At 38.6% G+C, this 64,574-nt stretch overlaps 2 protein-coding genes and 1 non-coding gene across 3 annotated transcripts; 2 read left to right on the top strand and 1 right to left on the bottom strand.

Annotated features, from left to right (window-relative positions):
- Nucleotides 1-6,254: 6,254 nt before the first annotated feature.
- On the bottom strand, nt 6,255-7,376 carry LOC138902345 (uncharacterized). The gene has a single exon (XM_070190201.1). It carries the CDS (start codon nt 7,374-7,376, stop codon nt 6,255-6,257), a length of 1,122 nt encoding a protein of 373 aa, XP_070046302.1.
- A 35,456-nt stretch (nt 7,377-42,832) lies between these two features.
- Nucleotides 42,833-47,890, top strand: LOC104108527 (protein IQ-DOMAIN 22-like). Its single transcript, XM_009617590.4, has 5 exons — nt 42,833-43,257; nt 43,497-43,651; nt 46,021-46,221; nt 46,387-46,464; nt 47,184-47,890. The coding sequence occupies exons 1-5, from the start codon at nt 43,017-43,019 to the stop codon at nt 47,748-47,750; spliced, it is 1,242 nt and encodes a 413-aa protein (XP_009615885.1). The 5' UTR covers nt 42,833-43,016; the 3' UTR covers nt 47,751-47,890.
- Nucleotides 47,891-60,152: 12,262 nt separating this feature from the next.
- TRNAV-AAC (transfer RNA valine (anticodon AAC)) lies at nt 60,153-60,226 on the top strand. Its single transcript has one exon. It is a non-coding gene; the product is annotated as a tRNA-Val (tRNA).
- Nucleotides 60,227-64,574: the final 4,348 nt, after the last annotated feature.

The following is a 64,574-nucleotide window of genomic DNA, read 5'->3' on the forward strand; positions in this document are numbered from 1 at the left end:
GATGAATGTTGCTCCTCGTGACTCTACCGATCAATTATTTTCCCGTGGTTTTGATAGTGAAGATTTTGGTCCTGTTTCCGAAGATGTACCCCTTGCCTCTTTTCTAGTGTCAGTTCCTATTAATTCTCAGATTTCTGCTTCTGTTGTTGCTGCTACTGCTCCTCCCGTGGATGTTTTCACTTCTTCAACTGTCCCTATTGCTACCACTTCTCATGTTGAAGTTGGTACTTCCAGTAACAATAGGATGATAAAAAAGGCTACCATAGAAGTCCCCGAGAATGGTAATCTTTTGAAAAAATCTGGTCAAGCCGACGTATGGCTAAAACCTCTACTTGGCCCAGTTGAGAAGTCGAAGTTTGAAATCCACAGTTCCTTAACGTGGATGAATGATATTGTTCATTCATCGTTGAAGGTACAAGTCTTAGCTCTTTCCTTTATTTTTCTCTTGATTTTTTATCTTTGTTTGATAATCACTTCTTCTTTTTCTTTTGTATATCAACTTGATAGGATCAAAGCTTATGAAGAGAATTACCCACATTAAACAGCTAGCCAACGATTATCGTACGGAGGCAGACAACTAGAAGGAAAAATACGAGGGTCTTCAGTTGGAGAAAGAAGTTTTAGATGAGGAGAAGTGTGCTTTGGAACAACAAGTAAGAGTGATGGCGGCAGAATTGGCAATTAAAAAAGACTCTTCCAGTCAAGTTGGCAAAGATAAAGACATCCTTGAGTCTTCATTTGCAGAGCAACTTTCCAAAGCTGCCGAATAGATTAGGGGTTTGAAAGAACTCCTTAATCAGAAGGAGATCTATGCCGGGGAGCTTGTTCAAACACCCACTCAGGCTCAAGAAGACCTCTGTGTCTCTACTGATAAGGTCCAGTTCTTGGAGAGATCCCTCGCCCCTTTGAAGGCTTCTTATGATGCCTCTTTGACTGAAAGAGAAGAGTTGAAGGCTAAAATTGAGCAATGGGAAAAGGACTACGAGGCTCTCGAAGATAAATCAACTCTTGACGTAAGCTGGGATTTTCTAAACACGCGCTCGAGACTTTGATGGAGGCTAGCCAAGAAGGCTTTGACTTGAATGTTGAGATTGCAAAGGCTAAGGAAACTATTGAAACAACTCAGCAAAGTCAGAACTTTTCCTCACCTAAGGTTAGAGTTCCCGAAGGTGATGAACTTACTCCTGGTGAAGTTGGTGTTCAAGCCTCTTCTGCTCAAGTCAAATCTTCTCCCGCTGCTGATGATACCATATTGGATTCTGCCTCTGCCACTGCTGATAGTGTTGCTTTGCATTCTGCCCCATAGGGTTCTTAGTTTATTTTTTGAACTTTTGATGGGAAGTTTGTTTTGTTTGTTTTTATTTTTTTATTTTTGGAATGAATGGCTAGTTTTTACCCCTTGCCCGTTTTGGGGTTTGTAATCAAACTAATACCTTGGTTTTAACTAAGTTTATACTTAGTTTTAGCCAGGTTTGTTATATAATATTTTATTTGAGTTTATGTTTTACTCTTTGACTTGCATTTTAAAAATGCTTTAGTATTTCGTGATTTTGGTATAGACACGAATTTTATAAAAGAGGGCCCTTTTATAAACGGCACTAATGAAGAAGACGTCTCAACTTCATATTGGTGTAAGTATATGAAAGAAGTAGGAAAATATATGTTTCGAAGATATTTCTTGAATAATTTGAGGAAGTTTCATATTTTGAACTTTCAAATTATATAACACTTTACATGTATTCAAGTAACGTTTTGTACAACATCTACAACTCTTTCATAACTATTTTCCTTATAACATATTTAATAAAATTCTAGGGTATATTTTGCATCCAATGACTAATCATTGCCCTTAACCTAAGTACTCATAGGATCTTGTAATTTACATCCGCGAGTTTACACTTTATCAAAGCTTATTACAAAGATTTTTGAATCAGGCTTGTTTTTTGGCTCTTGATTAGCTCTTGACTTTTGATTTTTGGGTTGATCCAGGCTTGACTTGAATTCGGACTCTTTTAGTCTTCTTTAGTCTTCTTTGACTTTCAGTCTTCTTTTCCTAGTCCCCCAAGTGTTAGAGCTTTGATGTATGAAACCTCGAGCACTTGATTATTCCTTCCGTGTGGTCCATTTCCTGAAAAGGAAAATACATACGGGACTCGGAGGTATATTTTTAGATGATGACTGCTTAACCCTTTTTATTTTCATCGGAAAGGTTGTAATCCAGACTGGAAATAATTTTATATCCCGCGTGTCTTTCAGGTGTAATATCATCATTTAGTGTGGGCTACATTTTTGCCTATCATCTAAAATTGTTAGTATAATTTAACTGAACAAAACAAAATCGTAGTTAAGTGATACCTGACCGTGGGTATTTTCCTTGCTTAGAAATAATATTTTTTCAAATAAACAACATTCCAATTCGATGGTAACACCTTGCCGTCCGTGGTTTCTAATTCATAAGCACTTTTCCCAGCGATACCTCGAATTTTATAAGGATCTTCTCAATTTGGGTTCAACTTTCCTGCTCCAGCTGTTTTTGTTGATTGAAAAACCTTTTTTAGAACGAAGTCCCCAATCTTGAAGTATCTGAGATGAGCCTTCCTATTGTAGTATCGTTCAATGGTTTGCTTCTGTGTTGCCATCCTTATTAGAGCTACTTCTCTTCTTTGTTCGAGTAAATCCAAGTTCGTTCTTAACTCTTCATCATTTGATTCTTCTATTGCTTGTGTGAATCTCGTACTTGGCTCTCCTATTTCAAATGGGATTAAGGCTTCTGAACCTTAAACAAGTGAAAATGGTGTTTCTCCCGTGCATGTCTTTGCTGTTATTTGATAAGCCCATAATACTCCTGGTAACACCTCGGGCCAATTTCCTTTTGATTATTCTAATCTTTTCTTCAAATTATTAATAATAATCTTATTTGTTGACTTAGCTTGTCCATTTGACACGGGATGATAAGGTGAGGAAGTTATTTGTTTGATTTTCCAACTTTGAAAAAATTCGGTGACTTTCGAGCCTATAAATTGTGGGCCATTATTACATACGATTTGTTTTGGCAGTCCGAATCGGCATATAACATTCCGCCAAATAAAATCCATTACTTCCTTTTCTCGCACTTGTTTGAAAGCTCATGCCTCTACCAATTTGGAAAAATAATCTGTTAATACTAACAAAAATCATACCTTTCCTTTAGCTTGTTGCAAAGGACCCACTATATCCATTCTCCACTTCATGAATGGCCACGGGAAAATAACAGTGTGTAATAATTCTGTTGTGCGATGCAAATTATTGCCATATCATTGGCATCTATCACACTTTTCTACAAAACTTTCTGCATCTTCCTCCATTTTAGGCCAGTAGTATCCTGCTCTAATTAGAGTTTTTACCAAAGATCTACCTCCTACATGATTTCCACAATGCCCCTCATGCACTTCTTTCATGACATATTCTGTTTGAGCAGGTCCAATGCATCTTGCTAAAGGTCCACTGAACATTTTTCGATATAGATTTCCTCGAATTAAACAGTAACGAACAGCTTTTTGTCGAAGCAACTGAGACTATTTTTTGCCTTCAGGTATGGTTCCATACTGCAAAACATTAACAAGCTCGTTTCTCCAGTCCCAAGTCAGATTATTGACACTCACCTCGTTTTTATCCTGGTCCAGTGCTGAATGAAATAAATGTATTATGATATCATTTTCTGCACTTGTTATTTCCGCAATTGATGCAAGATTAACTAATGCATCTGCTTCTACATTTTCTTCCCTGGGTATTTGCACAATCTTCCATGATTGGAATTGCCTTATCAATTCTCGTGCATTTTCCAGATATTGTTGCATCCGTGCCTCTCTAGCTATCTAAGTCCCCTGCATCTGATTGACTACCAGCTGAGAATCAATTTTAATCACGATTTGTTCTATGGAGAGTTCTCGTGCCAGTTCTAACCCTGCAATTACAGCTTCATACTCTGCTTTATTGTTAGTAATAGGGTAACATTTAATTGCTTGTCTTATACTTTCTCCCGAAGGTAGAATTAAAACAATACCCAAACCTGCTCCTTTAATATTTAAGGAGCCATTAGCAAATAGAGTCCATGTACTTGGATTAGATCCGGTGAATATTTGTAATTCATTTTCTACTTCAGGAACTATTTTTGTGCTAAAATCTGCTAAAACTTGTGATTTTATTGCAGTTCTAGGTTGGTACATGATATCATACTCACTGAGTTCTATTGCCCACTTGGCTAATCTACCTGACAATTCTTGTTTATGCAAAATATTCCTTAAAGGATAAGCAGTTATTATGAAAATAGGGTGATATTGAAAGTAAGGTCTCAACTTTCTAGATGCCATAACTAATGCTAAAGCAAGTTTTTTCTAAATGAGGATATCTAGTCTCAGCATCCAATAAAGATTTACTGACATAATAAATTGGAGATTATTTACATTTGACTTCTCGTATCAAAACTGCACTTACAACCATTTCTGAAACTGCGAGATAAACGAACAGTCTCTCACCATCTTTTGGTTTAGCCAGCAAAGGAGGATTTGATAAGTATGCCTTCAAATTTTTGAGGGCTTGTTGGCATTCTTCAGTCCACTCGAACTGATTTTGCTTTTTTAGCACTGAAAAGAATTTGAAACTTTTCTCCGAAGACTTAAAAATAAATCTTCCCAGAGCTGCTATCCTTCCTGACAATCTTTGTACCTCGTTTTTTCTCGTGAGTATATCAGGAATTTCTTCAATAGCTTTGATCTGTGCAGGGTTTACTTCAATACCTCTATTAGATATAAGAAAACCTAAGAACTTACCTGAAGCTACGCCGAAGGCACACTTTTCTGGGTTCAATTTCATATTATAGCTGCGGAGGATCTCGAAGGTATTTGAAAGATTTTGAAAATAATCTTTCGCTCGTACAGATTTGACTAGCATATCATCTATATATACCTCCATAGTCCTTCCCAGGTGTTCTTGAAACATCTTGGTCACTAACATTTGATATGTGGCTCTAACATTTTTCAAACCAAAAGGCATGACTTTATAATAATAAGTCCCCCTGTCCGTAATATATGAAGTTTTTTCTTCATCCAAAGGGTCCATTTTTATTTGATTATAACCTGAATACGCATCTAAAAAGCTCAATACCTCATGACCTGCAGTAGAACCAATCAATTGATCTATATGCGGTAAAGGGAATGAATCTTTTGGACAAGCTTTATTTAGATCAGTATAATCTACGCAAACTCACCATTTACCGTTCATTTTTGAAACTACCACAGTATTAGCTAACCAATTAGGATATTTTACCTCACGTATTGAACCGATCTTTAAGAGTTTTTGTACCTCATCATGAATCACTTGATTTTTGAATGAACCTTGCTTCCTCTTCTTTTGCTTGACAGGTACGTATGATGGATCTTCATTCAATTTATGAGTCATCACCTCCGGAGGTATACCTGTCATATATGAATGCGACCAAGTAAAACAATCTGTGCTAGCTTTTAAAAATTCAACTAACTTACCTCTCATTCCTAGGCTCAACTTTGCTCCAATATAAACTTTTTGATCTGGCCATTGTTCGAATAGAACAACAGCTTTGAGATCCTTAATTGTTGTTTTGATATTTTCATTCGCCTCTGGTTCTTGAATTACATCCGGTCTCGAATCTATATCAATTTGCTTTGATACAGTTTCAGATGAGATTTGATTTACCACGTCTTCCACAAAATCCTTATTTGTATCAATGTTTTCCTTGTTTGACTGCACCACTGAATTGATATTCTTAGAAGTTTGTTGATCTCCTCGAATTTTTTGAATTCCCCATTTTGAAGGAAACTTAATAAATTGATGTAACGTAGACAGCACATCATCCATGTCATGAATCCATGGCCACCCAAGAATCACATTATAGGCCATGTCCGTGTCTATTACTTGAAATTTCGTCTCTTTGATGACTCCTTCCGCGAATGTAGTTAACATTATCTCACCCTTCGTAATAACGGTTGAATTGTTGAATCCAGATAAGGAACGTGCTTTTGGTATCATCTGGTCGCCAATTTGCATTTCGTTCACCACTCGCAATAAGATAATATTCACGGAGCTACCTGGATCAATCAAAACTCGTTTTACATTAGTATCATGTATAAGTAAAGATATTACCAATGCATCATTGTGAGGAATCATTAAGCCATCCGCATCTACATCATCAAATGTTATGCTATCTTTTTCCAAGGTTTGTCGAACTCGCTTTTCGTGGGTTACTGTGATTTCGCCGTCTTTTTTGCAGTTGTGTACGTTACACTATTGACTTCTTCTCCCCCGCTTATCACGTTCACTGTTCTCTTTGGAGATAGAGGTTTTGGAGGTTCTTGTCTATTTTTCATGTAAGACTGTTTACCTTTCTCGCTGAACAAGTCTGTCAAGTATCCATGCTTCAACAAATGTTCTACCTCACCTTGTAACAGTCTGCAATCTGATGTTCTATGGTCGTGGTCATTATGAAACTCGCACCAGAAATCTGGATTTCTTCTGTTTGGGTTTGATCTCATTTCCTTTAGCCATTGCACCTTATCTCCCATACTTCTTAAAACAGCTACCAACTCAGAAGTACTGATATTGAAACTATAGTCTCCAATCCTTGCATTTGCATTGGTATACCCATCACGCACATCTCGATCTTTTCTGAACCTAGATGATGATGAACCTGAATCTTTGTTCCTCAATCTATGGTAAGATCGTACATTTTCTAGCTTGGAATGTGCGTCTTGCCCTGAGGGTCCCATATAAGGCTCGTACCTATTTTTACCGAACCTCTTTTCAGATTCCGACCGCCTCGATCTTGTTCTCTCATCAACCTTTGACTGAGCAATGATGTCTTCTTTAATCCGCAGCTTGGTACTATACTTGTTATATGCATCATTCCATGTTGTGGAAGGAAATTCTTGTAAGCTTTCTTTGAGCCTCCTCGTGGCTTCTGAACTTTTTTCGTTTAGATTACTCGCGAACGCCATGGCTGCCCAATTATCAAGTACTCTTGGTAGCATCATTATTTCATGCTGGAATCTATCTATAAATTCTCTGTGCAATTCTGTATCTCCTTGCTTCACTTTGAAGATATCTTCCATTCTTTTTTCAACTTTTTGAGCCCCCGAGTGTGCTTTTATAAATAAATTTGCAAGCTCAGCAAAAGAGTCAATAGAATTTTCAGGTAAAAGAGAATACCATGTTAACGCCCCTTTCATGAGTGTTTCTCCAAATCTTTTGACCAACACTGACTCAATTTCCTGCTTGGTCAAATTATTTCCTTTTACTCCTGTGGTGAATGCAGTGATATAGTCACGTGGATCGGTTGTTCCATCATATTTTGGGATGTCAGACATTTTGAACTTCTTGGGAATGGTCAATGGAGCCGCGCTTGGTTTCTAGGGTTGTTGCGAATATTTGTCGATATCCACTCCCTTAATCACAGGTGGTACGCCAGGTATTTGATCGATGCGGTCATTTTGTTCTTTCACTTATTTCTGCAAAGTTAGTAGTAAAGTTTGTAAATCAGAATTATTTGGTGTACCTGGTCTCCCATCACGTGACTCATTGGGAGTTCCCCCACTTCCTGAATTAGCAAGCCCTGAGCATGGAATTTCCACAGTTACAGTATTATTTGGAGGAGGAGTTGGTGGTACAGTTGACAGCCCCCTCACGAAATCTTGGAGAGCATTATTTACGTGTTTAGTGATCAACTGTTTTACAACATCCTGCTCAATGGTCTGCTCATCTACATGTTGTTCATCCGTGTGAGTAGCAGATCATTTAAGTGTTCCTTCTCGAGAAGTGCGTGGAGATCCCTGAAGTGATGGAACTGGAGTTCCCTCTACCTGTTGGTTGTTGTCATTAACAGTTGACATGATTTGGTTGTGCGAGAGAAAGATTTGGAAAGTAAAAAAATTATCAGTTTTTCTGGTAATGGAACCAATTTGTTTAACCAAAAAATAAGATTCTCGGTCAAGGCCTATTTTTAAAAGAACTCGATGATAATCAAGAAATTCCGTACTATCTCAATTATATGAAAGGAAATAAACATGACAAGAAATATGGAAATAATTGATTGAAATCAAAAGAAAGTAATTGTATTCGAGTAAGAATCAGAACGCGCCTTTACAAGTTAAATTCTATTCCCTTATATAGGGGTTTACAAATATAACATTTCATTCCCTTTATGTCTGAGTCATTATGAGCATTAATGATATTAAATGAACCGTTATAATTGGCAATCGTAACTGTCCATGAAGATTCTGTAACGGTTCTGATTCTTCTTCCACATTAATTGGAGGTTCGTGAGTCTTCCCTTTTTATTGTCTTGATTCATTTCATCTGTGTCTCAATTTTGGCTCGAGCAACGGCGTCCTTTCATCTCGTGAGTAATTTGTTCGTACCTCTTGTAACTCGTGCATCTTTTAATTATTACACTCCAGCTGTCATCTTCTTAGTGATCCACGTATCATGCCCTGTCACCCACATATAATTCCACGTGTATTATTTATTTTCTACCAATACTGGGAGTACTCATAGTTGAAAGCTACCCTTACTTTCGTATTAGCAAGGTTCAGAATAATTTAAAGTTTTGTTCTTTATTTGGGTCATTGTGTTGGTTAGGAATAAGTTAACTATGGCCCTAGATAGGAATGTAATGTAAGTTAGTAAATATTTTCACCTATGCGGTACTCTGAATGCAATTCGTCTGATAGTTGGTTCTTAGTCCAGTTAACCAGGAATCCATTCTAAGTATAACATTTGGAAGAACTAATCTAAGTTAGTATTAGTGTGTTAGGAGGATAATCATTGCTAATGGGATATTTCCCTTGGACAAGAGAATTGTAAATAAAGTTATATTCTTTGAGCATGCACTGATGTAAATTGAACTCGGTTATCACATGTAGATTGAAAATTGTGAATCGGGAGTGTTTGGAGTATGTTTGAAGTCGAAGCTGAGCTAGTTTTAAGGTGAGTTGAGGCTTACTTTCCTAGTAAGGAATTCCATTAGAACCCATGGGCTCTATGTGTTCAATAAATCTAAATCTTATCTTCTTACTATTCAAATACTCAGTTCACTTCATTCTTATTCAGTACGATGATATATGTGACATAAATATATGCTCATTTGTATTACTAGTTGTTACGTGCGTTTTATTTTTGTATTTTCTTTTTGTGATATTTATATTAAGTTAAGTATTTAGTTTCACCATTAATTCATGCATCAATGTGATCATTCAGTAGAGAGAAGTGGCCAACCTCCCACAGCGTGAGTGCTATGATGCCAGGATTAATTACCTCACGCTCGCAAGTGCCAACTGTTTGTTGGAGAGATAGGCCGACACTCCCCCGTACGTGTTTCCAGATGCTCACGTACGCAGGGCCACTATGTGTAATGATTTTTTAGAAAAGTGTTTCAGTTTTAGCTTACAGTTCAGCTTATAATTTCAGTTTCCAGCTCATTACTTGTTTATAAAATCTTATATATGATTTATATGATTTTTCGCATATCCACTTTATTTCATATTTTTCCCCAAAGGTCTCGCTCCTCTTAGGAGGTAGCCTATAATACTTACTGGGTATCCTTTGATGGTACTTAGCCCGTTTGGGCCTGCTACGTCGTGTGGCAGGTATTGAGGATGTAAGTAACGAGGCACGTGGCAAGAAGAGATATTCCAGACTTAGTTTACAGACTCCGTTGATTCATCCCGGCGGTAGCGGACTTTTTTTAGACTATTATTTATTTTTAGATGTTTATTTTATTTTCGGGGAATATGTATTTCAGTTTTGTCAAATTCTAGAAGCTCATGACATGTTAGTGAGTCAGTATTAAGATATTTTGAAAATTTATCCTTTATTTATTATTTTATCAGTCAGTTTAAGAACTGTAACTTGACTAGAATTAATATTTAAGTACATTAAGTTGTTTGCTATTGAACTTGAAGTTTTAATACAACTAGTACAGGGTTCATTTAATAAATGATAATAGTTGAGTGTGTCAATCACGTCCCGCCTCAATTTGGAGGCGTGACAATTATCATGTTTTCTTATGTGAATTTTGTAAATATACACTTGTTAGAGAGAAAGACTTGGTTTAAATTTGAAATATTCTTGAATAGCTTGGAGTGACTAAACAACATATATAGACAATAACACTAGAACTTCAAAGGTCGAATTTTTGACATTATATTAAAATTTTGAATTCGCCAATCACACTACATAATTTGGTTGCCTTAATTCAAGATACCTAAAACATCAAAATTACGTAACAATAAATATATAAAATGTAGAAAATAAACAAAATCAAGAAAACGTATTCACCCAAATCTCCTTCGCTGGGAGACTTCCAAAGAAACTGAACTAAAAGCTTTTGCGCTAATTACAAGCATTTCGCTACTTTTTTGTCTCTTCTAGTTGATTTATTAGATATATTGACGTGACAAGTCATTTATTTTGTATCTGTATACGGGTAAAACCGAGCCCACTGAACACCTTGATTTTTCGGAGAGGCAAACGGAGCAGGAACGTGACCGTAATAAATCGAAATCAGAGCGAGGAGCCCTTCGTATCGGGGCTCGGGCAAAATACCTGTCCTCGGGGGTAGCGGGGCCATGTCCTCCTGGTGCGGTTCGAGTATCACGACCTCGGAAAGCATTGTCATACAGCTGCACACGACTAATAAAAGGCCGTGATATCCGGGACCAACCAGATATCACAGCGTGAATCTCGGCCCGTATCGACAGAAAATCAGTGATTAGCAAAACAGAAGATTTTTACCTTTCTTAAAATTATACGTAGGGTAAAACTCTCCTATTACATAAAGGGGGAAGCTTATTATTCATGACAGACATGATAACACGCATATCAAGGGAATTTATTTTAATTCTTTTTGTTGTTCAATGTTCTTATTTTTATTCTTAAGTTTTTCATAAGTGCAACCTTGGAATCGAAGGCATGTTGCTCATTGAGCCATTAACCAAGCTCGGAATCACCCTTATCATTGGTTTGGTCATTTATTAAATCTTTCATTTGCTTAATCTAACGTCATTAATCACTTGTATTGAATTAATCCACATATCCTTAAAACCACATATAAATTCAATTGTTATCCATTTTTTAAGGTAAACAGTTTGGCGCCCACCGTGGGGCTAGGGATAATAGTGGTAATTTAATACAAATTTTCATAACGCACTCTGTTTTATGCTTGTATTTGGGATTTTAATTCAGGTCAAATTAAAGATGTCGAACTCTCAATCTGCTCATTTGAACGTCGATGTTGAGTCTGGCCATAATGGCGAGAGCAACAATGTAGTGCCCAGCAATGAGGTGCCTCATGTTGACCCCAACGGAGTTCCGGTCGCGGACCCAATCGATGCTAACTCATATGTGGCCATCGACATAAACTTGCCTACTGTCACGACCCGAAATTCTCTCATTCGGACCGTGATGGCGCCTAACATTTCACTTGCTAGACAAGCCAACGTTAGAATAATATTAACTAATTTTAAAACTATTAATAATCAAGAAAACAAAAGCGAAAGCAAATTTTGAAATATAGTGAATAATCCATAAAAATAACGGTGACTAAATAACATCCCAGAATTGGTGTCACAAGTGCACGAGCTTCTAGAATAAATACAAATAAGGTCTGAATCAAATAAAGCTATCTGGGAATAGACACACAGCTAAAGTAAAATAGACGGGGACTTCAGAACTGCGGACGCCATGCAGTTATACCTCAAGTCTCCTCTAGTAGCTGAAATCCGAGCAAGTCTATGGTACGTCGCTGGGACCAACTCCGAAATCTGCACAAGAAGTGCAGAGTGTAGTATCAGTACAATTGACCCCATGTACTAGTAAGTGCTGAGCCTAACCTCGACGAAGTAGTGATGAGGCTAAGGCGGTTCACTTACATTAACTTGCACGCAATATTAGTAACAACAACAATCATAGAAATAAATCAGGTAATTTATTTATAATAATTGAAGACAACTCACCAGTCATAACCAATTATCATTTCCATCAATTTTGTTGTAGCGTGCAACCCGCTCTTACCATATATTCACATTCAATTCTGTTACAGTGTGCAACCCGCTCTCATAACCTATTCACATTCGGTTCTGTTGCGGCGTGCAACCCGATCCTCGAATATTAACGTTTCATAAGTCTGTTATATAATTATTTCAATCAAGTATATATATATAGACATTTTAATAAGTCTGTTGCGGCGTGCAACCCGATCCTCCAATATTAACTTTTAATAAGTTTATTGCGGCGTGCAGCCCGATCCTCCAATATTAACTTTTCATAAGTTTATTGCGCGTGCAACCCGATCCTCCAATATTAACTTTTCATAAGTCTGTTATATAATTATTTCAATCAATTATATGTATACAATTTTTAATCAGTCTGTTGCGGCGTGCAACCCGATCCTCCAATATTTTCATTTTAATCAAGTCTTATAGAAGAAATTTCCACAATAAATGCAATAATTAATATAAAATTATAAGACAACAAGTATACAATAATTATGATTTAATTATGAAACAAACAATGACAAATATCAAATTATTATAGAAATCAGGGAGAAAATAGGCAGTTTAATATTTAATATGCTAAATGTCAAATAACAATTAAATCACATAATTCAATTAGCATATAACAATTAATGTAGAAATTCAAGAATTAATATTTGACAAAGAATAAGAGAGAAACAATTATTATAATAATTAATTTATGATTAAAAATAATTTATAATTTTTCAAGTAGGCAGGTAAGCAATTAATTTGACGACGTATAGACACTCATCACATCACCTATACGTCGTTCACATGCAGTTCACATAACAAATAAATTAAGGTTTCTATTCCCTCAAGTCAAGGTTAACCACGACACTTACCTCGCTTTGTAAATTCTAATAAATTATTCAACCACAACTTTTCCTTTTAAATTTACCTCCGAAAGTTTCAAATCTATTCACAAACAATTCGATATATTCAATACGAATCATAGAAATTAATTTCATATGAATTTACAAATTTTCCGGATAAAAATCTAAAATTTATTAAAATATTCGGCAGTGGGACCCACGTCTCAAATCCTGAAAAAACTCGTGAAATCCGAACACCCATTCCGATACGAGTTCAACCATACCAAATTTGTCCAATTCCGATATCAAATGGACCTTCAAATCTTAAATTTTCGTTTTTGGAAGATTTTACAAAAATCTATTTTTTCTTTCATAAATTCACGGATTCATGATATAAATTAGTATGAAATCATGAAATATAAACAGTATAAGATAAGGAACACTTACCCCAATATTTTCCCGTGAAAATCGCCCAAAACTCGCCTTACCCGAGCTCAAAAATTGGACGAAACCCCATTTCCATAACTTAAGTTCTGTTTCTGAGATTTTTTACCCTTCGCGAACGCGGTCAGTGCCTCACGTTCGCGAAGCACAATTATGTGCTGTAAAATTTTTAATCTTCGCGAATGCGAGGGCTACTTTGTGAACGCATTCAAAGCCTGGCTTGGCCTTCGCGAATGCGAGATGCCCTTCGCGAATGCGAGGCTTCTATCGCGAAGGCGAAGCTTTCAACGTCAAGCCTTCGCGAACGCCGTCACTATGTCGTGATCGCGAAGCACAAAATGTGCCAGCCCAATTTGCTCTTCACGTTCGCAAGAGTACTTTCGCGAAGAAGAACACACCAGAAGCCTGAAGTCTACAGAAAACCAGATTTCCTAAGTTCGAAATCATCCTGTAGCCTATCCGAAACTCACCCGAGCCCTCGGGGATCCAAACCAAACATGCACACAGGTTCTAAAATATCATACGAACTTTCTCGCGTGATCGGATTGCCAAAATAATAGTTAGAACTACGAATCGGACACCAAATCAAAGGAAGTTTTCAAGAAAACTTTAAAACTTATATTTTTACAACCGGACGTCCGAATCACGTCAAATCAACTCCGATTCTCACCAAATTCGGCATACAAGTCATAAATATTATAGTGTACCTATACCGGGCTCCGAAACAAAAATACGGACCCGAGGTCAATAAATGCAACATCAGTAATTTCTTAGAAATCATTAAGCTTTCAAGCTTTTAATTTTTCATCAAAATTCCATAACTCGGGCTAGGGACCTCGGAATTTGATTCCGGGCATACGCCCAAGTCCCAAATCACGATACGGACCTACCAAAATTTTCAAAATACTGATCCAGGTCCGTTTGCTCAAAATGTTGACCAAAGTCAACTTAGTTGAGTTTTAAAGCTCTATTTCCCATTTTAATCCATTTTTCACATAAAAACTTTCTGTAAAATTATACGGACTGCGCACGCAAGCCGAGGAATGATAAATAGTGCTTTTCGAGGTCTTAAAATATAGAATTACTTATTAAATTTAAAGATGACATTTTAGGTCATCACATTCTCCACTTCTAAAATAAATATTCGTCCTCGAATGGAGTTAGAAAAAAAAATACCTGAGCTGGAGAAGAGGTGTGGATATTTACTCTGCATGTCCGACTCGGACTCCCAGGTATATGCCTCTACCATCTGACCTCTCCATTGCACCCGAACTGAAGGATAACTCTTAGACCTCAACTGTCGGACCTGCCGGGCTAGAATAGCCACCGGCTCTTCCTCGTAAGTCAAATCTTTGTCCAATTGGACTGAGCTGAAATCTAACACATAGGACGGATCACCATAATATTTCTGGAGCATAGACACATGGAACACCGGATGAACCGCTAATAAACTAGGTGGTAATGTAAGCTTGTAGGCTACTTCACCCACCCTTTCAAAAATTTCAAAGGGTCTGATATACCTAGGGCTCAACTTGCCCTTCATTCTGAACATCATTACACCTTTCATAGGTGAAACCCGGAGCAATATTCGTTCTCCAACCATGAATGTAATATCACGAACTTTACGAACGGCATAACTCTTTTGCCTAGACTGAGCTGTGCGAAGTCGATCCTGAATAATCTTGACCTTATCCAAGGCATCCTATACCAAATGAGTACCCAACAACCGAGCCTCTCCCGGTTCAAACCAACCAACTGGCGATCGGCATCGCCTTCCGTATAATGCCTCATATGGAGCCATCTGAATGCTCGACTGCTAGCTATTATTATAAGCAAACTCCGCAAGTGGTAAGAAATGATCCCAAGAACCTCCAAAGTCTATAACACAAGCGCGAAGCATATCTTCCAATATCTGAATAGTGCGCTCTGACTGTCCGTCTGTCTGTGGATGAAATATTGTACTCAACTCCACCCGTGTGCCTAACTCACGCTAAAAAGGCCTTCAGAAAGGTGAGGTAAACTGCGTACCTCGATCTGAAATAATAGACACGGGCACACCGTGAAGGCGGACAATCTCACGAATGTAAATTTCGACTAACCTCTCTGAAGAATAGGTAACTGCCACTGGAATAAAATGGGCTGACTTGGTCAACCTTTCCACAATGACCCAAATTGCATCAAATTTTCTCTGAGTCTGTGGGAGCCCAACTACAAAATCCATAGTGATACGCTCCCACTTCCACTCAGGAATTTCTAACTGCTGAAGCAAACCACCAGGTCTCTGATGCTCGTACTTGACTTGCTAACAATTCAGACACCGAGCTACATGTGCAACTATATCCTTTTTCATTCTCCTCCACCAATAATGTTGCCGCAAATCTTGATACATTTTAGCAGTACCTGGATGAATAGAATACCTGGAACTGTGTGCTTCTTCAAGAATTAATTCACGAAGCACATCCACATTAGGCACACAAATACGGCCCTGCATTCGCAGAACTCCATCTTCCCGCACAGTAACCTATTTGGCATCACCGTGTCGCACCGTATCCTTAAGGATAAGTAAATGAGGATCATCATACTGCCTTTCTCTGATGCACTCATATAAAGAAGACCGGGTGATTGTACAAGTTAGAACCCGACTGGGTTCTGAAACATCTAACCTCACGAACTGATTAGCCAAAGTCTGTACATCTACAGCTAATGGCCTCTCACCATCCGGAATATACGCAAGATTACCCATACTCACAACCTTTTTACCCAAAGCATCGGCCACCACATTGGCCTTACCGGGGTGATAAAAAATGGTGATATCATAGTCTTTCAACAACTCCAACCATCTTCTCTGCCTCAAATTAAGATATTTTTGTTTGAACAGATACTGAAGGCTACGATGATCAGTAAATACCTCACACGAGACACCGTAGTGGTAATGCCTCCAAATCTTCAGCACATGAACAATGGCTGCCAATTCTAAGTCATGAACAGGATAATTCTTCTCGTGAACTTTCAACTGCTGCGACGCATATGCAATTACATTGCCATCTTGCATTAATAATATACAAAGCCTAATGTGAGATGCGTCACAATATACCGCATAAGATCCTAAGCCTGTGGGTAATACCAACACTAGCGTCGTAGTCAAAGCGGTCTTGAGCTTCTGAAAGCTCATCTCACACTCGTCTGACCATCTGAATGGGACACCCTTCTGGGTTAGTCTGGTCAATGGGCTTGCTATAGATGAAAACCCTTCCACGAACCGACGATAATAACCTGCTAAACCCAGGAAACTCCGGATCTCTGTAACTGAAGTAGGTCTAGGCCAATTCTGAACAGCCTCAATCTTCTTAGGATCCACCTTTATTCCTTCTGCCGATACAACATGCCCCAAAAAGGCAACTGAGTCTAACCAAAACTTGCATTTTGAAAATTTGGCATATAACTGATTATTCTTCAAGGTGTGAAGCACACTTCGAAGATGTTGCTCATGCTCCTCTCGAATGCTGGAGTAAATCAAGATATCATCAATGAATACAACCACAAAAGAATCCAAATAAGGCTTGAACACCCGATTCATCAAATCCATAAATACTGCTGGAGCATTTGTCAACACAAATGACATTACTAGGAACTCGTAATGCCCATACCGAGTCCGAAAAGCTGTCTTAGGGACATCAGATGCCCTAATCTTCAACTGATGGTAACCAGATCTCAAATCAATATTCGAAAATACCTTGGCACCATGAAGCTGATCAAATAAGTCACCAATTCTTGGCAGCGGATATTTCTTTTTGATAGTGGCCTTGTTCAATTGCATATAGTCTATACACATCATCATCGATCCATCTTTCTTCTTTAAAAATAATATTGGTGCACCCCAGGGCGAGACATTAGGTCTAATGAATCCCTAATCAAGTAAGTCTTGTAGCTGCTCTTTTAATTCTTTCTACTCTGGCAGGGCCATACGGTATGGTGGAATAGAAATGGGCTGAGTTCCCGGAGCCAAATCAATACAGAAGTCAATATCTCTCTCGGGTGGCATCCCCGGCAGATCTGCAGGAAATACTTCTGAAAATTCACAAACAACTGGTACTGAGTCCATACAAGGGACATCCGTACTGGGATTGTGAATATAAGCCAGATAGGCTAGACACCCTTTCTCTACCATACGTCGAGCTTTCATATAAGAAATAACCCTGCTGGCAGAATGGTCAGGAGTTCCTTTCCACTCTAATCGAGGTAACCCCGGCATAGCTAGGGTCACTGTCTTAGCTTGACAGTCCAATATAGCATGATAAGGAGACATCCAATCTATACCCAAGATGACATCAAAATCTACCATATCAAGAAGTAGAAGATCCACACTAGTTTTAAGATTACCAATAGTAACCACACATGAACGGTAGACATGATCTACTACCATAGAGTCTCCCACAGGTGTAGATACACACACAGAAGCACTCAGAGAATCATAAGGCATAACCAAATATGAAGCAAAATAGGAAGACACATAGGAATAAGTAGATCCTGCATCAAATATTATTGAAGCATCTCTATGGAAAACTGGAATAATACATGTGATCACAGCATCAGATGACTCGGCCTCAGGCCTAGCTAGAAAAGCATAAAATTGGGGCTGGGCCCCACCACTCTGAACTGCGTCTCTAGGACGGCCTCTAACTGGCTTGCCTCCACCTCTAACGGTCTGACCTCCACCTCTAATGGCCTGACCTCCACCTCTAATAGCCTGACCTCTACCTCTAGCTGCCTGAACCCTACCTCTAGCTGGATGAGCAGGCAGTGAAGCAACCGGTGCCGGTATGATGGCACGAGAATCTTGCCGAGATCTGTTACTCGCCAATCTAGGGCAATACCTCCTGATGTGACCAATGTTCCCACACTCATAACACCCATCCTAATGTCGTGGTTGCTGAAGCTGAAGCTGATCCAGGTGGGCTGGATAACCACTTTAGTAACTCTGGAGTGGTGGTGCACTGATAGGAGCTAAATGTGCACTGACTACTGGCTGCCCAAAGTAAGGCATAATAGGACCGTGACTCCCTGAATCACCGGGAGATACATGAAGTGCTGAATGAAACGGCCTGGGAGGATGACCTCTACCAAAATTACCCCTGCCTCCAGACGAGGCACCAATGTAACCACCGAACTGACGAGGCCTCTTGTCAAACCTCTGCCCTCTTTCTTGTGTAAGAACCATCTCGATCCTCCTTGCGACATTAGCAGCCGCCTGAAAAGAAATCTCACTTCCGGTCTCCTTGGCCATCTAAAGTGTGATAGGGTGAGTGAGTCCCTCAATGAACCTCCTCACTCTTTCTCCCTTCATAGGTAGTAAAAGGAGAGCATGACGGGCCAAATCCACAAAACGGGACTCATACTGAGTAACAATCATACTGCCATGTTGTAGACGCTCAAATTGCTCGTGGAATTCCTCTCTCAGTGTGATAGGGAGGAACTTTACCAGAAATAGCTGAGAGAACTGCTCCCATGTAAGTGCAGGAGATCCGACTGGTCGGGTCAATGTATAATCTCCCCACCACCTCTTGGCGGAACCCGTCATCTGAAATACAGCAAAATCAACCCCATTGGTCTCAACTATACTCATGTTCCGCAGCACCTCATGGCAGCATTTAAGATAATCTTGTGGGTCCTCATAAAGTGTACCACTGAAGTGAACGGGAAAGAGCTTGGTAAACGTATCCTGTCTCAATAAGGCCTCAAAAGACATGGCAGGTCTATCACCGATCTGTGCCGCAACAACTGGCTGAACTACCCCAACTGGTGGGGCTGCTGGAGCCTGATTCTGGGGAGCTATCTGCTCCGGAGCGGGAGTAGTGGGAGTTTTTGCTCCTCCCCCATCTTGTGAGACGGCTGGTACCAGTGGAAATGTACCATTCTGGGCCACGCCCTCCATAAGACTTACCAAATGGAGTAGAGCGTCCTAAAGTATTGGAGTAGCTATGAATCCTTCCAGGACCTGAACTGGTCCAACTGGTACATTCTGAACTGGAACCTCCTCCTGAAGGTCCACCTGAGGTTCTACAACAGGTACAGCTGCTCGAGCTACGGACTGAGCTCTACCTCGGCCTCTGCCTCAGCCTCTAGCACAACCTCGACCTCGACCTCTACCCCTGGCCATAGTTGCCACCGGGGGGTTCTGGTCCCTATCCATTGGTAGAGGTATTACGTTTTCTCACCATCTGCGAGAGAATAAGAGTAGAATGGTTCAATCATCGATGATAGAATAAAATCGCACGACAGAATAAGAAAGAAGTGATATTGTTCCTAAATTTCATAGCCTCTGAGTAACAAGTACAGACATCTCCGTACCGATCCATCAAACTCTACTAAGCTTGCTCGTGACACGTTTGAAATATGTAACCTAGTGCTCTGATACCAACTGTCACGACCCGAAATTCCCTCTTTCGGACCGTGATGGAGCCTAACATTTCACTTGCTAGGCAAGCCAACGTTAGAATAATATTAACCAATTTTTAAATAATTTTTAAATTATTAATAATCAAGGAAACAAAAGCGAAAGAAAAGTTTGAAATATAGTGAATAATCCATAAAAACAACGGTGACTAAATAACATCCCAGAATTGGTGTCACAAGTGCACGAGCTTCTAGAATAAATACAAATAAGGTCTAAATAAAGTAAAGCTGTCTGGGAATAAACACACAGCTAAAGTAAAATAGACGGGGATTTTAGAACTGCGGACGCCATGCAGTTATACCTCAAGTCTCCTCTAGTAGCTGAAATCTGAGCAAGTCTATGGTACGCCGCTGGGATCAACTCCAAAATCTGCACAAGAAGTGTAGAGTATAGTATCAGTACAACCAATCCCATGTACTAGTAAGTGCTGAGCCTAACCTCGATGAAGTAGTGACGAGGCTACAGTGGTTCATTTACATTAACATGTACGCAATATTAGTAACAACAACAATAATAGAAATAAATCAGGTAATTCATTTATAATAATTCAAGACAACTCAACAGTCATAACCAATTATCATTTTCATCAATTTTGTTGCAGCGTGCAACCCGCTCTTACCATGTATTCACATTCAATTCTATTGCAACGTACAACCCGCTCTCACAACCTATTCACACTCAGTTCTGTTGCGGCGTGCAACCCGATCTTCCAATATTAACTTTTCATTATATAATTATTTCAATCAAGTTATATATATATATATATATATATATATATATATATATATATATATATATATATATATATATATATATATATATATATATACTTTTTAATAAGTCTGTTGCGGCGTGCAACCCGATCCTCCAATATTAACTTTTCATAAGTCTATTGCGGTGTGCAACCCGATCCTCCAATATTAATTTTTCATAAGTCTGTTGCGGCGTGCAACCCGATCCTCCAATATTAACTTTTCATAAATATGTTATATAATTATTTCAATCAAGTATATGTATAGACTTTTTAATAAGTCTGTTGCGGCGTGCAACCCGATCCTCCAATATTAACTTTTCATAAGTTTGTTGCAGCGTGCAACCCGATCATCCAATATTAACTTTTCATTAGTCTGTTGCGGCGTGCAACCCGATCCTCCAATATTTTCATTTTAATCAAGTCTTATAGAATAAATTTCCCCAATAAATGCAACAATTAATATAAAATTATAAGACAAGAAGTATACAACAATTATGATTTAATTATGAAACAAACAATGAAAAATATCAAATTATTATAGAAATCAGGGAGAAAATAGGCATTTTAATATTTAATATGATAATTGTCAAATAACAATTAAATCACATAATTAAATTAGCATGTAACAATTAATGAAGGAATTCAAGAATTAATATTTGACAAAGAATAAGAGAGAAAAAATTATTATAAATTAATTTATGATTAAAAACAATTTATGATTTTTCAAGTAGGCAGGCAAACAATTAATTTGACGACGTATAGACACTCGTCACCTCGCATATACATCGTTCACATGCAATTCCAATAACAAATAAATTAAGAGTTCTAATCCCTCAAGTCAAGGTTAACCACGACACTTACCTTCTTTTAAATTTACCTCTGAAAGCTTCAAATCTATTCATAAACAATTCCATATATTCAATACGAATCATAAGAATTAATTCCATATGAATTTATAAATTTTTTGGATAAAAATTCAAAATTCATTATAATATTTGGCAGTGGGACCCAAGTCTCAAATCCCGAAAAAACTCGCGAAATCTGAACACCCGTTGCGATACGAGTTCAACCATACCAAATTTGTCCAATTCCGATAACAAATGGACCTTCAAATCTTAAATTTTTGTTTTTGGAAGATTTTATAAAAATCTGATTTTTCTTCCATTCACGGATTCATGATATAAATGAGTATTAAATCATGAAATATAATTAATATAGGATAAGGACACTTACCCCAATGTTTTCCCGTGAAAATCTCCCAAAAGTCGCCTTACCCGAGCTCACAAATGGGAAAGAATTGAAAATAGGTCGAAACCCAATTTCTAGAACTTAAGTTATGTTTCTGGGATTTTTTACCCTTCGCGAATGCGGTCAGTACCTCGCGTTCGCGAAGCACAATTTTGTGCTGTCAAATTTTTACTCTTCGCGAACGCGAGGGCTACTTTGCGAACGCGATGCATGCTTGGCTTGGCCTTCGCGAACGCAAAGGCTAATTTTCCTGGCCAGTCTCTTTCCCTTCACGAACGCGAGGCTTCTATCGCGAAGGCGAAGCTTTTAACATCAAGCCTTTGCGAACGCGGTTACTATGTCGTGAACGCGAAGCACAAAACGTGTCAGTCCAATTTGCTCTTCACGTTCGCAAGAGTACCTGCGCGAACGCGAATAAGAACACACCAGTAGCCTGAAGTCTGCAGAAAACCAGATTTCCTAAGTCCGAAATCATCCCGTAGCCTATCCGAAACCCACCCGAGCCCTCGGGGCTTCAAACCAAACATGCATAGAGGTTCTAAAACATCATACGAACTTGCTCGCGCGATCGAATTGCCAAAATAAGACCTAGAACTACGAATCGGACAACAAATCAAAGGAAGTTTTCAAGAAAACTTTAAAACTTATATGTTTACAACCGGATGTTCGAATCACGGCAAATCAAATCTGATTCTCACCAAATATGGCAGACAAGTCATAAATATTATAGTGGACCTATACCGGGCTTCGGAACAAAAATGCGGACCCGAGGTCAGTAAATCCAACATTAGTAATTTCTTAGAAATCATTAAGCTTTCAAGCTTTTCATTTTTCATCAAAATTCCATAACTTGGGCTAGGGAACTCGAAATTCGATTCCGGGCATACGCCCAAGTCCCAAATCACAAAACGGGCCTATCGAAATTTTCAAAACACTGATCTGGGTCCATTTGTTCAAAATGTTGATCAAAGTCAACTTAGTTGAGTTTTAAAGCTCTATTTCCCATTTTAATCTATTTTTTACATAAAAACTTTCCGGAAAATTGTACGGACTATGCACGCAAGTCGAGGAATGATAAATAGTGCTTTTCGAGGTCTTAGAACACATAATTACTTATTACAGGCTAAAATATAATTACTTTTCGGGGTACACACGACGGCGAAGGCAATGAGATCAATTTACGGGTGATCTTCGAAATGTTACAGGCTCAACATGAAGCAATAGCCCAGTTACAGAACCAAAGTCGTGCCCCCAGCAGAGTTGAGCAACCATCCCGAGAAAATACCCGCAGAAATGAACCGGCCACAAAAAGGCCTGGTGAAGTTGAACCTGGGACCAACCACTAGATAATAAAGATGCTTGAGGAACTGACAAAGCGGGAGGAATCGGGAGAAAAGAAAATTGAAGTCAACGACAAAAAATTGGAGACCTATAACTCTAGGGTTAATCAAATCCTAGGATCACCTCCAATATTGAAAGGCCTGGATTCCAAGAAATTTGTCCAAAAACCTTTCCCTCCGAGCGCAGCTCCGAAACCGATCACAAAGAAGTTCTGTATGCCTGAAATTCCAAAGTATAATGCGACCATGGATCCGAATGAACACGTGACCGCCTACACGTGTACCATCAAGGGAAATGACTTAGAAGATGACGAAATCGAGTCGGTTCTGCTAAAAAGGTTTGGAGAAACCCTGTCTAAAGGAGCAATGATATGTTATCACAACCTGCCCCCTAATTCCATTGATTCGTTTGCTATGCTTGCAGATGCCTTCGTAAAAGCTCATGCCAGGGCCATCAAAGTCGAGACTAGAAAATCAGACCTCTTTAAAGTGAAACAAAGAGATAACGAAATGCTCAGGGAGTTCGTATCGAGGTTTCAAATGGAAATGATGGACCTGCCCCCGGTTGCGGATGATTGGGTCGTTAAGCATTCACTCAAGGACTCAACCCCCAAAGCTCCTTGGCTTCACAGCAGTTGAAGCAAAATTTGATAGAGTAACCGGCACTAACTTGGGCTGACAACCATAACAGGTACCAATTGAAAATCAGAGTCAATGATGATCAGCTCAGGGGGCCCTCAGGGTTTGTGTATCCCATCAGAACTAATAACTAAAAGAGCCGTCGATCATGAACCTAGACCAAGCAGAGATCGGTATCAATCATATAGCGGAGATCAAAGGGGCAGCGGATCCAGAAGTAACCCTGCGAGGAATGAAAAAAGAAGCGATCGAGGTCATAATAGTCGTGGAATCATGAGCAAAAACGATTTCGATAGGACAATAGGAGCCAAGGAGGCACCGAGGTTATCGGAATACAACTTCAGTGTATCAAAGATAACTTTGGCCTCGGTCATTGCAGTATGATCCTGCCCAAAGAGACCCCAACCTGATGTGTAAGTATCATGGCACTCACGACCACAGGACCGAAGACTGCCGAGAGCTAAGAGAAGAAGTGGCCCGATTATTCAATAACGGACACCTCCGGGAATTTTTGAGTGATCGGGCCAAAAATTACTTTTGCAATAAGTACTCCAACAAACATACCAAGCAAGAGAAACCTCAGCACGTCATCAACATGATCATCGGTGGAGTCGACATCCCCAGGGGCCAATGCTGAGGCGCACTAAGGTGTCCATTACAAGGGAAAAGTGAACTCGAGATTACATACCGGAGGGGGCCATCTCTTTCAACGATGAAGATGCTGAAGGCATCGTGCAACCGCATAACGATTCACTGGTAATTTTTGTACTCATAAACAAATCTCGAGTTAAGCGTGTATTGATTAATCCAGGTAGCTTGATCAATATCATCATATCAAGGGTCGTAGAGCAGCTGGGTCTACTAGACTAAATAGTGCCTACAATCCGGGTCTAAAACAGATTTAACATGGCATGTGAAACTACTAAAGGGGAGATAACCCTTCTAGTGAACACTGCCGGAACCATTCAGGAAACGGAGTTCTAAGTCATCGAAGGGGATATGAAGTATAACACTCTATTCGGAAGGCCATGGATTCACAACATGAGGGCAATACCCTAGACATTGCACCAGGCAATGAAGTTCCCCACACTGAGAGGGATCAAGACAATTTACGGAGAGCAGCCACCCGTAAAAGAAATGTTCGCGGTTGATGAGGTGATCCCGATGTCCACACTCTCTCAAAAAACCCGGAGTCGGTTAGGAAGGAAGAAACTAAATAGCAATCACTGACACCTACCCCGACCGAACCGAAGAAGCAAGAGGTAGGTAAGGATGATGATTGCAGAGTTCCTATCCGTTCATCTCCCCTGACGTTTTCGATGCCACCAAGTCAACGGTCAAGGAGCTGGAGTAAGTCATATTGATCGAACACTTGTCCGGTTGGAAGGTATACCTGGGCATGGGGGTGACTCCCTAGCTTAGGAAAAAACTCACTAAATTACTTATAGCTAACGTGGATAGTTTTGCTTGGTCCCATCTTGTCACGACCCCAAATTTTCCTCCGTAGGATGTCGTGATGGCACCTAGTCTCTAAGACTAGGTAAGCCTATCAATGCGGAATAACAATAGAAATATGAAATAAACAAATTTGCAAACTCACAAAATTACAACTCCCAAATCCCGGTAGAAATAAGTCACAAGCTTCTAAGAATTTATCTCTAACGCCTTTATACATCAAGGTCTAAAGAAAATAAGGAAATAATATAATAAGGATAGAAGGGGACTACAGAGTCTATGAACGCTGGCAGATATAACTCGAAGTCTCCGTACACGGGTAGCTCACTGATGTCTAGGCTGGTAGGAGGTACTGGATCTGCACAAAAAGATGTGCAGAAGCGTAGTATGAGTACACCACAACAGTACCCGGTAAGTGCCAAGCCTAACCTCGGTAAGGAAGTGACGAGATCAGGTCAGGCCCTACTAGAATAATAAAAGACAGGGAGAAAAGTTTAACAATATAATAACAAAAATGACAAAGAGGATAAATCAAGCAAGTAGTATGTCACAATTTAACTACACAGAATAAGGACAATTAACACCTCGAGTAAGGAAAACAACAATTTACAACTTTAAGGAAAACACCAAAAATAACAAAAGGCAATGCATCCATAAAGGAATATCAACAAGGGCACTCCCGAGATACCGCCTCATAGTCCCAAATCATAAATAAATTCACAATATCTCATTTTCTTATATCACCGTGGGAGCCTTCACAAATAAATTTTAAAGAAAACATTTTTACTGAAATAGCATCCCGCGTTTTAGCCACCCTTATCACACCACATGACTTCTAGTAGTTCTCCTACTAGCCACGCGTATCAAGCCACTCTTATCTCATCGCATGCGTTTCAACACCCAGACCTTATACCACCGCATGCGTATCAATATCACAATATATCCCAATTTGCACCTCAAGTGCCCAAATATTTCAACTTGTCAAAATAAATCAACACCAACAATATTTTTCCACCATAAAGAACTCACAACTCAATCACAATGGGTACAAAAATCTCACAAAATATTCAGCAAAAATAATATTTCACCAATTTAACACTTTGTCTAAATATCAAAAAATTTAAATGTAAAATACTTTTTTTTCTTTATAATAATTAAATTGAAGAAGTTTTATCCTTCAAATAATGCACAAAATAAAAGAAACATATTTTCAACTAAACATGTAACACACTTAGCAGGAACAAGTCTGGCAAATTTAAAATACGAAAATATATTAATGATGATGAATATAACATAATAAAATAATTTAATTAATATGCAACAGTGCTCTATACAATTTAAAGACATAATTTTCTACATTTAGCCCGTGTACGCACTCATCATCACGTATACACGACTTCCAACACATCAAAATTTTCATATCAATACCAATCCAAAGAAAAATTTCTTTCACACAAAGTTAGACAAGTCACTTACCTCAAACCACGCTCAATCAGTCAAGTAGTATGCCTTTTCCTCGATTTTTCGACTCCGATCGGCTCGAAACTAGTCATAATTAATTTGATTCAATCAATACAAATTATAGGAATAAATTCCATATGAAAATATAAATTTTCTAACAAAATCCGAAATTTAACCCAAAAATTATTTGTGGGTCTCACATCTCGAAATCCGATTAAACTCACAAAATCCGATAACCCATTCAATTACGAGTCCAACCATACTAGTTTCACTCAAATCCGACTCCGAATCGACACCGAAATCTCAAATTTTCCTTTTCTAAGATTTCTAAAAATTTTCCCAAATTTTCATCTTAAAACACTAATTAAATGATGAAGACAATGATATATTCATGTATATTGACCAAATCCGAATTAGAATCACTTACCCCAATGTTTTTCCTTGAAAATCTCTCAAAAATAGCCTCTCCCAAATCTCCAATTTTTCAAAAATAAAAAATGGGACAAATCCCCCGTTTTATAACTTAAAGTCTCTGTCTAGGCGCTGCCCTCGATTTTGACCTCGATGTTTTACCTCGATTTTGACCTCGATATCAAAAAGTCAACTCCCCGATCAAACTTCCCAAAAATTCAACTTTCGCTATTTCAAACCAAATTTTACTACGGATTTTAAAAAAAAATCCGGATACGCTCCAATGTCCAAAATTACCATATGGGGTTATTGGAATCATCAAAACTCCATTCCGGGGTCGTTTACACATAAGTCGATATCCGGTCACTATTTGAACTTAAGCTTTAAACCTTGGAGCTAAGTATTCCAATTTATTCTAAAACCTCACCGGACCCGAACCAATTAACCCGACAAGTCACACAACAATTGTAAAGCACAAATTGAGAAGTAAAGGGGGGGGGGGGTTGTAATACTCAAAACGACCGGATGAGTCATTACATTCTCCCCCTCTTAAACAAACGTTCGTCCTCGAACGAGTTTAGATTTATACCTGGAGTCTCAAATAGGTATGGATATTTTCATTGCATCTCCCGCTTAGTCTCCCTAGTAGCTTCTCCTTCTGGATGGCCTCTCCACTGCACCTTCACTGAAGTTATGTTCTTTGATCTTAGCTTTCTAACCTGTCTGTCCAAAATGGCATTGGTTCCTCGACATAAGATAGATCCTTGTCCAACTGGACTGAGCTGAAGTCTAACACATGATATGGATCGTTGTGATACTTCCGGAGCATTGAAACCTGGAACACTGGATGAACTGCAGAGAGGCTAGGTGGTAGTGCAAGTATGTAAGCCACCTCTCTAACTCTCTAAAGAATCTCAAAAGTCCCAATATACCTAGGTCTCAACTTGCCCTTCTTCCCAAACCTCAAAACACCCTTCATAGGTGAAACCCGGAGCAAGACCCGATCACCAACCATGAATGCAACATCACGAACCTTCCGATCCGTATAACTCTTCTGTCAAGATTGGGCTGTACAAAGTCGATCCTGAATCAATTTAACTTTTTCCAAGGCATCCTAAACCAAGTATATGCCCAATAGCCTAGCCTAGCCTCGCCCGGTTCGAACCAACCCATTGGAGACCAGCACCGCCTACCATACAAGGCCTCATATGGAGCCATCTAAATGCTTGACTGGTAGCTGTTGTTGTAAGCAAACTCCACATGTGGTAAGAACTGATCCCAAGCCCCCCCCTCCCCCCTCCCCCCAGATTCTATCACACATACACGAAGCATATCCTTTAGTATCTGGATAGTGCGCTCGGACTGTCCGTCCGTTTGAGGGTGAAATATTGTACTCAACTCTACACGAGTACCCAGCTCTCATTGTACAGCCCTCCAGAACCATGATGTAAACTTCGTACCCCGGTCAGAGATGATAGATACCGGTACGCCATGAAGTCTGACAATCTCGCGAATATAGACCTGAGCCAGTTGTTCCGAAGAGTAAGTAGTAACTATAGGAATGAAATGGGCTGACTTGGTCAACCTATCCACAATCACCCAAACTGCATTGAACTTCCTCTGAGTCCGTGGGAGCCCAACAACGAAATATATAGTGATATGCTCCCATTTCTATTCTGGAATCTCTAACTTTTGAAGCAATCCACCCAGTCGTTGATGCTCATACTTCACCTGCTGGCAATTTAGGCGCCGAGCTACATATTCCACTATATCTTTCTTCATTCGCCTCCACCAATAACATTGTATCAAGTCCTGACACATCTTTTTAGCACCCGGATGAATGGAGTACCGCGAACTGAGAGTCTCCTGGAGAATTAACTCATGCAAACCATCTATATTAGTCATACATATCCTGCCCTACATTCGTAATACACTGTCATCTCCAATAGTGACTTCCTTGGCATCACCGTGCTGAACTGTGCCCTTAAGGACAAGCAGATAGGGGTTATCATACTGACGCGCTCAGATACGATCATAAATAGAAGACTGGGAAACAACACAAGCTAAAACTCGGGTCGGCTCGAAAATATCCAATTTGACAAACTGATTGGCCAAGGCCTGAACATCCAAGGAGAAAGGTCTCTCTACTACTTGTAAGTATGCTAAGCTGCCCAAACTCTCCACCTTACAACTCAAGGCATCGGCCACCACATTGGCCTTTCCGATATGATATAGAATGGTGATGTCATAATCCTTAAGCAACTCCAACCACCTTCGCTGCCGTAAATTAAGATCCCTCTGTTTAAACAGATGTTGTAGACTTCGGTGGTCGGTATAAACCTCATAATGGACACCGTACAAATAATGCCACCAAATCTTCAAGGCATGAACAATAGCTGCTAACTCAAGGTCGTGGACCAGATAATTCTTCTCGTGTACCTTTAACTGTTTGGACGCGTAGGCAATCACCCTATCGTCTTGCATCAACACTGTGCCGAGACAAATAAACAACGCATAACAATACATAGTATAAGACCCTGAACCTGTAGGTAATACCAATACTGGGGCTGTAGTCAAAGATGTCTTGAGCTTTTGGAAGATCTCCTCACATTCCTTGGTCCACCTAAACAGAGCACCCTTCTGGGTCAATTTGGTCGTAGGTGCAGCAATAGAAGAGAAACCCTCTACAAAGTAACGATAATACCCTACTAAACCAAGGAAACTCCGGATCTCCGTAGCTGAGGACGGTCTGGACCAACTCTGCACTGCTTCAATCTTCTTTGGATCCACCTTGATCCCTTCGCATGAAACTATATGACCCAAAAATCCCACTGAATCAAGCCAGAATTCACACTTTGAAATTTTGCATATAACTTCTTTTCTCTTAAAGTCTAAAGCACAGTTCTCAAGTGCTGCTCATGATCCTCCTGACTTCGGGAATACACCAGAATGTCCTCAATAAATACAATGACGAAGGAGTCAAGATAGGGCTAAAATACACTATTCATTAAGTGCATAAATAATGTTGGGACATTGGTTAGCCCAAATGACATTACAAGGAACTCATAATGACCATACTGAGTCCTAAAAGTAGTCTTTGGAATATATAGCTACCGAATCTTCAACTGATGATAGCCTGAATGCAAGTCGATCATAGAGAACATTCTGACCCTGAAGCTGATCAAATAGGTCATTAATACGTGGCAGTGGATACATGTTCTTCACTGTAACCTTGTTCATCTGGTGGTAATCAATACACATCCGCATACAACCATCCTTCTTCTTCAGAAATAAGACAGGAGCACCCCAAGGCGATACACTAGGCCGAACGAAGCCCTTATCAAGCAACTCCTATAACTGTTCTTTTAATTTTTTCAACTCTATTGGGGCCATACAATATGGTGGAATAGAAATGGGCTGAGTGCCCGATAACAAATCAATGTGAAAGTTAATATCCTTGTCAGGTGGCATACTCGGAAGATCCACTGGAAATACATCAGGAAAATCCCTTACTATAGGAACTGACTCCACGATAAGAGTATTAACACTAACATCTCCCACATAGACCAGATACGCACCACAACCCTTCTCAACCAATCGTTGAGCTTTAAGAAATGAAATAATTTTTCTAGGAACATGATCCAAGGTACCTCTCCACTCTAGCCGTGGTAGACCTGGCATAGCCAACGTCACCGTCTTGGCGTAATAATCAAGGATAGCATGATAGGGAGACAACCAGTCCATGCCCAAAACAATATCAAAATCCACCATATTGAGCAATAATAAATCAGCTCTGGTCTTAAAACCACTGATAACAATTAAACACGATCGATACACGCGGTCCACAATAATAGATTTACCCACGGGTATAGATACATAAACGGAAGAACTCAAAGAATCACGGGATACCCCCAAATACAAGGCAAAATATGATAACACATAAGAATAGGTGGAGGCTGGATCAAATAAGACTGATGCATCTCTATGACAGACAGGAATAATACATGTGATAACAGAATCAGATGCAACGACCTCTGTCCTAGCAGGAAGAGCATAATATCTGGCCTGGCCTCCCCCTCTAGGGAGACCTCTGCCTGTCCGACCTCCACCTCTAGCTAGCTGTGCAGGTGGAGTAGCAACTGGTGTAGTAATCATGGCCTGAGAGGCCTGAGGGCCCTGTGGAATAGGTGGGGCATGAGAAATCTGTGGAGGTGCACCCCTCCTAAGTCTAGGGCAATACTTCATGATACGACGAGTGTCACCACACTCAAAACAAGCCCTCGGAGGATGTGGCTACTGGTACTGGCTCGGGCCTGATCGACTAGACTGCCCGGTGAAGGCACCTCGTAAAGGAAGTACAGAAGACACTGTGGTGCATAATATGGAACCTGAGGTCTGGGAGTAGCCGGAATACCACTGGAAGCCGAAAGTGGTGAATGAATAGGACGGCTTACATAACCTCTACCATGACGGGCTGCAACTGGGGCACGAGAATTATTATATGTGCCAGAATCTTGGGGTCTCTTAGTTTTCCTCTCTTCTCTCTCCCGAGTCTGCATACCCTCCAATCTCCTAGAAATGGAGACCACCTATTGGTATGTGATGTCCATCTCATGTTCTCGAGCCATACTGAATTTGATACTAGGGTGGAGCCCCTCAATAAATCGGCGGACCCGCTCTCGAACAATAGCAACCAAGGCTGGTGCACGCCTAGCCAAGTCATTGAATTGGACCATATATTCTGACATGGTCATACATCCCTGGCGCAGCTGCTCAAACTCTGTACGCAATGCAAAGACTCTAGGGAACATACTCCCTCAAGAACATATCTGAGAATTGACTCCAAGTGAGTGAAGCTACCTCGACCAGACTATCCAACTCATATGCCCGCCACCACTGGTAGGTCGCTCCTCTAAACTGGAATGCCGTGAAAGAAACCCCACTGGAATCCACAATACCTATAGTACGGAGGATATAGGGACATTCCTCAAAGAAACCCTGAGCATCCTCTAAAGCTAAACCGTTGAATATGAGAGGGTGGTACTTTTTGTACCTCCTGAGCTGCTCCCCCTCTGAAACTGCTCCTCTAGCCTCGGGTCGAACTGGGACAACTGGTTGCACTGGTATAACCTCTGGGGCATGGTCAACCTAGGCCCGTGGCTCTGGGGTACGGGCGGCGGGAGTCTGTGCTCCTCCTTCAGCCTGAGATGTGGCAGGAGCAAGTGGAATTAGCCCTGCCTGAGCTACAGTGCCAAACATGCTCAAAAACTGGGCAAAAGTCTCCTGAAGTGCAAGGGTAATAACAGGCGTCTCATGTGCCTGCTGTCCAACTGGAGCTATTGGTGGCTCCTCTGCAGTAGCTCGTGCAAGTGCCTTGACTGCACCACGTGGTCTTCCTCGGCCTCTGATATGGCCTCTACCCTAACCCCGATTTCTTGCGGCTCCAACAGGGGGCACGGGTGTCTGATCATCAGATCTGGCCGTGCGTGTCCTCACCATATGTGAGAGAATAGAAAGATAATGGTTTAAAATTTTGAAGTCAACAATTGCGCCCCATAAGGAATCAAAGAAGTGATATTTTCCTAACAGTTCCATAGCCTCCCGAAGATAAGTACAGACGTCTCCGTTTCGATCCGCGGGACTCTACTAAACTTGCTTGTGACTCATAACACCTATGAACCTAGGGATCTGATACTAACTTGTCATGACCCCAAATTTCCCTCTGTAGGATGTCGTGATGGCACCTAGTCTCTAAGACTAGGTAAGCCTTTCAATGCGGAATAACAATAGAAATATGAAATAAATAAATTTGCAAACTCGCATAATTACAACTCCCAAAATCCGGTAGAAATAAGTCACAAGCTTCTAAGAATTTATCTTCAATGCCTTTATACATCAAGATCTAAAGAAAATAAGGAAACAACATAATAATGATACAAGGGGACTCCGGAGTTTGCGGACGCTGGAAGATATACCTCGAAATCTCCTTACACAGGTATCTCACTAATGTCTGGGCTAGTAGGAGGTACCTGGATCTGCACAAAAAGATGTGCAGAAGCGTAGTTTGAGTACACCACAGCGGTACCCAATAAGTGCAAAGCCTAACCTCGGTAGAGTAGTGACAAGGTCAGCTCAGGCCCTACTAGAATAATAAAAGACAGGGAGAAAAGTTTAACAATATAATAACAAGAATGACAATGAGGATAAATCAAGTAAGTAGTATGTCACAATTTAACTGCACAGAATAAGGACAATTAACACCTCGCAGAAGGAAAACAGAAATTTACAACTTTAAGAAAAACACCAAAAATAACTAAAGGCAATGCAGCCATAAAGGAATATCAACAAGGGCACTCCCGAGATACCGCCTTGTAGTCCCAAATCATAAATAAATTCACAATATCTCATGTTCTTATATCACCGCGGGAGCCTTCACAAATAAATTTTAAAGAAAGTATTTTTCCCGAAATAGCATCCCGCTTTTTAGCCACCCTTATCACACTGCATGACTTCTAGTAGTTCCCCTACCAACCACGCGTATCAAGCCACCCTTATCTCACCGCATGAGTTTCAACACCCAGACCTTATACCACCACATGCGTATCAATATCACAATATATCACAATTTGTACCTCAAGTGCCCAAATATTTCAACTTGCCAAAATAAATCAACAACAACAATATTTTTCCACCAGAAAGAGCTCACAACTCAATCACAATCGGTACAAAAATCTCACAAAATATTCAGCAAAAATAATATTTCACCAATTTAACACCTTGTCTAAATATCAAAAACTTTAAATGTAAAATACTTTTTCTTCTTTATAATAATTAGATTGAAGAAATATATCCTTCAAATAATGCACAGAATAAAAGAAACAGAGTTTCAACTAAACAGGTAACAACCCATTCAATTACGAGTCCAACCATACTGGTTTCACTCAAATCCGACTCTGAATCACCGAAATCTCAAAAATTTGCTTTATGAGATTTCTAAAATATTTTCCAAATTTCCATCTTAAAACACTAATTAAATGATGAAGACGATGATATATTTGTGTATATTGACCAAATCCGAGGTAGAATCACTTACCCCAATATTTTTCTTTGAAAATCTCTCAAAAATCGCCTCTCCCAAAGCTCCAATTTGTCAAAAATAGAAAATGGGACAAAGCCCCCATTTTATAACTTAAAGTCTCTATCCAGGCGCTGCCCTCGATTTTGACCTCGATTTTTTACCTCGATTTTGACCTCGACCCTGATTTTGACCTCGATATCAAAAAGTCAACTCCCCGGTCAAACTTCCCAAAAATTTAACTTTCGCCATTTCAAGCCAAATTTTACTACGGATTTCAAAAAAAAATCGGACATGCTCCAAAGTCCAAAATCACCATACAGAGCTATTGGAATCATCAAAACTCCATTTCGGGGTCGTTTACACATAAGTCGACATCCGGTCATTATTTGAACTTAAGCTTTAAACCTTAGAACTAAGTGTTCCAATTCATTCCAAAACCTCACCGGACCCGAACCAATTACTCCGACAAGTCACACAACAATTGTAAAGCACAAATTGAGTAGTAAAGGGGGGACGGGGTTGTAATACTCAAAACGATCGGACGGGTCGTTACTAATCTAGATATGACAGGGATCCCACCAGAAGTAACCACTCATAACCTAAGCTTGGACCCGAAGTTCTACCCGGTTAAACAGAAAATGAGGCCTCAATCCGAAGTCAAGCATGCGTTCATCAAGACAAGGTATCCACACTCCTTAAAATAGGTTCCATTCGGGAAGTTAAGTACCCAGATTGGTTGGCTAACGTAGTAGTAGTGCCTAAAAAGAAAAATAAATTAAGAATGTGCTTAGATTACAAAGACTTGAACAAGGCATGTCCCAAGGATTTTTTTTCCTTTGCCTAACATCGATCGCATGATCGACGCAACGGCCGGCCACGAGATACTCAACTTTCTCGACGCCTATTCCGGGAACAACCAAATTCGGATGGACCCGGACGATAAAGAAAAACTCATTTAATCACTAAATTCGGCACCTATTGTTATAACGTAATATCGTTTGGACTAAAGAATGTCGGTGCCACTTATCAATGCCTAGTAAACCGGATGTTCGAAGAACAAATAGGAAAATCAATGAAGGTTTACATTGACGACATGTTAGTTATGTCCCTGCGAGTAGAGGACCATTTGGGACATTTGCAAGAAACCTTCAACATACTGAAGAAATATAATATAAAGCTGAACCTAGAGAAATGTGCATTCGGGGTCGGGTCCGGGAAGTTCCTTGGATTCATGATGTACAACTGAGGGATCGAGATCAATCCCGACAAAATCAAAGCTATAGAACACATCACCGTGGTGGACAATGTCAAGGCCGTTCAGAGGCTAACTGGGCGCATAACCGCCCTGGGTCGGTTCATATCAAGGTCCTCTAATAAGAGCCATAGGTTCTTCTCATTATAGAAGAAGAAGAATAATAACTTTTCGTGGACCACACAGTGCCAGCAAGCTTTTGAAGAACCCAAACGGTACCTTTCGAGTCCACCCTTGCTTCATACTCCGAAGGCAGACGAGCAGTTGTACTTGTACTTAGCGGTATCCGAGATAGCGGTAAGTGGAGTCTTAGTCCGGGAAGAGGAAGGTACGCAATTTCCTATCTATTATATCAGCAGGACTCTAGGCAAGACCGAAATAAGGTACCCTCACCTAGAGAAATTGGTTCTCGCTTTGCTAAACGCCTCCAGAATTTTAAAGCCATATTTTCAATGTCATCCCATATGTGTCGTAACTTCTTACCCATTGAGGAACATAATGCACAAACCCAAGCTCTCGGGCCGATGGCCAAATGGGCTGCAGAAATTATCGGGTATGATATCGAATATCTACCCCGGACTGCCATCAAATCTCAAATTTTGAAAGACTTCGTGGCCGACTTCACGCCGACCTTAATACCCGAAGTCGAAAAGGAATTGTTGTTAACCTCGGGGACTTCCTCGGGAATCTGGACCCTCTTTATGGATGGTGTCTCGAATGCAAAGGGATCCGGACTCAGCATCGTGTTGAAGCCACCTACGGGTAACGTAATCCGATAATCTATTAGAACCGAGTATGAGGCCATGATTGCAGGTCTCGAATTGGTAAAATCCAGGGGGCCGAAGTGGTCGAAGCTAAGTGTGATTCCCTTCTTGTGGTAAATCAAGTCAATGGGACATTCGAAGTGAAAGAGGAATGAATGCGAAGATACTTGGATAAATTATAGGTAACGCTATATCGATTCAAGGAATGGACCCTACAACACGTACCTCGGGATCAAAATAGTGAAGTTGATGCTCTGGCTAACTTGGGGCCATCGGTTGATGACAATGAATTCGGCTCAGGAATAGTCGTACAGATCATGAAATCAGTAGTGGAAGAAGGACATGTCAAAATAAACTCAACAAGTTTAACTTGGGATTGGATAAACAAGTATATAGATTACCTGAAGACCGGGAAGCTGCCCTCGGATCCTAAAGAATCAAGAGCTATGCGCACGAAGGCGGGCAGGTTTAGCCTATATGAAGTTACCCTGTTCAGAAGAATGTTAGATGGCCCACTCAACATATGCTTGGGGCCGGGAGACACCGAATATGTTTTTAGGGAAGTTCACGAAGGCACCTGTGGAAACCATTCGGGAGAAGAATCTTTAGTTCGTAAGATAATCAGAGCCGGCTATTACTGGATTGACATGGAGAAAGATGCGAAGGACTTTGTACGGAGATGCGACGGTTGTTAGAGGCATGCACCAATGATTCATCAACCCGGGGAGTTACTACATTTGGTTATGTCGCCTTGGTCGTTCATGATATGGGGAATGGACATTGTCGGTCCCTTGCCATGGTCACCCGGTAAGGCTCAATTTATACTATTTATGACTGACTATTTCTCTAAGTAGGTCGAAGCTCAAGCATTCAAGAAGGTCTGGGAAAAAGAAGTCATCAACTTCATTTGGGACCACATAATATGCCGGTTCGGTAAACCGACCGAGATAGTGTGTGATAACAGGAAGCAATTCATCGGCAGCAAGGTAAGCAAATTTTTCGAGGACTATAAGATCAAAAAGATCTTGTCAACAACCTATCACCCTAGTGGAAATGGATAGACGGAGTCTACGAACAAGACCATACTTCAAAACCTTAAGAAAAGGCTGACCGATGCCAAAGGATAATGGAAGGAAATTCTGCCCGAAGTCTTGTGGGCATACCGTATGACCACAAAATCTAGTACCGGGGCCACTCCGTTTTCGTTGGTCTACGGTGCCAAAGCACTAATACCGGTTAAGGTGGGAGAACTGAGCCTCAGGTTCCGATATGAAATCGAAGAATCAAACGGTGAGGCCATGAGAACGAGCCTGAAACTATTGGATGAGAGGCCCGAGGCCGCCCTAGTCCGGTTGGCCACACAGAAACAGCGGATAGAAAGATATTACAACCAAAGAACCAACCTTCGACACTTCAATATCAGGGACTTGGTATTAAGAAAAGTAACACTGAACACCCAAAACCCGAATGAAGGGAAGTTGGGATCAAATTGGGAAGGACCATATCGAGTCATCAGGATTACCGGTAAAGGTTCATATAAACTCAAAGCAGGAAACGGTGCACAGCTACCAAACAACTGGAACGTGATGCACTTAAAACGGTACTACTTTTAAGGTAGGATCTCACTTACTTTTTTAAAAAATATTACGAAACGGACTAACACTTGCAAGAAATAATCAAAGGAGAATGTGGTTGCTAGGTCTGAAAGAATGCATTGCACTCTTTTTCCCTAGAACCTATTTTGTCCCAAATGGGTTTTCCTGCAAGGTTTTTAATAAGTCAACAGTACATCGTGCTAACTTAGAATCGAAGACCGGTTTTAAATCGGAGTCAATGGTCGCATCAACAGTATCTGAGCCCTATCGATATCGACCTTGAATATTGGGGGTAATCACCTTTGGGTCAAGATTTTTAAGGAAGGAAATTTTGTGCTTGAACAGTCTAGGCTCGGTAGTTAGGATTTATTATAAAAACCAAATGGTCAAGTGAACCGTGCCCGCGTAGGCCACCTTAGCCATAATACGAGCTTTTAGCTTTTACACGCTCACAATCTTGTACATTACACACAAAAATGAAAGAAAGTTTCCATCTTGCTAATACGCACTTTTGTTTATTAAAAGTATCGAGCCTAAGGGCTATTCCTACCTGGGGACTATCAAGCCCAAGGGACACCCCTATCCGAGCCCAAAGGACTACCCCCACTCGGGGACTGTCATCTGAAATAAGTTCAGGCGGCTCGGGTTATCGACATCCGGAGGCACAAAGCCTATTAGGCAGTGCCTAAACCTACAAGGATACGGCCACCCTAAAAACAGTTCGGAGTCATCTGAAACCCATAATCAAAACATAAGGCCTTCAACAAAATTCTAAACCTGTTCAAAGGTTACTCTCGGCAAAGATATAGTCTAAAACATTTAAGTAAGAGACTTGGGGAAATTTTCGGTCACTCCGAGTATCCATAAATTTAGAGCAAAAATTACATCGAGGACAGGTCTTGTTCGGACCTTCGAAAAATGACTTATTACTATGTTTCATTCCGTGCTAAGGCATTAGAAATGTTTTCAATCGTAAAAAGATGCAAGATAATAAACTTGTAAATTTTTGAAAGGGAAATTTTTTATATATTTCGGAATATCTTTACAAAGGCACGATAAAAACGGCCTCAACAAAATATATGTACAGGATACAAAAATAAAAGAAAATCCTAAGGCATCTACACCTGGTCTTTACCGGCAGCCGACTCGTCACCAGAATAGTCGGGGCCTTCAGATTCTTCAGAGTCCTCTTCACCTCGGGGTTCAGCTAGCTTCTTGGCCTCGACCTCGAGTCTTTTTGCCTCCTCGATCACGGCAGATTGGTCGAAGCCTTGGGCATGTATTTCTTCGAGGGTCTCCCTTCGGGATAGCCGCCTCACATACTCAGTAGTAGTCTTCAGGCAGGTCTCGGCTGCTTCAACATCGGCTTGCGAAAGGGATGAAAAATGTGAGAAATATCAAACAAAGATAACAATAGATCAATGGAAAGAAACAATGTCTTACCCGGTTCAGTGCCTAATGCCTCATTAAAGAGGCATGGCACGCTTACCTCATTCATTTTTTCCTAATCCTCCTCGGTCACCAGGCACCGGAGGTAGCTAGCTACCCCCACAGGAGCGGACAAAACCCAGGAATCCTCCAGGACAGTCAGTATAATCAATCTCTTGTGCCCGGAGTCCACACTCGGAGCAGGGAACTTATCGATCAATTTCTAGCTCGAGCTTGGCCTGCCTGCTTTCAAGGATGTGTCCTTCTTCGGAACATTCAGGTCTCCCATCCCAGAGAAGTCTTCCAAAGCAGTCGAGTCCACACCGTCGAAAAAGAAGTGAAGGGGATCTTCCACACCATGGACCCCCTCGTTGGACTTCTCCTTTATCGCTTGGGCCTCCTCGAGCATGGAATCAGTATAGGAGGGTGACCCCGAGATCTTGATTATGTCGGGCGCTTCCTTTGGAGCGGAGCAGGCATCTTGGGAAGTTTCACCCCGGGTATCCACATCGGCCTTTTGAGTTTGAGGGGGGTCGATCTCACGAGTCTCCCTCTCGGATGCATCCGAGTCCCCGGGATAGGTTGTCTCGTGGGTAACAAAAATAGATTCATCCTCTGACTCGTCCCTGAGGCGGAGGAGAGAGTCGGAGTCCAGCACCGGGGAGCTGGAGCCCCTCCTAGGCTTGCGGAGCACCTATTTCTTTGGCTTCTTCACCTCGGAGCCCGATGGTTTTCTCTTCCTCTTCTTTTTTCCCTCTGTGGAAGCAACGGAGGGACCAACGGGCGGAGACACATCCTCATCCCCTTCCGAGGTCCTAAGTTTGGTGGTCTTAGGCAAACCTTCAATAACAAAAAGGGAAGAGGACTTAGTATAATAAAAGGTGGAAGCAAAGTATTGGATACTCAAAAAGAGGCCTCACCATGAGAACGGGCCTCTCATCGGCCCTTTGAAATTTCGCACCATGTGCGCTCGAAGTACGATATCTAAGTACATATGCCCTCGATCCACTCCTTTAATCGGGGAACCGCATTTGGAACCTGGGTGACAACTGTACAACCATAAGCATGAATGAGAAGATAGAAATTGAAGAAAAAGAATTTTGATGTTTAAAGAGAGAATTGCACTTACGAGATACATTTCACTTCTTAGGGAATGGCATGTATTCCGAGGGGATAATATTCTCGTTTTTCACTCGGACAAATCATCTCTGCCAGCCCCGGTCTCGGTCTTCATCGATACTCAAAAAGGAGGCCTTGCTGGCCCGGAGAGTAAGCTTGATCAGTCCCCCTCGGAACATCCCTTGGACTGTATAATCGAAGCAGGTGGTCAATCGTGAACTGACGATATTCAGTCTTGTTCATGAAGTAGCGGAAGAGGGTCACGATCCTTCATAACGATGGGTGGATTTGCTCGAGACGTGCCTCGTACCTCTTGCAAAAGTCTAGAATGATCGGGTCTATCGGGACCAGTGTGAAGGGATAAGTGTAAACACTTAAGTATCCCTCCACATGGGTAGTAACAATGTCCTCAGGCCGGGGGACTACTATGTTCTTGCCTTCCCAATTGCAGTCCTTACGAACTATGGGAAGAACATCATCAGTCACAAAACATATGTACCTCGAGACTCTTTTTCCACGGTCCTGTTTACGCGAGGGATTCTCGACTTTAAAGTCATCTGCAATTGAGAAGCCCCCGGGAATAAACGTTGACAAGGGAGGCTCGGTGGCCGGTTCGTTAGTAGCCACAACGGGGGAAGCCGTTTTGAGGGCTACCACCTCAGGAGCAACCGCTTCAGTACCAGCGGTCGGTTGAGAAGATGAAGAGACTACTTGTTGAGGAATGATTTTTGATGTTTTGGCCATTGTCATCTGGGGGAGTGTTTGAAATTTGAGGAAAGAAAGCAAAGTTTTGGAAAACGGGTTTTGAAGATAAAGAACAGAGTATGAAGATTTGAAGAAAATCTGGGAAGAAATCCGGAGATTACTATAGAAATTGAAGAACAAGGATGAAGATATGAAGGGTTGAAGAAGGTTTGATGATGACTGGAAAGCTCTAAGGTAGTGATTTAGTCGAAAAGTAGAAAAAGGACAAAAGGAGGAAGATTTTATAGGGAAACAGTCGACGCTTCACATTCGGGGGTAACCTATCGGTGAGCGACACGTGTCCGAAGTCAGAACGACGCGACTAATGGGATGTTTTGACTTCCTCGTCGTAACTTACGAAGGAAGGAACTGGAGTCATCTGTCGTTTTCCATCGTTTCAGAAAGCCTACTCTGAGAGACAAGGGGACTATCTGTATATGGGTAAAACCGAGCCCACTGAACACCCCGATTTCTCTATGAGGCACACGGAGCAGGAACGTGACCGTAATGAATCAGAGTCAGAGCGAGGAGCCTCTCGTATCGGGGCTCGGGCAAAACACCTGCCCTCGGGGGTATCGGGGGTATCGGGGCCATGTCCTCCGGGTCCGGTTCGAGGATCGCGACTTCGGAGAGCATTATCAAACAACTACACACTACTAACAAAGAGGCGTGATGTCCGTGCCCAACCGGATATCACGACATGAATCTCGGCCTGTATCGGCAGAAAATCAGTGATTAGCAAAATAGAAGATTTTTACCTTTCTTAGAATTGTACTTGGGGCAAAACTTCCCTACTATATAAAGGAGGAGCTTATTATTCATGATAACATGCATATCAAGGTAGTTTATTTCAATCTCTTTGTTGTTCAAAGTTCTTATTTTTTGTTCTTAAGTTCTTCATAAGTGCAAGCTTGGAATCGAAGGTAGGTTCCTCATTGAGCCATTAACCGAGCTCGGAATCACCCTTATCATTGATTTTGTCATTTATTATGTCTTTCATTTTTTTAATCTAACGTCATTAATCACTTATATTGAATTAATCCACATATCCTTAAAATCACATATAAATTCAATTGTTATCCATTTTTTAGGGTAAACAATATCTAGTTTGAAATATGACAAACCAAACATGCAACAAGAAATGAATATACACTATATAATTTAATGATTATTAATTTCCACGTGATAATCCCTGTATAACTTGTTTGTGAACCAAACAACCTCTTAGAGTTTAAATTTCTATACGCTAACAACAACAATAACAATATACCCAGTGTAATCAACAAATGAATCTGGGGAGGTTAGTATGTACACAGACCTTACCCCTACTCTGTGAAAGTAGAGAAGTTGTTTCTGATAGACCTACAACTCAAGAAAATTATAGCATAATCACAATAGTTTTGGGAAAAAAATACAATAGTAGAGAAGCCATAAAAAAGAAGCAGTAACAACAACAAGATAATAAAGTAATCGAAGCAAAAGAAACAACATATAGTAATAGGAATCAAAAAATAAGAAAATTCGAGAATAATACTAATACGACTGGTATAACATAAAATTCCGTATGATGATCATAATATAAATATTTACTCTATCAAGTCATCTATAACTACATATAATCCATAAGAAATACCATTAGAAACCTCAAAAATATAATACGTTAAAATACACCACAAATATAAATATATATCCTCTACATAAGTAGTGTTTTTTTAATGGGCAAAATATATAAAGTTTTAGTGATCTAAAGAAGAAGAAGTCATACATATTATCCCAATGTCCTACGGGATAGCACATTACATTTGACTTCTCAAAACTTTCACAAATCTTCTCTCATTCCCAACCACTCTCCTTCTTCTTCTTCTTTCTCTCCCTTTCTTACTTTAGTCCCCTTATGTGATAAACCTCTTTAAATTTTCATCTTTAATTTTAAACAATATGGGCAAAGCATCCAAATGGTTCAAAGCACTCTTCATTTTCAGGAAAACTGACTCTTCTTCTTCTTCTTTTTCATCACTACAAAAGAAATGGAGTGACGTTAAATCCTACAGAGATAAGGATTTTCAACAGCGCCACCATGATCACCACCCTGATAGATCACATCACTACGGTGTCTCTACGTCAGTTCACGGTAGAAATGACGTAGTAATAACGGAGATGGATTCAAGATTTAAATTTAGTAAGTTCAATCTTCGTACGTTCTTACAATTATGAGTTCAGAAAAGACGTGACATTTTTATATATACTTGGAGATAATGTAACATTAGATTTTTTTTATTTTACTTTTAATGTAATGTTTTTATACTTGTAAAACCACATATCATAAACCCGCATAAATTGGAACAAAAAAGGCATATATCTCTACGTAAACACTAGTTCAGTTAAATTATACTATATGCTACATATGCCTTTGTGCAGTGGACCCCACCAACAGCCCCGTCACGGTAGAAGAGGTGGTGGAGCTGACAGCTAGTAACGGTGGTACAACAGCGGTGACGACGTGGAACGGTGTCGGTTTTAATCGTGAAGAATGGGCTGCCGTCGTGATACAATCATATTTCCGAGCTTATCTGGTTAGTTATATAGTACTCTCTTTGTCTCATTTCATGTCAAATTAGCTATTTTTTCTTATTATATTTTTGTCAAAACACTTTTTGTTATTTTAATATATATATATATATTTTTTTTTTTTAAATATGCTCAATTCACATTGGAAATTAAAGTATTCGAGCCTCATGTTTTGAACATTTTCACATAAAATAAAATGGAGGGGTAATCCACGCTTTTTTTTTCTTTTCCATTTTGTGAATTCCACCAATATTCTTGATAGGAATAATTTCTCGTAATTTGTGAACGGTGAAAAAGGTATAGAAGGTTTTGTTACTAGACAAAGAAATTGGAATTTTACTAGTCTTCATGAAAGGGACGATTACCTTTCTTTTTGTTAATGTTCAATATAACCGTTGGTGTCCGGCTAAATCCAAATTTACGGCAAGAAGTCTCCTCTTACGACTAATATTTTAATGTAACAATTAATGGATTTAACAGACACATAATGTTAATGGGGCCAGAGTGAATTGACAGTCAATGAAATAAAACAAAAACCATGAGAGATTAGAGTTTAAATTCCAAAAAATTCTTTTCTTAAAATTCTTTTTGGGAGTTGGGCTGTAGGGGTAGGCCCACGGGGGTGGGTAGGGGTAGGTTTCTGGTGTGAAATGTATACAGTAGAGAAGAGGAAAGTAGACTAGTTTGGACCCGTGTGGACCTAAATATCCAAAACTAGAAACTTTTGTCGTCGGTGCAAACTGCAGAGTTTTGGAGTTTCATTCATTGATCTTTGTACTTCGAGAAATATATGTATAGTCATAACAAGAGGGAGTTATTAGCCTTTTCTTGTAGAGTTAACTCATATACACTGAAGGTGTAAATAAATTTTGGGTAATAAGTGTAATTATGTTTTAGTTAGAAGATAGAAATTTGGTACTGGGAATATATAAAATTTAATACTTTCAGCACTCAGTATTTATATTAAATTATATAAAATAATTATATTATTCATTTGGTGTAAACACCAAGTTCAAGTAAATTTTTACGTGTGAAGCATTTATGAAATTTGGGAAGTACTGCTACAGGCTATAGAAAGCTCACACGGGACTGTTTTTGATGACCATATTTAGGACCCGTTTGGTCATAGATTTTGCCAAAATAAATTTAGGTTTTATTTGGCAAATACATGTTTGGCCATAGATTTTGCCTATATTTTGACAAAATCTCAAATCCCAATAACTGGTTTTGGGCCAAATCCCTAATAATACACATGTTTTTCCAAAATAAATTTGGGAAATATATTTTGAAAACGTATGTTAAAACACATTTTCATTTTCAAGCCAAATTTCACCCAAAACAGATTTTTCAAAATAAATTTAGGAATCTATGGTCAAACGCTAGGTTAATGTTACCCGAATTTGGCAATGGGTACTCTTTTGTTGCTTTTAAACTTATCATAGAAAAAGAATCAGAAACAAAGAGAAAAAGAAAAGTTGTTTAGTTTGATCAAAAGTACAGAATAAGCATCGAAAAATTCATCCTTATCAGATGTTTATATCAAATTCCATTAATATATAGTTAAGTAATAAATTAAGATAAGTATTTAGTAATTAGCCATGATAAGTAATAAAAATATATTTAAAAACAAATCGTATATATTCATTGATTTGATATAAATATTTAGTATTGATCCGGAGAAAGTTTTAATGGACCACTTTGCTGAATTTGAATATAAGAATCACTTTGCTGAATTTGAATATAAGAATTACCTATAAGTATATGTCCCAACTTAATGTAATACAAAGACATTGGTCAAGGTTTGGTTAATGGTCATCTGTCCTAATTTTCCGAAACCGTCAAACTTAGACTTTAGATAAGTGTGAAAATGAATGATTAGGGGGCCTATCACTTTTGAAAAAATTTCGTTCTTTTTATTCCAAGTTCCATAGAAAATCATTCATCTATAAAAATAACAACTAGGTCTCAATCCCAAACAGTTAAGGTCGGCTACATGCAGCGTAGAACAATTTTTTTATATTTTAACTAAACCCAAGACAACTCAATTTCTTAATGGAACTTATTGTTTTCTCTTGATACGACAACCTAATACCTAAATTTAATGTCACTTGATATCATATTACACTAAGTCTCCTAAGCAGGGGCGGACCTAAAATAGTTTTTGTATGTATAACTAAACTCATTGTTTTCGCCTTTTTATTCAAACTACATGTACGTGTATATAGAAAACATTAAAGTTTGTACAAATAATAAAATCACACTCATTCTGAACTTTCTGACTCTGAATCATGTATGTGCCTCCGCAGACCACAGTAATGGCACTTGATCGTATTACTAGTTTACTAATTGTTTCGATTTTTGGGTAAATTTGAAGTCCAGGAGAGCATTAAGAGCACTGAAGGGACTTGTGAAGCTTCAGGCATTAGTAAGAGGTCATATTGTGAGGAAGCAAACTGTTGATATGTTACGGCGTATGCAAGCACTAATAAGAGCTCAGTCGAGAGCTCGTGTTGGACGATCTCAGGTTTCAGAATCGCCTCATTTTAGCGCCAATTTTATTCAATTTCTTGATCATGTAAGTGAAATATCACCTTCCCACCATTTTCAAATTTGAAATGAAGCTTGAAATATGCTAATTAGTAATAAGTTGTAGTAATTGTCAACTAATTAAGGTAAATTTTTAGTTTTGCAAAGATTTTGTCCTGGTTTAATAATTGTATTTCTGAATCTTGATGTATAGGGACCTGCAACTCCTGATAAATTCGAGCATGTTAGTCGTGCAAAGAGCATGAAGAATGATCAAATGTTTATGCTCAAGGTATTGGCCGGATATTTTATGCTTCAGGAAACTCATTATCTAGGGAAAACGGTCGAAAATATCTCTCTTTATCTTCCGTTATACTTTGATGTCGTTCATACTGTTCTTGTTGGCAAATCGCCTCGTATTTGTCCTTAATCTTTACGGAATTCCAACCTGAAATATAATGGAAGATAACTTTAGACTAGAGTGATGATTAGTGAGATAAGTTTGGACCTTTTTCCATACACGTGGAATACAACCAATCCATGATAGAGCCATGTTACGGTCAAGGGGCAAGTATGAGACGACTTGCTAATGACAAGGATATGGAAAAAAAAAAAAAAAAAGCAGTTCGGTGCACTAAGCTCCCGTCATGCACGGGGTCCGGAGAAGGGCCGGACCACAAGGGTCTATTGTACGCAGTCTTACCCTGCATTTCTGCAAGAGGTTGTTTCCACGGCTCGAACCCATATAACGGCAGATAAAATTAAAATATTGCATATGCTAGAGACCTGATGTGAATTGCTTCTCCTAAGTCGAGGGTCTATCGGAAACAATCTCTCTAACTCTGCAAGGTAGGAGCAAGGTATGCGTACACATTACCCTCACATACTCAACATTGTTGGAATATACTAGGTATGCTATTGTGTTTCACATGCTATAGAGTTAAATTTGGACGTTTTCCCCATTATCTATTTGCATAAATTTATGCCTAACATAAAATGGTATTAATGCAGAGGAATTCTTCAAACCATATAAGCTGCAGAATGGATAAAAAACAAGGCTCTTTTGCAAGAAGTGGCTCAATTGATGATATTGGCAAGATCCTTGAAATAGATAATGGAAGACCATATATCACTTCCACACAGAAGAATCTCTTCTATTCCTCTGATCTTAGCTTAAATTCAGACCAATTAAGTTACAGCTTGGATGAAACCTGTTTCTCCTCTGCTGACAATAGCCCACAACTTCACTCAGTATCATCGAAATGTGCTTGTTCGAGGAGAGGGCCATTTACGCCAACTAAGAGTACCGATGGTACAAGAAGCTACTCGAGTAATCATCCAAACTACATGTCTTATACCGAGGCAGCTAAGGCAAAGACGCGGTCTATGAGTGCACCAAAACTAAGACCTCAGTATGATAAGAGGTACTCAAGATCTAACTTGCAAAATGGTTCTACTTATTGTACCAACTTCACTAGCAAAGGCGTGTATCCGGGTTCTGGTCAATTGGACAGACATGGAATGCCTGTTAGAGGAGATTCGGATGAGTTTAGCCGTGGTTTTTTGCACATGTATTAAGATGATTCAAGTTCAAGTTTGCAGTTTGAGTTTCAAAATTGTTTAACATGCTAACATATATGTATCTAAGTCCAAATGTTTAATGACCTGAACCTGCATTTTCCTTTGTATTAGAAATATATTTACTGAACTGATGTGAATCACTTTGTGTCTGGTTTTGATTTAACTATAAGGGGTCATTTGTTAGGAGATATTAGAAAAAATAATGCAACCTTTAGCTTTATGCATTACTAATCCCTTGTTTGGTATATTTTTTTAACTATATGTGTAACAGTACAAGTATTATCCTATTTGGTATTATCCTATATATAACTAATACATAGCACAGCTATGGTATTAGCAATGCAAGAGTTTTTAATACTTGCATAAGCATGGTTAAAGATATAATTGCCCCTCAAATCCCTCAAAGTGCACAAAGTTAAAGAAGGTGGAGGATATTTTTGAAAATACTAAATTTTATAGAAATTATGCAATGCTTTAATACAACAAACCTAACAGCAGGTAAGAAATAATCTCAGCATAACTAATGTCAGCATAACTAATTCCAACATTAGTAATACCGGCATTGCTAACATACTCTATTCAGCACTATTCTTATACCTCCTGCCAAACGGCTGCTCAAAGGATGTAGTCTCTCAGTCAACTGCATGCTTTGTTTACTTTTGAATCCATAAATTTGTACAAGTCAACAATGTATCTCAAATAGTTTCAAAATTAGTACTTAATACGCAAAGGGTCTATCGGATACAACTTCTCTACCCTCACAAGGTAAGGATAAGATCTGCTTACACTCTACACTTCTCAAACCTCATTTGTGAGATTACACTAAGTTTTAATTTTTATTTTTATTTTTTTTTGTAATACACAACTGAAACTTTATGCAAAAACTGAAAAAGATTAAATGGGAGGACAGGGATGAAGAGAAAAAGGGCAGAAATCTAATAACACGTACAAGATAAATAAGAATCATGGCCTAGGTAAAGTGTCACTTCACCTCTGTATAGACCCGAATTATTTGAATATATAAATAGTTTAATCCCGTTAACACAAGGGAGACTTCTTGTGTATAGGGGTAAAAATGGTTCAAAGATTGCTTCATATTGTAAGTTTAAATCTCAGTTATAACACTCTTAATATTTTAAATTTACTGGCTATGCCATTGGGTTCAAATGATCGTTTCTTTGTATTTCTTCGCCGATCTCATTACACTCCTCTTTATTGTCAACTCATTCATGACTTTTGTGAGCACCTAATTTTTTATCGTGCTTGAATATTTTTCGCTCCCACTCTTTATCCCTCACGCGTGTCCCCACTTCACTTTTCCTTGTCCCCCACGCTTGCCCCCCATGCTTGTCCCCCACACTTTGCCCCCCACTCACAACCCCTAACTCTTTTCTTCCTCATCAAAAACGGACCAAAGGAGCCCCAAAAGAGGGGAGAGCTCAATCCTTTTCTTCCTCTAAGAACAAGCAAGAAAAAGGCAGTCAAAAACCCAAAAAATGACCTCCAAAGCCACCCCATTTCAGCTCCAAAAACGAGCTGAAAACTATCCATAAACCAGCCCTTGAACCACCTCAAAGGGAGCTGTAAAAACGTCCAAAAATAGTTTGAAAATCAGCCCCAAAATACCATCGTTTTTATCCCCGAAATCCAACCAAAACAGGGCCCAAAAACATTCGAAAATAGCAACTCAAATTGCTGCCTTTTTCGCTGAAAAACCAGTGCATAAACACCATGAAAATAGTCCCAAAACCAGTCCAAAATTCCAGCCTAAAATCCAACAAAAAACAGGCATGAAATCGCTTTGAAACCAACAGTTTTTCCTCCCCGAAATTCAGGAGATCCTAACCAAAATGGAATAGATCGAGTGAAGTTTTCTGAAAGTTCATTCGAGTTAGAAGTTTTCGGGTCAAGGTCCTGTTCTCGTTTCCGGTGCCGGCGCTTTGTCGGGCTTCGGTTCCTCTACATCGCTTGCTGAAGGTTTTCAATCAATTTTGGAAAAGAAATTCTCCAAGGTGCATTTCAATTCCATTATGTGTATTTAATCCACTAAATACCTCAAGCTTTGTTGTTTGATTGTTTGTCCAGTTAATGAATAGCTTTCTGCTTGTTTAAGCTTTCAAACGCATGTTTGTAGGGGTTTACTAGATGTTGATGGAATTTTGCTTCAACTACTAATGTTAATTGTTTACTGACCAATGACGTGAATATGTTGTTAGTTAATTTGATTTTTTAGAAGTTGAATAAGTTATGATTTATAATTGATTTGGGATTATTGTAGATGAGATTATTTCAATAAGTTATTAATTATTGTAGATGAGATTATTTTAATAAGTTATTAATCGTGTACATGTACACGTGACATGATTTTAGCACATTAAATAAAACGGATTCACACATGATTCGTTTCAAATATAATTCCATATTTTAATAATTAAAAGAGAATAGATAAAATATGGTAACCAATAAATCACAGTTTATCCAAAATTTATTCAAGCCAAATTCTAGTCAATAAAGCGACCGTGCTAGAACTACGGGACTTGGGAAATGCCTTACACCTTCTCTCCGGTCAATAGAATTCCTTACCAGGACTTTGTTTTCGCAGATCAATAATAAAAGAGTCAAACCTTCTTTTGACTAGGGATTCAAATAAAAGGTGACTTGGAACACCGGCAAAAAATCAATTCCAAGTGGCGACTCTGTAAATAAAATAATCCTTATTTCAAAAAATTATCACTTTAATTGGAAAAACTCTTTAACCCACAATCCATAACACATATTTATCTTTGTGGGGGTAGAAAAGGAGGTGTGACAGCTATGGCGACTCTGCTGGGGAGTTCAAGAATTCGAGCTTGTACATTGACTTTATCTGGCTTTATTAATTTTTGTATATATTGTGATTTATTTGGGACTAATGTGCTACTTGTCCACATTTTACTGTCTTGATATTGTTGAACTGTACATATAAATTGTATCCTCTCTCGCATCCCACTGAGTCTTCTGATAATTAGTTATGTTGTGTTTGCTTACCCGCATCAAAAAATTTCTGTCTTGAGATAAAGCCAGTTAGCCTACCAGCTTCTGGTGAAGGATTTAGTCACACATGTTTAGGCGGGAGAGCTGTTAGCTAGCCAGTGCTGTTCTACTACTGGTAATGCTTGACGTTCCTCGGCTCGGGTTGTCCGCCCGAGTAAGCCAGGTCTAGATACCATCTCCTTTAGGATTTACAAACATAGAAGAACAAGCCACAAGCAATGAATATCCCTAGTAGGCTACGCTTTATTTACATCATGTGCATTTGACTTAGCAGCGCTCGACTCATGGGCCAAGTTCTGTTATAAGACAGGTACCTTGTGGAGACCATTATGTCATGTTATGTGCTACTTGTTGTATTATTTGAGAGGCTTGCCTGTCGACCGACTTTAGCATATATCGGTTGAACGAAGAGAGAAAAAATGATGTGGTTTAGTGCATATGGTTCTTAAAGATTAATTTTCATATTAAAAAAAAAGGGAAGAAGTACATAGTCAATTTTAACCGAACTACGCGGGTCTGATTCTCACCGGATGTGAGATACGTAGGCAAACTTCATCGGTTCAGGCCCCTAATTTTTAAAAATCCAAAAAGATATTTTTCTTTAATTACTTCTTTAGAAGTTTCTTTTTTTTTTTTTGAGACCAAAAATCTAAAAATATTTTTTTTTCTTCCTTTTTTTTTAAAAAAGTCTTTATCCCAAAATCCAAAAAAAAAATATTTTCTTTCTTTTGAAATTTTAAAAAAATAAATTCAAAATTCAAAAATATTTTTTTTCTTCTTTAGAAGTTTTTCTTTCACCAATTCCAAAAAAATAAAAAACAATCAAAAAAAATTAAAAATATTTTTTTTGCTAGGAAATTTTGTCGGATTAATTGTACATGAAAAAGAGTTAGTTTATCTATTTTATTTCTGATCCACCGAACTACGCGGGTCTGATTCTCACCGGATGTGAGATACGTAGACAAACCTCATCGGTTCCGACCCCAATTTTAAAAAACATCCAAAAAAAATTTGTTTAATTCCTTCTTTTGAAGTCTTTCTTTGAGACGTGAAATCCAAAATTCCAAAAATATTTTTTTTTTTTTTAAAAAAGTCTTTCTCCTAAAATTCAAAATCCAAAAAAATATTTTTTTGTCTATTTAAATTTACAAAAAAAAAATTCAAAATATTTTCTTTCTTTTTTAAAAAGTATTTTTTTCGAAGATTCCAAAAAAAAGCAAAAAAAAACAAATTTGTGATTATTTGTATATGAGTTAAAAAAAAACTAGCTTATGTACTTTGTTCCCGGTATTCCTGAACTACGTAATGATCTGATTCATGCGGCGTCATGATACGTAGGCAATCCCAATCGGATTCGATCATAGCCATAAATAAATTGAGTAAAAAAAAATCGAAAAAATATTGAGTGAAAAAAAAAAAAGAGAAAGAGTGACAAAAAATAACAGAGAAATACAAAGAGCGAAAAACAACAAAAAGAGAAAAAAATCAAGATATGAAAAAAAAAAGAAAAAAAAAGGAAAAAGAAAAAAATAGAGAGCCTCCCGAGATGGATTACCCCTGTTGGTGAATCATACTTGATCTTGTTCCAAAAGCTAGTCAGGCTAGGTCTACTGTGGCCAGTAGCCCCGAACCGGCCAAACCCTGAGTCTCATTCGCACCAGGCTAATGCTAGATGTGAATACCACTCTGGAGCAATCAGACATGATACAGAAGACTGTTAGACTCTTAAGAGAGCGGTGGAAGACCTCATCAATGTCAAAAAAATAGTGCTTAGGGATGAAGAGGCCCCTAATATGATGAACAATTCTCTGCCTACTCACACCAATGGGCTAGTAATCGGAATGATCTGTGAAGATGAGGAATTTGATCTGGCACTGAAGGCCATTGCAGCCATTGCCGAGACAGAAGAGAAACCTAAAAACGGGCGCCAAACCTGAAAAGTTCTTTGTCATATGGGAGTCTTGGTAGCCGGTCTTGCTATCTTTTCTGCGTCCGAATTATTTCAGGATCTAATCCGAATATTTTTACTTCACCGCTTTGCTTTCTGATGTAAACCCTCCTATCTTAAAAACTTTTTTTTAAAAAAAATCAAATAAAATTAATATTTCATTGTCGGAGAATGTTTCTTTTCTTAATCTTGTCACTTTTTTTATTCTCTTTTTAGTTCTGTTAATGCAGATTTTAATGATATGACATGCTTGCGGACTTCATGCCCAAATCCTAAAACGTTGTCAGACCCCGAAATAATAGATCAAGAAACAAAATATTTTGAAGACAAGGCTTGCAAGAAAATAAATAGAAAATTGGAACGAAGTTGAGATTCCCTCTCTTCGGATCATTGTTGAAGCCGGGATTGAGGATAAAGATTGGATCAAGAACCGATTGAAATAATTGACACTGATGGATGAAAAATGATTGTCCGCAATTTGCCACGGGCAATTGTACCAACAAAGAATGGCTAGTGCCTACAACAAGAAAGTGCAGGCCGAAAAATTTTAAATGGGGCAACTCGTTCTGAGATGTATCCTCCCGCATCATGAAGAAGCTAAAGGAAATTGGCTCCAAATTGATGCAGTCAAAAAGGTACTATGTTTGACCCTTCACGCACCTTTAATGCTCTTTGATTGTGATGACGAAAGCTTTCATTCTCGCTACCCAAACACCATTAACCCTTTTTGCCAACCCTTTGAGCCGGTTACCTTTCTTTGATTACCCTCTTTGGAACTTGAAGGAGTTATTGAAAAGAAAAAAAAAAGAAGAAAAAAGGAAAAGGAAAGAGAAAGAAAACAAAACAGATAAAAAGACAAAAGAAAAAAAAATATAGTTCATGTTACATTGAACTATGTTCGACTTGATTCCGAAATGATACGTAGGCAGCCTCTCTCTGGTGTTCAGTCACACCAAAATAAAAAAAATCAACATTTCCAAAAAAAAAAAAAAAAAGAAAAGAAAATGAAACTAGGGCAGTTGTTACAGATGGTCGAAGATGGTTTCGCTTTAAAGGTTCCAAAGTTGTAATTCAATCCAAATCTTTTTTACCCAAATTCTTTCAAGTCCTTCCGTTCAATCAACGAGAATGTTCAAGATTTGGAGGATACAGTTACTTGGATCTGATACAACCAAATGAGAGAAATAAAATAAGAGAGTCTTATTGGTGAAAATCCTCACGGCCATTGTAGGGCGTTGCAGAGCAGAGAAAATAAAAATAAGAGAGTCTTGTTAGTGAAAACCCGCAAAGGGCACTATAAGGCGATGATGAGAAGAGAAATGAGAGAGATTAGCTGGTGAAAACCCGCAAAGGGCACTACTGATCGAAAAGAGGATCTTCACAGCCATTGGTATTGACAGTCTTGGGCATTGTTTCTCGGTTTCGAGGCAAAAGTTATGATGAATTTCTGAGAGTCAGACAGTTTACACAGATCATGCATCCAGTCCAAAAAGTATGTCATGTTCATTGAAATCTGCATGTACTCCAGATAAGTCCTTCTTTCCTTTCCCCGAAAAGAATACCTCTTGTCTAAATTCATTCTACATTCTACTGTTTGTTTTTCCTTGAATCCCTTTTGGTCTAACTCTATTTTGAAACTAAGGCAAAGAAGGGATAGCAAGACTGATTTACTGGACTCTCGTTTGATACAAGCTATTATGCAAAAAAGGCACCCAGACTCGGCAGGGGCATCAAGTCAACCCCGACTGGACTTTGTGGCTGATGCTTTGAAATCAAAAACTCTCGAAAGGAAGAAATCAAATTAAAAGTGCCTACAAGGGCAAATAAAGTTGAAAAGGTCCCAAGTGGATAACCGTTTTGGCAAAGTTTGAAAAGCTAAAGGTTCCCCAATTCTCTGAAATTGTAAGTGTTGGAGGAAAGAAGTCGAAAGTGAAATGCCACAAAAGCAAAACAAAGTTCAAAAGGTTAAGTCTCACGCGACCAACCGTCATGTAAAAGTTTGAAAAGTCAAAGGCTCTCTGGGGCCAGACATGCTAGTGGTATTCAGGAAACATCTAGTGGCAGGTTGAAATCATCATCAAAAGAAGATGGGCACAAAGCCAAGCTGCCAAAGACATCAAGGCCACAAATCGACCACCACTTTTTAAAACTTACATTTTTTCTTTGTTTGCAGTAGGAACAAAGCAGTGCAGAATGTCGATTCCTAAAGGACGAATGTCACCAAAGGTAAGTTTTCGCAAAATCTCCATTTTTTTTTATTTTCAGCATGCATCACTATTGTTTATACAGATCATTTTCGTAGCTTAACCCAGGTAGAAATATTTCGCCTAGGGGGATCCAGCTAATAGTTCCGGGTAGAAGTACTCTTCGCCCAGGTTATTTTTTTTCGTAGCTTAACCCAGGTAGAACCTTTTGGCCTAAGGGGATCCAGCTCACAGTTCCGGGTAGAAGTACTTTTCGCCCAAGATGTTTTTTGTAGCTTAACCCAGGTAGAACTTTTTTTGCCTAAGGGGATCTAGCTCATGGTTCCGGGTAGAAGTACTCTTCGCTCAGGTTGTTTTACGTTGCTTAACCCAGGTAGAACTTTTTTGCCTAGGGGGATCCAGCACATAGTTCCGGGTAGAAGTACTTTTCACTCAGGCTGTTTTACGTAGCTTAACCCAGGTAGAACCTTTTTCGCCTAGGGGGATCCAGCTCATAGTTCCGAGTAGAAGTACTCTTCGCCGAGGCTGTCTTTCATAGTTTAACCCAGGTAGAACATTTTCGCCTAGGAGGATCCAACTCATATTCCGGGTAGAAGTACTTTTCGCCCAGGTTGTTTTTCGTTGCTTAACCCAGGTAGAACTTTTTTGCCTAGCAGCACATAGTTCCGGGTAGAAGTACTCTTCGCTCAGGTTATTTTTTGTAGCTTAACCCAGGTAGAACCTTTTCACCTAGGGGGATCCAGCTCATATTTCCGGGTAGAAGTACTATTCGCCCAGGATTGGTTTTTGTAGCTTAACCTAGGTAGAACCTTTTCGCCTATGGGGATCCAGCTCATAGTTTTCGGGTAGAAATACTATTCGCCCAGGATTGGTTTTTGTAGCTTAACCCAGGTAGAACCTTTTTGCCTAGGGGGATCCAGCTCATAGTTTCGGGTAGAAGTACTTTTTGCCCAGGCTGTTTTACGTAGCTTAACCCAGGTGAAACCTTTTTCGCCTAGGGGGATCTAGCTCATAGTTCCGAGTAGAAGTACTCTTCGCCCAGGTTTGCTTTTCGTAGTTTAACTTGGGTAGAAACTTGTCACCTAGGGGGATACAACTCATAGTTCCGGGTAGAAGTACTTTTCACTTAGGTTGTTTTACGTAGCTTAACCGAGGTAGAACCATTTGCCTAGGGCGATCCAACTCATAGTTCCGGGTAGAAGTACTCTTCGTTCAGGTTGTTTTACATAGCTTAACCCAGGTAGAACCTTTTTGCCTAGGGGGATCCAGCTCATAGTTCCGGATAGAAGTACTTTTCGCCCAAGTTGTTTTTTGTAGCTTAACCCAGGTAGAACCTTTTCACCTAGGGGGATCCAGCTCATAGTTTCGGGTAGAAGTACTCTTCGCATACGTTGTTTTTCGTAGTTTAACCCATGTAGAACCTTTTCGCCTAGGGGGATCCAGCTCAAAGTTCCGGGTAGAATTACTCTTCGCCTGGGCTGTTTTTCGTTGCTTAACCCAGGTAGAACATTTTCGCCTAGGGGAATCCAGCTAATATTTTCGGGTAGAAGTACTTTTCGCCCTGGCTATTTTACATAGCTTAACCTAGATAGAACTTGTTCACCTAGGGGGATCCAGCTCATAGTTCCGGGTAGAAGTACTTTTTGCCCAGGCTGTCTTTCGTAGCTTAACCCAGGTAGAACAGTTTCGCCTAGGGGGATCCAGGTCATAGTTCCGGGTAGAAGTACTCTTCGCTCAGGTTTTTATACATAGCTTAACCCAGGTAGAACCATTTTGCCTAGGGGGATCCAGCTCATATTTGCGGGTAGAAGTACTCTTCGCTCAGGTTGTTTTACATAGCTTAACCCAGGTAGAACCTTTTTCACCTAGGGGGATCCAGCTCATAGTTCCGGGTAGAAGTACTTTTTGCCCAGGCTGTCTTTCGTAGCTTAACCCAGGTAGAACAGTTTCGCCTAGGGGGATCCAGCTCATAGTTCCGGGTAGAAGTACTCTTCGCTCAGGTTGTTTTACATAGCTTAACCCAGGTAGAACCATTTCGCCTAGGGGGATCCAGCTCATATTTGCGGGTAGAAGTACTCTTCGCTCAGGTTGTTTTACATAGCTTAACCCAGGTAGAACTTTTTTGCCTAGGGGGATCCAGCTCACAGTTCCGGGTAGAAGTACTTTTCGCCCAGGTTGTTTTTCGTTGCTTAACCTAGGTAGAACTTTTTCGCCTAGGGGGATCCAGCACATATTTTTGGGTAGAAGTACTTTTCGCCTAAGCTTGCTTTTCATAGCTTAACCCAGGTAGAACCTTTTCGCCTAGGGGGATCCAGCTCATAGTTCCAGGTGGAAGTACTCTTTGTCTAGATTTGTTTTTCATAGTTTAACCAGGTAGAACTTTTTTACCAAGGGGATTCAACATTCTTTTTTCCCAAGTAATACAGGGCACCAACCCCTGGTTACATTTCCTTTTCAGTAATACATGGCACCAACCCCTGGTTATATTTCCTTTTCAGTATAGGGTACACCAATCCCCGATCTCCTTACCAGTATAGGTTACACTAATCCCTAGCTGTGTTCTCCAATATAGGATACTTCATTCCCTAGTTGATTTGAGCTTAAATGCAGGGTACACCATTCATGTTCTTTTATTTCTTTCAATAAAGAAGTAGTTTAGAATTTTTGTTACAATAACTCACGAAATTTTCCTAGTGAAAACTGGGGCAGAAAAATTTCGTTCGTTTGTTTATTGTGATGTCTGAGTAGGTTTTACCACGAGGTACAGTGTTCGAGATAAACAAAAGAAAAAGTCTCAATCCAGAATAAAGAAAAGAAAAGGAAAAGAAGTGAATCCAAATGCAGAAGCAGATGGAAAGGATATGGACTACTCAAGACATGACTGAAGTTACGAGCTTCACATTTCCCGTTTTGCTCAAAAGAAGCCGTAGAAGAATGAACTATCACTTACAGCTAGCAAGCATCAAAGTTCAGATCAGATCTTGCATGAATAACCAGTCAAGATTCAAGATCAAGCTTCAAAAGACTTATAGATAGGAATCTTGTAACTCATAGTTGAAAGGCTTGTTTAGTTTCTTTCAATTTTGATGTAATAGCAAGACCACGGACAGGAGCCTCGACGGAACCTCACTCGACTCTCCAACTCATCACTCCATCATTTTTCTTGAACTACACGCGACCTGATTCCCTTATAACCCGGGATATGTAGGTTGTCCAAAACCAGGAATCGGTTGCACCTTTTTCTTTAATTTTCTTCCTCTTTTGAATAACGATATGGTCAAAACTTAGTCACACGGCTCACTTTATCTTTGCCTGAAAACTTTTAATGTTTCCAAGCAAAGAGGGGCATGCTGTGAGCACCTAATTTTTTATCGTGCTTGAATATTTTTCGCTCCCATCTTCCCATGCGTGTCCCCACTCTTTGTCCCCCACGCGTGTCCCCACTCCACTTTTCCTTGTCCCTCACGCTTGCCCCCCATGCTTGTCCCCCACACTTTGTCCCCCACTCACAACCCCTAACTCTTTTCTTCCTCATCAAAAATGGACCAAAGGAGCCCCAAAACAGGGGAGAGCTCAATCCTTTTCTTCCTCTAAGAACAAGCAAGAAAAAGGCAGTCAAAAACCCAAAAAATGACCTCCAAAGCCACCCCATTTCAGCTCCAAAAACGAGCTGAAAACTGTCCATAAACCAGCCCTTGAACCACCTCAAAGCGAGCTGTAAAAACGTCCAAAAATAGTTTGAAAATCAGCCCCAAAATACCATCGTTTTTATCCCCGAAATCCAACCAAAACAGGGCCCAAAAACATTCGAAAATAGCAACTCAAATTGCTGCCTTTTTCGCTGAAAAACCAGTGCATAAACACCATGAAAACAGTCCCAAAACCAGTCCAAAATTCCAGCCTAAAATCCAACAAAAAACAGGCATGAAATCGCTTTGAAACCAACAGCTTTTCCTCCCCGAAATTCAGGAGATCCTAACCAAAATGGAATAGATCGAGTGAAGTTTTCTGAAAGTTCATTCGAGTTAGAAGTTTTCGGGTCAAGGTCCTGTTCTCGTTTCCGGTGCCGGCGCTTTGTCGGGCTTCGGTTCCTCTGCATTTTCGCTTGCTGAAGGTTTTCAATCAATTTTGGAAAAGAAATTCTCCAAGGTGCATTTCAATTCCATTATGTGTATTTAATCCACTAAATACCTCAAGCTTTGTTGTTTGATTGTTTGTCCAGTTAATGAATAGCTTTCTGCTTGTTTAAGCTTTCAAACGCATGTTTGTAGGGGTTTACTGGATGTTGATGGAATTTTGCTTCAACTACTAATGTTAATTATTTACTGACCAATGACGTGAATATGTTGTTAGTTAATTTGATTTTTTAGAAGTTGAATAAGTTATGATTTATAATTGATTTGGGATTATTGTAGATGAGATTGTTTCAATAAGTTATTAACCGTGTACATGTACACGTGACATAATTTTAGCACACTAAATAAAACGGATTCACACATGATTCGTTTCAAATATAATTCTATATTTTAATAATTAAAAGAGAATAGATAAAATATGGTAACCAATAAATCACAGTTTATCCAAAATTTATTCAAGCCAAATTCTAGTCAATAAAGTGACCGTACTAGAACTACGGGACTCGGGGAATGCCTTACACCTTCTCCCCAGTCAATAGAATTCCTTACCCGGACTTTGTTTTCGCAAACCAATAATAAAAGAGTCAAACCTTCCTTTGAATAGGGATTCAAATAAAATGTGACTTGGAATACCGGCAAAAAATCAATTCCAAGTGGCGACTCTGTAAATAAAATAATTCCTATTTCAAAAAATTATCACTTTAATTGGAAAAACTCTTTAACCCACAATCCATAACACATATTTATCTTTGTGGGGTAGAAAAGGAGGTGTGACAACTTTTTAATCCTTTTTGACAACTACTGCAAAATTAGTGGAGAAGAACAATCTTCACAATTAATTTTACACTTCCTATGTTACCTTCACAAGAAGCTTTTATTGCCACATATGTAAATCGTTACTAGTTTCAAAAGTTGTGTAGACAAAACCCTATGATATGTTTACAATTATAAGTTTCAAAGGCTTTTATTTCTTTCTTAAATTGGAATGAAGGGTACTAATTACTAAATAACACATAAATATAACATTTTAGATTGTAAACACAGTACATTAGAAACTAAGGACAATAAGAAACAAACAGGTTTCGTGGTGTAGTTGGTTATCACGTCAGTCTAACACACTGAAGGTCTCCGGTTCGAGTCCGGGCGAAGCCATATTTTTCTTTTTCCGCTTTCTATTTTTTGGCAGATAACCGTGAGATGAAATTCATCTCTCTCCTCTTCTTTTTAAATGACTTCTTTTTGTACTTTAATGTATTTTCCACTATTCTTTGTAAAATTGAGGTAATTTCTTTTCCCAACATGAAACATATTAAGAAAGAGAATTGCAATGAACATAATCTCTCACGAAGTCTCTGTTTATACAAGTTGAGAGTTTGCCCATGTTGAGTATTAGAATGATTAGCAGAAATTGGAGAAGTTGATATTGAATTCCCATGATTACTATTGATGGTTTGTCGCTCGAAGATGATATATGTAACGGGATAATTGAAATCTCACGAAAAAGAAGTGAACACTTTGTTGAGGAACGAGACTTTAGTATTTGTTTTTCTTCAAACTCTTAATCCGCTCTTGCTCGACGACTTTGAGTTTTCTATTTTCTCCGTAATTGGATATCAACGGGAGATATATAGATCGTAAAGCAGACAAGACATGTAGATATGTGTTCCTTCAATTGTGTTAGTTAAGGTTTGTCCATTAATATGCAATAATGCAGACAAGAACATCAAGAAAACTTGGGTAATATAAAATGCTAATTAAAACCCACAACAGACTAAACTTTGAACGTCAAGGGCGGATGTAGAAGGTCACTTAACCAAATAGTTTTGACTCATATTTTGTATATACTAATCTTAGGATACGCGTGTTGCGCGTGTACCATATTTCAATGAATAAAAATTTTAATTCTTTTTATAAATAATCTATTAAAACTTGTGCTATAGTTATAAAATTAAAATTAACAAAAGTGTAAGTTTCTAAAAGTTATTGATCCTAATTAGCTAACTTTGAACTAAAAAAGAAACTCTCAGGACAAATATACAATTGTTATATTTCTATGATCAATAAGAAATGCCATATGAATTATTTCCAACATATTAGAAAAGACTAAATTACTATTGCAAAAGATATTATTCAACTACTACATTTTGATTAATCTACTCTTTCTTCGTTTTGGAGGAATTTTCTTTATCGAAAAATAAGAAGCTTATGTTGAAAAAATTCCTATACTTTGCACGAAATTAGTTACACCCCTAAACAAATTATTGCCTTAGTTACCTCGAAGTTGGCTAATTGACAGTTGTTACTCATGGACATTGACGTGGTAAAGTGCGTGGATATATACACTCTACTTTAGGCACGTGAAAGTGAAGAAAATTTAAAATCAACTTTCAGATGTTATATTTTTAATCATTAATATAATTGTTTATTTGTTAGAATATAATTGTGCATTTCTTCTTGCTTCATCTTAATATGCAATGCATACTTTATCTAACTTTGTATTTTTAATATTCTTTTTTTCAAATACAATGGCTATTTGATCCAATTATATATTTTATTTTTTGGGGCTGAATCTGTAAGAACTTAGCTGGAATTTACCGTAAATAAAATAGTTTTAGCTAAAATAATAAAGTAGTAATTGTGTATTATTTATTATTTTTCTTTAGATGCAAATGACTATTTATTGTAATTATATATTTTTATTTCCGGATCAAATCTATTAAAAAATTGGCTAGAGTTTATTATTTTCTTGTTTAATTAAAAAGGTATAACCAAAATAATGGAGTTGCAATTATTTTTAAAAATCCATAACATTTTTCAAATGCTTAAAGCCACCTACTACGTCGTTTAAGTAAATAGAATAATTACTATAGTATATATTTTTATTTCTTTGACATACGCACATTTTTGTTTTTCGTCCAAAACATTATTCTCACTTGGATAACAATTGTTATTTTATGGCAAAACACTTCTAGGGTCATTTAATGACTATTGTTTTGGAAGATTCAAAAAACTTAAGTAATAATTCTTACAAAAAAAATAATTCAAATATGAAAAGAATTTATATTTATATATAAGTAAAATCTTACTAGATATTAGATTCCTATGTATTAGGAGTTTTTACCTAACTTAAATAAGAAAAGATTTAATAGTCAAAATTAAATTAATTTAAAAGGCATAAATATTAAAAATAAATAATCAAATAATTATTTTGTCCAGTATGAACTCTATATTAAAAGGGTAAAAAAGGTTTTAAAAAAACGGCGAACGATATTTCGCTAAGGACATTCGTGGTTATATATATGTTTGTGTAGTTTTATGTGATTTCATATGACTTTAATTGTACATGAACTATTTATTTTGTATGATAAAAATAAAAGTATTTAAAATGTTAATTATTTATTTATTGTTGAGACAATTTTACGCGCTTAGTGTCTTGAATGAATTTTATATCTTCTCTATGGTGCTTCGTGATGATCTCATATAAATTATTTGCATCCTAAATGTTACATATATGGATTTAGTTCAATTAGTACATAAGGTAAAATATTGATAGATATTAAACTCTTAAATAGTAGGACTTCGTAAGGAAAGATACTATAGGTACGCGTTGCGTGTACCCGATATTAATGAATATACTATTTTAAAATATATAAAATATTATAAAATAATGTGATTGGATTGTAAAATAAAAGTTAAAAAAAGTATAAGCTACTAAAAAGACGAATGTTGATTGCGAAGAAATCTTGGCCATAGAAGTCCTCGGATACATAATTGTGATTTATGAGGACTTCTGGGAGAATATTTGATGAAAATTATTGATATATTTATGACGTAAGCAAACAAATTATAAGATTTTTCAAATAAAATAAATTTAAAAATTAAATCTTTTGGTCTTTTGGGAATAAAGAAGTTGGCTTATAGCTCATAAAAAATTTGATAAGTGATAACATCTAAAATTTACTAATGTTGGCTTAATATTTTACAACAAAAAATTAAAGATATAGAAGTATCAGAAATTATTATTTGTTGAAATAATTAAAAAGATGATGACAATTCGTTAAGAATAAATTCCATCTATTAGTTGAATATATATTTTTATTAAAATTAGGACACCAACGATGATATCTTTCTTCATTCATTGATCAACAAAGCAATATATATATATATATATATATATATATATATACACACACATTTATGCTTGTGCGATTTTATGTGATTACATATGACTTTACTTGTACGTGAACTATTTACTTTGTATGATAAAAATAAAAGTCTTTAAAATGCGTAATTAATTATTTATTGTTGAGACAATTTTACGTGCTTAGTGTCTTGAATGAATTTTATATCTTCTCTATGGTGCTTCGTGATGATCTCATATAAATTAATTGCTAATCACGTTAAGCATCCTAAATGTATATGAATTTATTTTCAATTAATACATAAGGTAAAATATTGATAGATTTTAAACTCTTAAATAGTAGGATTTCGTACCTAGTTTAATAAGGAAAGATACTATAGGCAAAAATTTAGGTGATTTCAAAGTCCTAAATATTAGGAAAATGACTTGAATTACAATTTTATTGAATATGAAAGCTATTTTTGAAGGGTAAAAAAAGTGAACGACATTTCGGTAAGGGCCTTCGTGCTTTAAAATAGTATAAATGTTAAAAATTTCACTAATAAGTATACATAATAGATTACAAGCTAATTAAATCAAATGGATTGTGATAGAATTTCGAGCTCGAACCCCATAATATTCAAATTATGGAACTACCGATGTTAAATGAGTAGCCATGGGTGAACGGTATAGTAATAACTATACAATGACAAAAGGATGAAAAGTCAAAATGTATTTCAACAAAATGCTAGTTTTAGAATTTTAGGAGGAAATAATGATCGATGAGGATTAAAAGAGGAGGCAATAATTCACAGAATAAGGCAAATTTCTCTATGTACTACCCAATTAATCTAACACAACACTTACCTCCTTTCATAATATATATCCAACTTGAACTAGGTGAGTGTAATCTCGGTCAATGAGCGCTAAACTCTTAACAACAACAACGACAGCAAACAGAATACAAATTGGGATTTGAGGAGGATAGAGTGTACGCTAATCTTACTCCTACCTTGTGAGGGTAGAAAAGTTGTTCTCGATAAATCTTCGGCTCAAGGAAAGATGAGAAAGAAGCAATAGCATCAAGCAGTAACAACAACACGATAGCAAAAGAAACAACTCTGATTATGAAAAAGTTGTTGGAATATAAGATGGCCCTCTACATAATATCACAATGCACAAAAAGAAGATGAAGGAGAGGGAGAGAAACATAGAACACACTACTAATATATAGAAAGTTCCGCTCTTACAAAACAAGATTATGAATAAGCTTGTATATATGCTAAAGGATAATTCGATATTCAATACTACAAAAATGCCACATACTATGACCACTTGAGAACACAAAAGCATGAATGCATCAAGATAACCTAAGTTGCT

The sequence above is a fragment of the Nicotiana tomentosiformis genome, chromosome 12, assembly GCF_000390325.3.
Source record: "Nicotiana tomentosiformis chromosome 12, ASM39032v3, whole genome shotgun sequence".
NCBI classification, from domain to species: Eukaryota; Viridiplantae; Streptophyta; class Magnoliopsida; order Solanales; family Solanaceae; genus Nicotiana; species Nicotiana tomentosiformis.

Excerpts from the sequence above, each read along its gene's own strand:
- LOC138902345 (XM_070190201.1), bottom strand. The coding sequence starts at position 7,376 with ATGTCTGACATCCCAAAATATGATGGAACAACCGATCCACGTGACTAT.
- LOC104108527 (XM_009617590.4), top strand. The coding sequence starts at position 43,017 with ATGGGCAAAGCATCCAAATGGTTCAAAGCACTCTTCATTTTCAGGAAA. Across the intron at positions 43,258-43,496 it reads GGATTCAAGATTTAAATTTA|TGGACCCCACCAACAGCCCC; the intron begins GTAAGTTCAATC and ends GCCTTTGTGCAG. Across the intron at positions 46,222-46,386 it reads TTATTCAATTTCTTGATCAT|GGACCTGCAACTCCTGATAA; the intron begins GTAAGTGAAATA and ends CTTGATGTATAG.